The sequence below is a fragment of the Gossypium arboreum genome, chromosome 13 (assembly GCF_025698485.1).
Source record: "Gossypium arboreum isolate Shixiya-1 chromosome 13, ASM2569848v2, whole genome shotgun sequence".
Lineage (NCBI taxonomy): Eukaryota > Viridiplantae > Streptophyta > Magnoliopsida > Malvales > Malvaceae > Gossypium > Gossypium arboreum.
Genome location: NC_069082.1, coordinates 116,102,789 through 116,174,877, shown reverse-complemented (window position 1 = coordinate 116,174,877; position 72,089 = coordinate 116,102,789). Strand labels below are relative to the sequence as shown.

General features: G+C 35.7%; 4 protein-coding genes and 1 non-coding gene across 7 annotated transcripts; 1 reads left to right on the top strand and 4 right to left on the bottom strand.

Moving 5' to 3' along the window:
- The first annotated feature begins 5,031 nt into the window (after window positions 1–5,031).
- Window positions 5,032–5,138, top strand: LOC128287018 (small nucleolar RNA R71). The gene has a single exon (XR_008277718.1). It is a non-coding gene; the product is annotated as a small nucleolar RNA R71 (small nucleolar RNA).
- Window positions 5,139–19,663: 14,525 nt separating this feature from the next.
- Window positions 19,664–26,295, bottom strand: LOC108464211 (uncharacterized protein At1g51745-like). 2 transcript variants are annotated; one of them, XR_008277348.1, is made up of 5 exons: window positions 25,715–26,295; window positions 23,202–23,755; window positions 22,724–23,026; window positions 20,118–21,690; window positions 19,664–20,008 (listed from the first exon to the last, which is right to left on the bottom strand). XR_008277348.1 is itself a non-coding variant. In XM_017764372.2 (4 exons), exons 1-4 carry the CDS (start codon window positions 25,891–25,893, stop codon window positions 20,396–20,398), a joined length of 2,331 nt encoding a protein of 776 aa, XP_017619861.1. In that variant the 5' UTR covers window positions 25,894–26,295; the 3' UTR covers window positions 19,664–20,395. The 2 variants fall into 2 exon arrangements, 1 of the variants encoding a protein (XP_017619861.1); XM_017764372.2 differs by having other exon boundaries at window positions 19,664–21,690.
- A 12,236-nt stretch (window positions 26,296–38,531) lies between these two features.
- Window positions 38,532–40,031, bottom strand: LOC128279214 (probable UDP-arabinopyranose mutase 5). Its single transcript, XM_053024708.1, has one exon. The coding sequence runs from the start codon at window positions 39,908–39,910 to the stop codon at window positions 38,852–38,854; it is 1,059 nt and encodes a 352-aa protein (XP_052880668.1). The 5' UTR covers window positions 39,911–40,031; the 3' UTR covers window positions 38,532–38,851.
- Window positions 38,649–41,505, bottom strand: LOC108464294 (uncharacterized). Of its 2 annotated transcripts, none has more exons than XM_053024709.1 (3): window positions 40,956–41,505; window positions 40,131–40,263; window positions 38,649–40,037 (listed from the first exon to the last, which is right to left on the bottom strand). In XM_053024709.1, the coding sequence occupies exons 1-3, from the start codon at window positions 41,067–41,069 to the stop codon at window positions 40,018–40,020; spliced, it is 267 nt and encodes an 88-aa protein (XP_052880669.1). In that variant the 5' UTR covers window positions 41,070–41,505; the 3' UTR covers window positions 38,649–40,017. The 2 variants fall into 2 exon arrangements, with proteins under 2 accessions (XP_052880669.1, XP_017620006.2); XM_017764517.2 differs by having other exon boundaries at window positions 40,131–40,260.
- A 13,413-nt stretch (window positions 41,506–54,918) lies between these two features.
- Window positions 54,919–56,379, bottom strand: LOC108462120 (uncharacterized). The gene is made up of 2 exons (XM_017762111.1): window positions 55,654–56,379; window positions 54,919–55,587 (listed from the first exon to the last, which is right to left on the bottom strand). The coding sequence occupies exons 1-2, from the start codon at window positions 56,377–56,379 to the stop codon at window positions 54,919–54,921; spliced, it is 1,395 nt and encodes a 464-aa protein (XP_017617600.1).
- Window positions 56,380–72,089: the final 15,710 nt, after the last annotated feature.

Here is a 72,089-nt window from a genome sequence, read left to right as displayed (position 1 = left end):
GGTCTTGTCATGCATAATCAAGCAAGTTCTAGAATAACAAATCAAAACTGACGCACTCATAATGAAAGTGAGCATGAAAGGAATAAAATATGCTCTAAAGGCTCAAGATCTCACAAAAATTATGGCTTTTTGATGTTCAAACTTGTGAATTTTAACTCAAGATAATACCTAAACTTAGGAAAACAACCTAAAAGTTTTTAATTCTTCAAAAATCAATTTATCATACTTGATTCCCTAATGTATTAAAGTTTAAACAATTAATGCATAAATACCTATGTTTTAATTCAATACATATCAATAAAAATCATAAATTCATTCTAATAGTGATATGAGTGATTCACGTGAGAATAAGACAAAATTCAAGGATTTCTAATGATGATATAAAAGACCCCCCACACTTAAGATGTACATTGCCCTCAATGTACAAAGAAAGATGTATTGACAAAGATAAATTTATAATCATAAGATAGGGAAAGAAATGAAACTTCCTGAATGATGAATGAACTCCTTGAATTGTAGTCATGGAGAATAAACGGCCAAAGTAATGATGAGGGTGGAGGAGGATACTCCGGTGGTGGTAGAGGTTGGGTTCCACAAATGTTGCGCCAAAAGAATATTATATCTCATGTTGGCTATGGTCATGGTCGAGCAGGGCATGGTAGTCGTGGAGAACCTTTCCCAGTGGAGTTTCAAGTTGCTAAGTAATAGTGAGCTGTGGAGCTCTTTATAATTGTGATAGAATTAGGAACTTTTTTAGGAAATATATAAAGAAGAATAATTACTCGTAATGAAATAGCCGAAATTAAAAATTGTAAAATAATAATTATAAAACCTAATAAAAATAAGCTTAAAGAAAAATAAAAAGTAGTCTTAAAATAGAATAAAAATAACAACATAAAATAATAAATAAAAGTTTTTAAACATCTTCATCGCTAGATGGTTCGCGAGGTGGGGTGGCGATGAGATGTGGAAGTGCTGACAAATATGCTGTAAAGTAGCATCAATGTTATCGAAGCGCTGAAAACACTGCTGCTCGAATCGAGTAAGACGCTCAGAGATGCCAGCATATGAAGTCGCCGCATGAACTAGACGAGATGGGGGTGTTGACTAAGACGGTGGGTCCTCATGACGTGGAGGGAGATCATCAGTAATGTCCTCTGGATCCTCCTCTTCGGTTAACTGGACGAGGCGGTACTGAGAAGGGAAGATGCAACGTCGTTTCTCGATCATCCTCATACTTAGCATGCTCGAGATACCTTATGGAGACATCTGGCCGATGAGAGTGAGGGAAGATGATTGGGCTGCTGTGTTCAGGAGCCAGTCGAGTCACATAAGGCCCAATAGAGATGACCCCTCTCCAATGCCGCTCCGTCTAGTGGTGAATGGCGAGGGAAATAAAGTAGGCGAGGTCGATAATATGCCCATTTACCATACTCCATAAGAAATAAGCGTTGTGGGTGGTGACGACACTGGTGCTCTCTCATCTCCCTGTCAGAGTGTGAGCCAAGATGGCATGTAGATACCTCAAGGATGGAGAGAGAACCGATGCCTTGGAGCGGCTAGGATCGTAGGTGGCCGAGGCAGAGACGAAGACCCTTCAGCATTTTGAGGGGGAGTAGAGGATGTGGTGGTAGAGGGTGTTGAGTTCATTATCGTCCATAAATTCCTACGTGTATAGCCCTATTGAAATCCTAAACTCGGGTAGGCTCAACTGGCGTACTAGACCATCAAGGCGGAACTGGACCATTCCAGGATCGTCGAAGTTTGTCATGACGGTCTGAAGATGGAATGTCGAGCAGAGTTCCAATGTGAACTCGAGATACGTCGGCTCGACGATCTCAAAGAAGAGCCCCCACGAGTCAATTGTCAGGAGAGTTCGGACTGCGTCAGCCAATTGAATCTGTTCAAGTACGGCCCAGTCAATACAGCGGCCCACACCTAGAGTCGGGCCCGTAATATCTGATATAACTCCTCTTGGGGTCTCAAGAGAAACTGGAGGAACGGGTGCCTAATCTCCGTGGTAGGACCCGAGGATGACGCTGCTCCTTTCCTCTTCTTTGAGGAGGGAACAGCGGTCTTGTTACCACTTGAGGATGACATTGTACCTACGCTAAAAAATCGAAGTTCAACTAATACGTCCCAAAAATAGCACGGAAGCACAAAACTAAATAAAAATATTTCATGAGACTTACATGATGGATAAAGTAAACAAAACTACTAAATATATCAAGTTATTGGATTATGAGAATAATGTAACAGGAATATGAATGAATGCATGTAGGTAAGCATAAATTTCATGGAACAAATAAAAATGAAAGAGTATGGCATAATGTAGTAACTAAAATGACAAAATTTTTATAAACAAGCATGAGTATTTTAATATTGTAACTATGAAAATTCATTCAAAATAGTTCAATAGAGCAAAGAAATCATGAAATAAGCAACATAATTAAAGAAAATAGAGAGAAAAGAGTAAACAAATGCAAAAGGAATGAGCTTGGGGGGTCAGAATCGGTGTTGTAGGTGGCACACGGGTGTGGGCAGTAGGGCGTGTGAAGTTGCAGCGGCTAGGGTTAGGGATTTTTGGGGAGGAAGATGATGAATAGTGAGGGGTTTATATAGATTTTGGGGAACACGACCATGGGACATGCCCGTGTGGCCTAATTTTTTCCCGTGTGTTTCACGAATTTTGAATTTGGGCGCGTCTGACATTCGGCCCACGCCCGTGTTCTTTGGGCGTATGGGTGCACATGGCCATGTTGCACGGTCGTGTCTTGCTTCGTTCGCTTCTCCTACACCCGTGTACATAGTTCCATGCCTGTGTTGGTTTTGACAGTGTCGACGTGTTGGGGAAGAAATGTTGCCCTGTTTTCACACGGCCTAATGCACGCCCGTGTGTCTGGCCGTGTGGTCTTTAGAAAGCCTGTGTTCCATGATTCAGTTAGTATGCTAGATGTTAAAAGCTAAAATTTAAAGAAATTAATACTACTAGTGCTCGAGTTGCCTCTTGAAAAGCGCTTATTTATAGTCTAAGCTCGACTTATCTCTTTGGTGTGTGATCATGGTGGCTCGAGGAGCTTACACTCCTCATCCCTGCTATCAACTTTATCAATATAAGGTTTAAGACGAGTATTGTTTACCTTAAAGGTTCCGAATTTGGGGTGAATTACCTTGACTGTATCATATGGGAAAATATTGAGTACTGTGAGAGGAATTTCTTCATTAGGTTCAGAAATGGTAATGCGAGGATCTATTGCATCTAGTAGTACTTTGTCTCCAACCTTAAGTTGATTTGGTGATGTATTGAGCTCGTCCTAACTCGATTTTGGTTTATAGGGTGTTCTCAGTTTTTGTATTCGCCATCCATCTATTTCCTCGATTTGTAGCCTTCGTTCTTCATAGATAGGTCATTTATTGTTGCTTGAACATGACTCATGTAGGTTCTTCGAACTTATTTCCTGCAAAGAAGGTTGCACTATACAGTTAGTTTTAGCAGAATGATTTGGAAAATCACCTTCAATTTTCTATGTGTTATTCAAATTACGAGCTTGAAGGGTGATTGTTTCGTCCCCCACGCGAAGTGTGAGTTCACCTGTGCCAACGTCGATGATCGTTCTAGCGGTTGCTAAAAAGAACCTTCCTAAAATTAGGGGGGCGTTACTATCCTCTTCTATGTCTATAACAACAAAACCAACTGGGAATATAAATTTGTCAATTTTAACGAGTACATCTTCAATAAAACCCCTAGGAAAACTAATAGTTTTATCTGTTAATTGAATGCTCAGCCTAGTTTGTTTGGGTTTCCCAACACCTAGCTGTCTAAACATTTTATAAGGCACAACATTAATGCTTGCCCCTAAGTCAGCTAATGCATTATGGACATCTAAACTACTAATTAAACAAGGAATCGTAAAACTCCCTGAATCCTTCAATTTGTTGGGTAGTTTATTCTATAATATGACTGAGCAAACTGCATTCAACTCCAAATGCTACGCCTCATGCAACTTTCATTTATTTGTTAAAAACTCCTTTAAAAACTTGACTGCGTCGTTTGGCATTTGCGAAAGGGCTTCAATAAACGATAAGTTAATATGTAGTTTTTTTTAAAGTTTAAGAAATTTACCAAATTGTTCGTCTGATCGGTCTTTCCTTGTCGCATTAGGGTATGGCATACGAGGTTTATATTCTATACTCACCGACTTTGGGTCATTTTGGCCTACCTTATTCTTACCTTTGCTTGCCACTATTTCTGGCATTGGTTTTGCAACTAACCCTTCCTCATATTGAATGGCAATCTCGTTGAGTTGCTCCCTTGGGTTAGATTTAGTGTTGCTTGGCAGGCTACCTTGTAATTGTTCAGAAATTAACTTGGCGAGCTATCCAATTTGAGTTTCGAGCCCCTAGATTGATGCTTGTTGATTTTTAAGTGCCGTCTCGATATTTTGAAAATGAGTTTCTGACATCGAGATGAATTTGGTTAGCATCTCTTCAAGGTTCGGCTTTTTCTCCTGCTGGTATAGTGGTTGCTGAAAACCTAGAGGGGGTGGTGGTTTTTGATTTCCTTGGCTTCCCCATGAAAAATTTGGGTGGTTCCTCCAACCTGCATTGTAAGTATTGCTATAAGGATTATTTTGAGATCGAAGATTGTTACCCATGTAATTTAACTGCTCGTTCTCCATGTTGTGGCCATAATATGGGTATTCTGAATTGCTTGATCCACCTCCACTTGTTTCACACTACATTATTGGGTGAACCTGTGAAGAACTAAGAAAACCATCAATTTTCTTATTCAAGAGTTCTACCTGATTAGAGAGCATGGTGACTGAATCGACGTTATAAACGCCGGCTGTTTTCGTTGGCTTTATCCTCATGACTTGCCACTGATAGTTATTCAGTGACATCTTCTCTACAAATTCATAGGCATCTTCAGGTGACTTATTATTGATGGTTCCTCCAGCAACTGCATCAACCATTTGTTGAGTCGAAGGGTTTAGGCCATTATGAAAGGTTTGAACCTGTAGCCAGAGTGGTAACCCATGGTAAGGGCATCTTCAGAAAAGATCCTTGTATCTCTCCCATGCATTGTAGAGTGTTTCTAAATCCATCTGCACAAAAGAAGAGATATCATTACATAATTTAGCCATTTTAGCCAGCGGAAAATATTTTAATAAAAACTTTTTGGTCATTTGTTCCCAAGTAGTGATTGACCCTCGTGGTAACGAGTTCAACCATTTTTTAGCTTTGTTTCTCAATGATCGCGTTATTTCATGATAGGTTTTAAATATTTATAACTACTTGTTCTTAAACTAACTATTATTGTGACATAGGCAAGTCTACCTATCGAACAGTAGTATAGTTTTAGCAAGAACGGATTGTCGAACCCAAAGGAACTAAAAGTACTAGTAATGACTGTCTTTTTATTATCTAGCCTAAGAATAAAGAGGTTTTGTTTTAATTAACTAATTATCTAAACTAAGAACGCACAGAGAAAAGAATTGGGGAATTGCTTTTGGGAAAAATCGATTGACTTAAGACAATACCTAAGGAAAAATCCACCTAGACTTTACTTGTTATTCTGGCTCTGAATCAGACGATTTATTCATTCAACTTGTTCCGTAGAGATCCCTAAGTTATATTATTATCCCTATTCAAGACTAATAACGTCTAATCCCTAGATTGAATAACCGAGACTTTTCTCTAATTAACACTCTAGGGTTGCATTAACTCGATCTATGGATCCCCTTATTAGGTTTCACCTTAATCCGACAAAATCTTGTCACCCTATGTCTAGGCGCACAATCAACTCCACTTAATTATGAAAAATGTACTCTTAGACAGGGTCTATTCCTCCTCTGAATAAGAGTTTTTCTTGAATCAGTATCCTGGGATATTAAAACAAAAATTAAGAACACATAATTAAGAACAAGTTAAATATTTATCATACGATTCAGAAAATAATGACAATATTCGTCTTAGGTTTCATTCCCCTTAGGTATTTAGGGGTTTTAGTTCATAACTAAATAAGAAAACATCTCAGAAGAATAAAGAATAGAAAACATAAAGAAACCCCAAAACTTTTGAAGGGAAATTGAGGAGAGATCTTCAGTCTTGATGATGAATCCTGCTTCTGAGATGGATCAATCAGCTCCCTTGGAGTAATTCCTTACTCCCTCTTCTCCGTCTCCCTTTTCTTCCTTCTCTAGGGTGTATTTATAGGCTTTGGAATGCCTAGATGCCCTCAAAATTAGCCTTTTCCAAATTGGACCCAACTTGGGTTTGACAGGGACACGCTCGTGGCACACGCCCGTGTTTGATTACTTCAGGATGTGTTCAAGTCTGCCAAATTGACACGGCCATGTGGTTTGCCCGTGTGAGGAGGTCCAGACCATGTTGATTTCGTGCTTTGGCTCATTTTCTCCATTTTTAGCCCGTTTCTCGTTCCTTTTACTCTCCTAAGCTCTCCTAAGTATAAAACATGAAATTAAAGCATTAGGAGCATCTAATTCACTAATTCTAATGAGAAATCATCCATAAAATGCATTAAACATGGGGTAAAAATATGTATAATTTATGGTTTATCAAATACCCCCACACTTAAACATTTGCTTGTCCTCAAGCAAAATTCTCAATTCATAATCAAAATAAATTCTTCTCAACTTATAATTTCTATCAATAATATCTCACATTAATCCATAAGTAATCATATATTGAGAATTCAACTAAAAGAACATAAAAGTTTCAAACATTCCAAGTTGAGTATTTAATCATGCAAACATAGGTGTCTCTTCGCATCTAAGTAATTAACTTTGATTCAGAACATCACAGAGTTTCACATCCTCACTAAAGATTCACTCAAATCACTCGAGGTGTTTAAGGATAATAAATGAAGCACTCAATAGTCAATAATGAAAAGTCATTACCATAGGCTTGTATGAAAATCAAATCTCCATCACTATAATTTAAGATGATACATCAATCAAAAGGTCTTTAGAGGATTGTAAAAAGGCTTGGTTAGGGTGTGTGGTCACAAGCTGAAAGAAAGGGTTAGAATCGAGATTGAATTGAAAAATTACCTAACCAAAAAAAAAGTTAATCATTACTTGCATACAACAGAGCTTCTTCTTAGACAATAGAATTTAACTTTTGAAACTTACAAACAGAAGATAACTACTAATGTGTATACATGTTTTTTTTTTAAGAACAAGTTTAAATAATATAGACTAACTATTAAGAACAAAATATAGCTAAGCAATCCATTCAACTCAAATCTTGACAAAAATAGGGATTAATTTAAGGGATTTCAATAATAATGGGTTAAGGGTTAATATTGAGGTTAATACAAGGAATGGCTTGTTGGTTCAAGGGGGTTTACAAGGGGTTAATCGTGGAGGTAAGCTTTTCACGGCATGAATGGGTTAATCCTAAGTGCCTTAATCATTTTGATATATCAAATCAAATGGTGTGGTCTCGACATGCATAATCAAGCAAGTTCTAGAATAACATTTCGATCTCGACGACTCAAGCAATAATAAAATGAGCATGAAAGGATTAATAGATGCTCAAAAGGCTCAAAAATCTCACAAAAATTATGGCTTTTTGATGTTTAGACTCGTGAACTCCAATTCAAAGTAATACCTAGACTTAGGGAAACAACCTATAATTTTAAATTCTTAAAAATCAACTCATCATGCTTGATTCTCTAATGTCTTAAAGTTTAAACAAAGGCATATGTTTGAATTCAAGATATATCAATCAAAATCATAAATCAACTAAAATTTATCCTAAATATGATATGAAAACTTTTCAAAAGAACAAGGCAATCATTCAGGCATTTTTCTGATAATGAAATAAATACCCCCCACACTTAAGATGTACATTGCCCTCAATGTACAAAGATAGATTTAGAGTATAAAAATAAGATAGGGGGAGAAGTGAAACTTCCTGTATGATGAATTACTCGAACTGGAGTTCTGGAGAGGAATCTGTTCGAGAGAGGAGGAGGATACTCTGGCGATCGTAGAGGTTCATTAGGCCATAAGTCTTGCGCCAAAAGGATATTATCTCTAGTGGTAGCTATGGCCGTGGGCAAGCAGGACATGGCAGTCATGGAGAACCTTTCCCGCTGGAGGTTTAGTTCCTATGTGATGATGAGCTTAAGAGCTCTATAGAACTGTGATAAGATCAGGAACTTTTTAGGGGATATTAGGAAGAATAATTAACCGAAATTAGCAATTAAAAATAAAATTTCTAAAATCTAATAAAAATAAAAAGTAGTTCAATAAAAATTAAAAACATAAAATAATAAATAAATATTTTTAAATATCTTCATCGCTGGATGGTTCTCGAGGTGGAACTGGCGATGAGATGTGGAGGTGCTGACAAATCTGCTGTAAAGTAGCATCAATGTTGTCAAATTGTTGAAAACACTGCTGCTCGAATCGGGTGAGGCGCTCAGAGATATCAACATATGAAGCCGCCGCATGAACTAGACGAGAGGGTGATGGTGGCTGAGTCGGTGGGCCTTCGTGCTGTGGGGGGACATCATCAGGAATTTCCTTGTAGGCTTCCTCCTCGGTAGATTGGGCGAGACGATACTGGGGAGGGTAGGTTCCTCGGCGCCTTTCGATCATCCTCATGCTAAGCATGCTCAAGATGCCTTGTAGAGACATCTAACCGATGAGGGTGAAGGATGATTCTTGGGCCGCGGTCTTGAGGATCCCGAAGTGTCTCGCTAGCCAAGTCACGTAGGGGCCAATAGAGATGACCCCCTTCCGATACCGCTCTATTTGGTGTTGAATCGCAACGGCGATGAAATAAGCAAGGTCGATGACGTGTCCTTGCGACATACACCATAAGAAGTAGAAGTCGTGGGTGTTGACGACGCCAGTGCTCTCTCACCTCCCTGTAATCGTGTGAGCTAAAATAGTGTGTAAGTACTCAGGGATGGTGGGAGAACTGATGCCTTGGAGCGGCTAGGATTGTAGGAGGCCGTGCTAGGGGCCAAAGTGTGCCAGCACTTCGAGGGAGAGAAATATATGTGGCGACTGAGAGCATGTAGTTCATTCTCCTCTTTGAACTCCTCCGTATATAAGCCTAGTGCAGCACTAAACTCTGGGACACTTAGCTGGCAGATTAATCCACCTAGGCGAAATTGAACCGTGCCGAGATCATCGTAGTTCGTCATTACGGTCTGAAGATTGAATGTTGAGCATAGTTCCATCGTGAGCTCAAGGTATGTTGGCTCGATAATCCAAAGAATTGCTCTTAAAGGTCGATGGTTAGGAGGGTTAGGATCGAATCACCAACTGAACCTGTTCTACAGTAGCCCAGTCGATGCAGCGACTCGCAATTAAAGGTCGAGCCCGAAGTATTTGGAACAGTACTTTCTGGGGCCCTTGGGGGAACTGTAGGAGAGGGTGACGAATTTTCACGGTGAGAGCCACGGAAGAGAACACTCCCTTCCTCTTCTTTGAAGCAGGTACGGTGGTTTTCTTTCCTCTTGAAGACGAAATTGTGAACCTGTAATATAAAGAATAATAATAATAGGTAAACGAATTCGAAAAAATAAAACGCATGAATTTGAAACTAATTATTTCAGCCAATACTATTAATATGAAGCAAACTCAACACAATAACAATGAGAACGAGAATAGAAACGTAATGGGTATGAGGTTTTCCTAATCTCAATTTAACACAGAATGTATGATAACTAACCTAGGAATGCAAATTAAATGATAGAAAAATGAAAAATAGTTCAAAAGATATGAAGTTTATGTTGATAATAATTATTAGAAATAAGTAAAATAGAAGTGAAAGGAGTAAACAAACGCTAAGGGAAAGAGATTGAGCGTCAAAAATAAAGTGGAAAGCGGTGCACGGGCGTGCCAGGGAAGCCGTGTGGAGTTGTAGCGGCTAGGGTTAGGGTTTTTGAATGGGGAATAAAGTGAATAGTGCAGGGTATTTATAGATTTTGGGCCACACGGGCAGGGCACACGTCCGTGTTCCCTAATTTCAGCCCGTGTGATTCGCGAATTTCAAATTTGGACACGTCTGACATTTAGTACACGCCCGTGTTCCTTGGGCATGTGGGTTCACATGGCCGTGTCGCACGGTCGTGTCTAGCTTTGTTCGCTTCTCCCACACCCGTGTATGCAAGCCTCACGCCCCTGTTAATTTAACAGGTTTGACCACAGGTGTTTTGCACGGGCGTGTCGAATGCCCGTGTTGTTTTAATAGGTTCACCCACGGTTCTTCCACACGGGCGTTTCGCACGCCCGTATTGTTTTGGCAGGCTCGACTACTGCTATATCGCATGGCCATGGTGTTTAATCGTAGCCCGTGTTGGGGAAATCTTTTGCCCTGTTTTTACACGGCCTTAAGCACGCCCGTGTGCTTGGCCTGTCTCTATGGAAACACCTGTATTCAAGATTTCTATTAATAAGTTAGGAGTTAAATACCAAAATTTAAAGAAATCAACATTGTTAGTGCTCGGGTTACCTCTCGAGAAACGCTTATTTATAGTCTAAGCTCGACTTACCTCTCCAGTGAATGGTCATGGTGGTTTGAGGAGTTTATCCTCCTCATTCCTGCTATTAATCTCATCAAAATAAGGTTTTAATCTGGTGTTGTTTACCTTAAAAGTGCCGAACTTAGGATGACTCACCTCCACCGTACCGAATGCAAAAATACTGAGTACTGTAAGAGGGATTTCCTCATTCGGTATGGTAGTGACAATGTGGGGATCTGCGGCATCTAATAAAACCTTATCACCAGCCTTAAGTTGATTTGGAGATGTATCAGGCTCATTTTGGCGTAGTTTCAGTTTGTCAAGTGTTCTTGGTTTGTGCATCCACCATTCATCGAGTTCCTCAATTTGTTTACTTCGATCTTCATGAATAGGTCCTCTACTGGTGCTTGAGAACGACTCGTGTGCTTCCTTCAGACTCATTTTCTGCAAAATAGGTTACACCATATTGTTAGTTTTAGTAGAATGGTTTAAATGATCACCTTCAATTCCTGATATGTTGCTAGAATTTCGAGCTTGAAAGGTGATTGTTTGGTCTCCCACCCGGAGTGTGAGTTCACCTGTGCCAACATTAATGATGGTTTTAGCAGTTGCTAAAAAGGGCCTTCCTAGAATTAAGAGAGTGTTGCTATCCTCTTCTATGTCTAGAATAATAAAGTCAACGGGAAATATAAATTTATCGTTTTTAACTAGCACATCTTCAATAATACCTCTAGGGAATCTTATAGTTTTATCTGCTAATTGAATGCTCATCCTAGTCTGTTTGGGTTTCCAAGACCTAGTTACTTAAACATTTTTTAAGGCATGTCGTTGATACTAGCCCCTAGATCAGCTAAAGCATGATTAACATCTAAACTACCAATTAAGAAAGGAATAGTAAAGCTCTTTGGATCTTTTAGTTTGTTGGGTAGTTTATTTTGGAGAATGGCCGAGTAAACTGCGTTCAGCTCCACATGTGACGCCTCGTCCAACTTCTGCTTATTTTCTAAAAGCTTCTTTAAAAATTTCATTGCATTTGGCATATGCGATAGAACTTCAATAAACGGTAAGTTAATATGTAATTTTTTTAAGAGTTTAAGGAATTTACCAAATTGTTCATCTAAGCGGTCTTTTCTTGTTGAATATTAATTGCGTTGAGTTGTTCCTTTGGGTTATGTTCGGTATTACTTGGCAAACTACATTGTGGTCATTCGGAGATTAGTTTGGAAAGCTAGCCTATCTGAGTTTCGAGGCTTTGGATCAATGCTTGTTGATTTTTAAGTGCTGTCTCAGTATTCTGAAAACGGGTTTCTGACACTGATATAAACTTTGAGAGTATCTCTTCAAGGTTTGGCTTCTTTTCTTGTTGATAGGGTGGTTGTTGGTAGCCCAGAAGATGTTGTGGTTTTTGATTTCCTTGATCGCCTCCACGAGAAATTGGGGTGGTTCCTCCAACCTGCATTATAAGTGTTTCTATATGGATTGTTTTGAGGTCAAGGATTATTACCCATGTAGTTTAATTGTTTGTTATCCATGCTGTGTCCATAAGGTTGGTATTCTGAATGGTTTGTTCCACCGCTACTTGCTTCACACTGCATTACTGGGTGAACCTGTGAAGAATTAAAAAAACCATCAATCTTTTTATTCAAGAGTTCTACTTGATTAGAGAGCATGGTGACCGAATCGACGTTATAAACGCCGGCTGTTTTTGTTGGCTTTGTCCTCATGACTTGCCACTGATAGTTATTCAGTGACATTTCCTCTATAAACTCATAGGCATCTTCTGGTGTTTTATTGTTGATGGTTCCGCCCGCCGCTGCGTCAACCATTTGCCAAGTCAAAGGATTCAGACCATTCTGAAATGTTTGTACTTGGAGCCAAAGCGGTAACCCATAGTGAGGGCACCTCCTCAGAAGGTCATTGTATCTCTCCCATACATCGTAGAGTGTATTTATAGGCTTTGGAATGCCTTAAAGCCCTCAAAATTAGCCTTTTCCAAATTGGACTCAACTTGGGCTCGGCAGGGACACGCTCGTGGCACACGCCCGTTTCGATTACTTCAAGCCGTGTTTGAGCCTGCCAAATTGACACGGTCGTGTGGTCTGCCCATATAAGGAGGTCCAGGCCGTGTTGATTTCGTACTTTGGCCCATTTTCTCCGTTTTTGGCCTGTTTCTCGTTCCTTTTGTTCTCCTAAGCTCTCCTAAGTATAAAACATGAAATTAAATTATTAGGAGAATCGAATTCACTAATTCTAATGAGAAATCATCTATAAAATGCATTAAACATGGGGTAAAAATATGTATAATTTATGGTTTATCAGAATAACCGAAGGCGAATGGCGTCATCAGAAACACCATTAATTTTAAATGTATCACATAGTTCCAAAAAATTTTCCAAGTAAGCGTTAGGATCTTCGTCCTACAAACTATCAAACTGAACAAATTACTGTATCATTTGAATTGTGTTAGGTTTCAGTTCAAAAGTATTTGCAGCTACAGCAAGTCTAACTATGCTCAATTCAGTTCCTGTTAAAGAAGGTTTAGCATAATCATACATAGTGCGCGGAGCAGGATTCTGATTAACAGCAATCGCAGGAGGAAGCAGATTTTCTTGGTTTTCAGTATCTCCTCGGTTGTGGTTGAAGTATCGTCCTCTTGCTCTTCTGTGTGTCGTAAGCTTTACCTTATTTCTCTTCGATTTTTCCAAACTGTGCGATCAATTTCACCGTCAAAAAGTAGTGGTCTGACGGGACCTGTCAGAAGAAAATAAGAGAAAAATTAGAAAAGAAAAGGAAATAAAAACTTAAATTACAAATAAAGTAAATGGCCAAAGTAATAAAAATCGAGTTTTCCTAATATCCTAGTTCTCCGGAAATGGTGCCAAAAACTTGATGCGTGATATTCGTAATAGGTTTTAAAAATTTATAAAAGAATCGTTCTTGAGACTAACTTATTATCACGATTAAGGCAAGTGTACCTATCGAACAGTAGTATAGTTCAGCAAGACCGGATTGTCAAACCCAAAGGAACTACGAGTACTAGTATTTACTTCTTTTTTATTATCTAGCCTAAAAATTAAGAGGTTTGGTTATCTATACTAATTACAAACTAAGAATGCACAGAAAGAAAATTTAGGAAAATGATTTTCGAAAAATTCGATTGATTAAGACAATACCTAAGGAAAAATCCACCTAGACTTCACTTGTTATTTGACTCTGAATCAGACGATTTATTCATTTGACTTGATCTGTAGAAATCCTTAAGTTATATTATTATCTCTCTCAAGACTAATAACGTCTAACCCTAGGTTGAATAATTGAAATCTCTTTCTAATTAACACCCTAGAATTGCATTAACTCGATCTATATATTCTCTTATTAGGTTTCACCCTAATCTGGCAAAATCTTATCATCTTATCTCTAGGCGTGCAATCAATTCCGCTTAATTATGACAAATTTATCTTAGACAGGGTCTATTCCTCCTCTGAATAAGAGCTTAACTTGAATTAATCCCCTTAGGTATTTAGGGGGTTTAGTTCATACTTATAAAAGAAAACATCTCAAAAGCATAAAGATAACAAAACATAAGAAAACCCAAAACTCCTGAAGGAACTTGAAAGGACATCTTCAGTCTTGATGATGAATCTGGCTTCTGAGATGAATCAATCAGCTTTCCTCGAGTAATTCTTTGCTTCCTACTCTGCGTCCCCCTTCTAAGTGCCTTCTCAGGTGTTTAAATAAGCTTTAGAATGCCTAAGAGCCCCCAAAATTGGCCTTTTCCGAATAGGGTAATACTTGGGCTCGGCAGGGACACGCCCGTGTGCGATTACTCCAGCCCGTGGTCAAGGCTGTTGAATAGGCACGAGCGTGTAGTATACACGTGTAAGTCGTGCTTCAATCCTGCCAAAGGGACACGGCCGTGTAACACGCCCGTGTGAGGAAGTCCAGGCCATGTTGATTTCTCATGTGGGTCCATTTTCTCCATTTTCGGCCCGTTTCTCGCTATTTTGACTCTCATGTGCTCACCTAAGTATAAAACGTGAAATTAAAAGATTAGGAGCATCGAATTCACCAATTCTAAGGAGAAACCATCCATAAATGTGCTAAGTATGGGATAAAAATATGTATAAATTACGGTTTATCAACAACAGGTCTAACTATACTCGATTCAGTTCTTGTTAAAGTAGGTTTAGCATAATCATACATAGTACGAGTAGTAGGATTCTAATTTACTGGATTTGCAGCAACTACAGGAGGTAGTGGGTTATTCTGATTATTCACCATCTCTTCGGTAATATCAGTCTCGTCCTCTTGCTTTTCTTCTACATATTGTAGGTTTCGCCTTATTTCTCTTCAATTTCTGCGAGCTGTGCTTTCTATCTCACTTCAAATAGCAAAGGTCCGACGGGTTCCTTCTAGTCATAAACTAGAGATTCTTGCCAAAAGCAAATAATAGGGAGATTAGAAGAGAATTAAAAATTAAATTAAAACAAAAAGTAATTTGAAATAAAAATAAAAAATGGCTAAAGTAATGAAATTCAAGCATTCCTAATATCTTAGTCTCTGACAACGGCGCCAAAAACTTGATGGTCGCTAAACTAACTAAAAATTCGACTAAGGCAAGTGCACCTATCGAACAGTAGTATAGTTATGGTGAGACCCGAAATATCGTATCCACAAGGACTAAAAGTACTAGTAATTACTATCTTTTTATTATCTAGCCTAAGAATTAAAGGGATGTTTTAAACTAAGATTAACTATCTAATTAACTAAGAACACGATAGAAATAAAAGTTGGAAAATACTTTTGGAAAACTGATAGAGAAGACAATACCCAAGGAAAAATCCACTTAGACTTCACTTACTACTTCTGAACTAGACGATCTATTCACTTGACTTAATTCATAGAAATCCCTAGTTTATGTTAATATCTCTCTCGAGACTAAAAACAACTGACTCTAGGTTGATTAATTGAAATCTCTTTCTAATTAAAACCCCTATTGTCGCATTAACTCGATCTATGGATTCCCTTATTAGATTTGACTCTAATCCGGCAGATATATGTTGTCCTATCTCTAGGATTGCATACAACTTCGCTTAGTTATGGAAGATCTACTCTTAAACAGAGACTTTTGCTCCACTGAATAAGTACATCAAAACCTGAATTAATATCCTGAAATATTATCGCAAGGATTAAAACTCATAATTAAGAATAAGAACAATTATTTATCATATAATTCAAAAGATAATAAGATTCATCTTAGGTTTCATCTTCCCTAGGTATTTAGGGAATTTAGCTCATAATGATGGAGGAAAACATCTCAAAATTGGGAAAACAAAAAAACATAAAGAAACCCAAAAACTTTGGTAGAAATTGAGTAGAAATCTTCAATCTTGAAGTAAATCCTACTTCTGAGCTGATTCCAATGCTTGTCTTCAAGTATTTTTTTCCTTCTACTCCGTGTCCACCCTTTGATCCTCTTCTAGGATATTTATATAGACTTTGGAATGCCCAAAATTAGCCTTTTCCGAATAAAATTAGACTTGGGCTCGACAGGGACACGGCTGTGTGCCACTCTCGTGTGAAGGTGCTCAGGACGTGTGTAATTCTGATGTGGTTTAATTTCGACACGGCTATGACACATGGGCTTGTGTAGATTACCCGTGTGAAAGTGCCAAGGCCGTGTGAAACACTGAAATAAACCCATTTTGTCCGTTTTTGGCATTTTTCTTGCACTTTTCGCTTTCCTATACTCATCTGGATATAAAACATGAAATTAAAGGATTAGGAGCATCAAATCCACTAAATCTTATGATAAATCATTCAAAAATATGCCAAGCATGTAATTAAAATATGTTACTTCTGAGGTTTATCAGTGTTGACCCCCCACACAGCCTAGGCATTTTCACATAACCAGAGCACACGACCATATGGTCTTTAGTCACCAATTTTAGTTCTGTGTATGCTTTTTTTTACTTGAAATTGTGTTTGTGTGTTCCAACCCTTGGTTAGGCTTTAGTGAGGGTAGTTAAGACTCTGATCTGGGCTTTGGCTTATGTGTTATTTGTGACTGTTGTGTGAGAAGTCTGATTCTGAACCTAGTTAGCTGGGTGTTTGCATGTCTGTTTCTGTTTAACTGTCTGTCGATGTGTTCATTGTTTTTGTGAGGTTGTAAGCATACATGCACTTGCATAAAGTAATTTTTGGGTTGGTTGTGAAGAGAAGGAAGATTGATTCTGATCTGATCTGGCAGTTTAATTGCAACTTATCAGTACAGCGGTTTACCGTACTGTACCGTATGTACATCAACTTTGCTACGTACTATTATCTGATCTGGCAGTTTAACTGCAACGTGGCTATACTTACCGCAATGCACTGTACTACAGATACTCCAACTTTGCTGCATATTATTATCTGAGTAACTTTGTCCACATACATGGTGTGTAGGGTTGGATAGGCCTTTCGAGGCCCTATGTGGTGTGTTTGGTTAGATGAGCTTATAAAGCTCTTTTGGGGTGTGATTAGGGGACGGAAAGGTGTGTTGGCTGGGTGGGTGGGTTTTTTACTTGACTGCCTTCAAACGCATCTGTTTGAGTATTCTGGGTGTAAGATTATTTGGCTGTATTTTGTCTGACTGAATAACACTTGTGACTGAGTGACTGTGTGTGACATGGTGTGGTTGAATTGTTACATTCTGTTGGGACACTAGTTCCAAGTTCACTTAAGTATGTTTCGCTTTCGAAATGGTTTCTGTAATTCTGCTATTAGTCACGTGTCGAACTCACACTGAGCTCGTGTAGCTCACCCCCTTAGTGTTTCCCCTTTCAGGTACATTTTCGAATTCTAATGTTGGACTCGGTATACGGAGGTCTCGGACAGTCACAGTTAAAAAAATACTTTAATAGTATTTTTAATAATTTCTGATTTTATAATTAAACACTTTGAATTGTAAGTATTGTTTAGAAAAATGTGGTACGAAATTTTGTGTTTTATGCACGTAAGTGTCATTGGGACTGTACTTTCTTTTGAAATATCAAGATTTTATAACTAAGAATTTTACGTAACTTAAATGTTGTAATGTTTTTCGATGTGTTAAACTAAATTTCCTACGACCACTTCGGTGATCAATGTGACCTCCGAAATTCGGTCTAAACTCCTAGGTTGGGTACTGGGGTGTTTCATTATTATTTAAATTTTTGTTTTAATTTTATACTTGAATAACAATTCTTGTTATTAATATTTTCACCTACATAATTTTAATTAATAATAAAATTAATTATTTTAAATTTATAAATAATATATATCTTTGAAATAATATTATTTAAAATTTTCAAATATTTAATAGTTTTATAAAATTAAATTTTGATCCTTTAATATGACTTTTATTAATTGTCAAAGTTTTATCAATTTTATAAAATCGGTATGGCGAGTTTGTAATTAAATTATTTTAAATATTTAAATATTTAAATTTATAAATTATTGATATTATTCAAATAATATATCATAATTTCAAATTTATATTCTATTTTAAAATAACAAAAAATGAAATTAAATATTACAATAAATATGTCATGTGTCAATAAATTAATCCTCCATATAGCATGGGAAAAGGTTACAAACAGTTGAAAATTGAATGCGATAATTCACTTTTTGTTGAATCCTTCATTTTTTGTAGTGTTGCCAATAGTAATATTGTGGAACTTTGGTTAATCAATGGATATCTTATTCCAGATTGGAATATAAGAATTCGGCATATTCCTAAAGCTCAAAATATAACTGCTGATCGAATGGCGAAATGCGTTTATGACAACTCTTTGAGTCTGAAACTTTTTAAAGTTTATGACAACAGTATTTTAAGATTACTGTTATCAAAATATTGTTATCAAGATACTGTTGAAAGTCATTTTAGGTACAAAAATCTTAAAATTATATTTACTTTTTTATAATTTATATTTACTTCTCAAAAGTTTTAAGGTTTTTATAATTTTAATAATTACGACTAAAATAACAAACCATGTAAGCATTGAGAGCTAAGCTTGTTGAATTTTTTAGATATAAAGATCAAACTAATAGAATGTATGAATATTGAAGGGCTAAATTTATTATTAAGCTAATAAAACAAAGCCCACGTTAGGCTTCCATTAGATAACTAATAGAAGAGTGACTAAAATATTTAATTTTAAAAATTAACTAAAACGAAAAAATAAATAATTTAGCGACCAAAATAGAATGAACCAAATAGTTAAGTGAATATTCTTGTATTTTACCTTTATATATAATTTGTTTATATTTTACACTATGCCTTTTATTTACATTTTCATTATATTTTTATATTAGAGGAAAATTAAACAGTCCACCTTTACTTAGACTGAGCTTTACAACTAAATTTATGTACCAAAAGAAAAGTTTTACGATTAAAATACGAAATTTCGATTTCATTTTGCCACTAAGTTATAATTTTTTATTAACTTTTATTTCTCAAAATTGATTTTAAATGAATTAAAGGCAAATTTTCACCCAAAAATTATAACTAGTTAATGATAAAAAAATTTAAAAATAAACATATTAACAAAATTATTAAAATTCAAGAAAATAACATAAATTTTTATTTCATTTGAATTTTTTTATAAAAACTAAAAAGAAAAATTATCAATTCATTAAATTTTAAAAAAATATCGTTCTTTTATTAGTGATAAATCAATAAAACATTGAGCAAACTCAAAATCCCAAGATTATTTTAACGCAAGATTACTATTTTATTTTGTAAAAACACAAAAACAAAACCAAAGACAATTAAAATGATTATAAAATCGATTGGATGGGAAAGAAACTTGTTTTTTAAAATAAGTAGAATTTTGTAAATCAAACATCCTTCATAACATTATCACATATGTCATCGATAGGGAATTTTTCTTTTTAATTTTTCTGGAGGGAATTGTTTATGGGAATGTTTTTTGGTTGCTAGCAATCTTTAAGAAGGAACAGTCAACCAAAGCATTTCAAGAATCAGATGAATGAAACAAACATTTGAAAGCTCAATTGACTGCAACAAATTGGTAGAAACTTATACGATTATTTATTTTTAGTTCGAAGGCTTTTTTATGCTTAACTGAAAAAAAAAAAGAATATATATGGCAGGATCAAAACAATCATCAAGACTTTTGGGGTAATATCTGCTTAATAAATAGCATTGCCAAATTATCTCAGATCATTTACAAAAAAAAAAAAAAAAAAAGAGCAAAGTGTAAGTATACTCCCTCACAGTATGTTGCAATATAATAGGTGTACAAATCACAAAAACGAAACGTAAAATGAGAAGAAATACAGGTAAATAACAATCTCCAGCTTCTCTCCTCTTACTTCCACCGATAAAACCTATGTTACCCCAACTTTTCAATTTTCCTCTGGTGTTGGTACACTTGTATCAAACACGTATTCACACAAACCAAGTTCCGACCCTTACCCTCCAAGTAACATAGGTAAAACTAAACATCCACTTCCTGACTGCTTTAACAAGAACAGAAAATCCACAATGTTACAGTGGCATTTTTAGACAAAAAAAGAAAAGAATCTAGGCAAACTCCGAAAGACCATCTTGATAATTTCAAATTACCTGTTAGCTAGCTGACAACACTTTTCCTCTATTAATCCCTTATAAGCAGATATTGAAAGCCTAAAATCACTACAAGCAATCAATATAATCATAACATAGAGCTTAGTTTCTATGCCCATTACCTGGTCCATCTAATTATTGGAATCAAAACAAGCACCTCACCTTGACGAAGCTGACAATGAAATGTTGGCGGGAATGCTTTTCGTCAAAAAGAGGAAATTAGCAATGCTTATTTTGCTCTAGTATTTAATTTTTCTTCTATCAATGTACAATGTGATCTAGGACGGATCTCTCACTGCATCACTAGTGGAGAGAATCACTTTATTAGCTGTTTTTGATGGTGGCCTATTGATCTTTTCAAGTAACCTACTGAATACTAGTTTGACAGGTATGCAGGCCACTGTTGTGAGTCCAGATGACTCTGGTTTGATTGATCCCTCCATTTGACAATTACGGCTATCATGTATGGGCCTAGATATGAGAGTATGTTCTATACCAATCGATGACAATGTTCTTGTTTTAGGGCTAGAAAATAAGCTTACTTTCTTTGGTAACTTTCTTTGTAACTGCCTGTCTGTAGGAGAGACTGGAACATAAGAGATGCTCTTTTTAACCAGGGCTGCACTGTGATTGGGACTTACTACATTGTACTTCTTAAAAGGTGGTTTTCGTTCATGATTCAAGGAATGATATTCACCACCTTCATAACTACCCAATGCAAATGATCGGTGAGGACGTGGGACCCTAAAATTTGTCCTCTTGGCAGTCCTCCATGCTGGTGGAAGAGAAGTGTATCCATAGTTCATTAGCCCATTACTGAAATAACCATTAGCGGAGAGAAGAGTCTCAATTGAATTGTCGTCTAGAGCTTCAATTTGAATAGGATGCCCTATTATTGCCTTCCCATCCAACTTGCTCATCAATGAAACTATAGGTACAGGCTCTTTCTGATAGCTTGCTTGGACATTCAAATCAACATCTATCAATATAGATCTTCTTTTCCCACCAAAATTTCGATGGGTAGAAAATTCTGGATCAAAATGCCACACTTCATTCTCCCACTCGTTTCTCTCAGCAGCATGGTTTTCCCATCGCATGCCTTCCCAATCATGGATGTTATGATCAAAACTATCTCTACTTCTGGATGAATCCCTTGGCATATATAAAGATCCTGTACCATCAAAACCAAACATTTGGACTCCAAAATCTTTTGCACTCAAACCAGCCACATCAACATCATTGTCGAAGTCATGATTTCTACAATAAGTCTGACCTACCAGCCTTTTTCTGAACATTCCTCGTTCTTCAGAATGTAACCGAGGAGCATATCCATTATAACCTCTTATCTCTGATGCATCCATGGATCTTTTTCCCAGATTCCGTAAGTTCCTTTTCCCTTTAAGCTGCCATTTAGACACCGCTTCATTCACAGAATGAGGACCATGAGGATAAAAGTGAGACATCTCACCAGAAAGAGATGACTCATCAGACTCCCCCTGGCCCATGCTTCCAGCTCCTAGTGTGTCGAGTCTTTGAAAGGCACCCAATCGAGTATCCATACATATAGTAGCACCTGAATAGAGAATAAGAAAATAATAAGAAACAATAATAAATGGATTACCACCAACAATTAGACAGGCCATGATGCTTTCCTGAATATACAATAAAATGGTAGCACTGGCATGTGGTTAGAATCATAGGGGGTCATAAGCTCCCAAAAGTTTACAAATTCCTACACTATGTCATCATAAGTTAGGTCAAGTTCATATATCTATACTGGCCGCCCAAATTTGTTAATCTTACATTAAAATTATGTGATTTACATTATTTTGGTGCATATTTTTATATTGGCATCCCAAATTAATGCAACTGCTCTGCCATCGCAATAGGGTATTTAAGGATCAAGAAGGAGAAATTCTAATTCCATATCTAGCAAGTCAAAATTAGTTTCTGAATACGAAATTTGACCACTTCATAATCCTTATAATTTAAACTACAAATACAATAGCATCATGTGCAAAATATATATGTAAAGAATTTCAGCCAATGTAACAGAGTTATTTCAGCAGAAAAAACAAACGTCATAAGGACACATGAAATCATATACACCTTAAAATAATAGACCACAAAAGAGAATCACAGTGCATCTTTAATTCATGCTGTTGATTGACAACAGATAAATCACTGTCCCCTATGTCATATGGAAACATGAACTTATACACCCTAAAGTAATAGACCAGAAAACAGAACAACAGTGCATCTTTAATCCAGGTTGTTTTTTAACAACAATAAGTTCCCGTCCTAACCAATCTGAGGACTCAAAGAACACAACTGGCTGTACTGCAAAAACATCCAAAATTGTTCCAGAATCAATAATTTGAGAAGGAAATCTCTGTCTTGACAGGAATGTTTAATTTCACCACAAATGACGTATAGGGAACAGTATGTGAAACATACAGTTTTCAAGATAAATCAAGTAACAGTGGAAGCAGGATTACATTACTGAAGAATATGCACAATCCTAAACGTAGAACATTTATCCAGGATGTAAGATGATATTGCAAACATAATGCATGAGAATAGAATTAAGACTAAGAAAAATCAACCTGAGTGTGAAGTGATATCCTCATCCATATCTGGTTCGGTCTCAGAAGAATCAGACTCTGACTCAGATTCAGAGGAAGTTGATTCAGAAGAACCAGATTCAATATCTTCCAAGAACTCACTAGAATCATCTTCGATCAAGAGCCTATGAAAAGGATAAGAATCACATTCCAGAAAATGGGAAGGTGACATCTCAATTTGATTTCTAAGAATCTCTTTATAATCCAACACATCAAAAGACTCGGGTGAGAAGTACATGCATTTGCTCCTCTTTGCTCGGAGAACACCTTCCATTCGCTGCTCTCCTGAAATAGAAGCAGAAATAGCACTAAAGTCAGGTTGTAGAAAATGCAGTACTTCTAATTTTACACTACTCTGCAAGACTTGAACAAAAGGGCACCTCCAGTCATATCTCTTGACCAAAAATTCCTCAGTAAATCCCTCATGTAACCATTTCCCTTAATCTAAAGAAGATTTTACCGTTAATGTGCGCAGGTCTTCCCATGCTGGGAACCCTTGTTGAAGGAGATAGAGTATCATCATCCAAAGCACTGAAAGATGTAAGCTTTTGCTTTGCACATGCAATCTTGAGCCCCATATCCTGCATTTCTCTCGTCCGAGGTATGATTTCAGCATGATCATTTTCTAAACTTGGCAGATTTCCAGCTTGATCTTTTTGCAAGAGTACAGGGCTACTCACTGTCTCACCCTTGATGGAAGTATCTTGATTCCTGGATTGAATTGATTTTGTGTTCCCAGGTTTTCCATTACTAATATCTGAACCACAAGAATCCTTCTTAGCAGAACCAGTTGATTTACTTCTTTCATTAGAAAGTCTATCCAATTTTCCTTGTTTTCTCAATAATTCCTTCTCAAGTTCAAGCGCATGAAGGATAGCGTCTTCCCGTCGAGCATATTTCTCTCTTTTCTTGGGTGGCACACCTAGTGAGGATTCTGCCCTTTCAATGCAATCATCGAACTCCCCACATCGAAATGCCTTCACACGCTTAGACTTTTCTAAATTGTACCAATCGCTAAGAAGACAGAAAAAGAAATATATCTTACAAGTAGAAATCAAGTGAAAATGGAACAACATATTCCATAATATGAACAAAAAAAAAAGATCTTTTGAACCATAACTTAGAAAAAAATAGAAAATCATCCATCCACAAAGGCGGAGTTTTTAGAATTCACCAGTGAGGTTAGTAAGGTCACCATAGTCCTTCAGGGTATTTACAGAAATAAAAATTTTAAAAATAATAATATAAAAGGTAATGTGACATGTAGAAACATTCTAACACGACTTGTGGAATTTAAAAATTCCATCAGTGGTGTATAGAAAAACAAAATCTTAATCCCATGAATTCTCTCCAAACAAATGACCACAGAAAAATATTTGCAAAATGATGGAAAGTGCAATCTCTAAATATTATATGCCTTCAAGTTATTTGCACATTTTCCAAATAAATTTACAGAATGAGACAACTTGAGAAAAATTCCAGACCAATGAGGAGACTTGAGTGGCAAGGATAACAGCTTGGATATGAAATGTAGAAGGGAAGGGAAGGGAAGGTGACAGTGTTTCCATATAACAGAAGAACTGTCTACAAAAAGTGATGTGAATTGATTTGTTAAACCTAGTGGCATTCATTCTAAGATCAGAAATTGTCTACAATTGCAAGAAAATATGCAAAGCAATGATAATATTAACTAATTCTCAGTAATCTGACAATCAAAATTGTATAACTAGAGGCCCAAGATATATGCTACTCCTTTCGTATTAACTTCAGACAGGCTAGTGGAAAGTAAAGATATTTTGTTGGCATAAAAACTTGAGAAAAGCATCAACTAAACTTATTATTCCGAACAAAGGCTTCAAATAACTATACAGATAATCTTTCTCCTAACATCGAAAAAATAAAGGTTGACATGCATCTTTAATGGAAATGTTGAATACATCAATGTAGTATCTCTCACTCTAACATGGATAGAAAAGAAGCAATAAAATAAAATTAACACATATTTTTAGGCTCCACTGTTCAGAATAAGGTAAAAAGGGCCATAGCCAAAGCAAGCAAAATTCAACAAGAATTATAGAAGGGATAAATTTATCGCCTCTTTAGCTTCTCACAAGTCACAAATAACAGACTAAACATTATTGTAAGATTAAATTAATTATGCCAGAGCATTACATTAGCTTTCATTGAGCAGGATGACAATATGATGTTCTGTCAAGAAAAACAATGTGAATTTGTGTGTGTGTGGTAGTTATGCTGTTAGGGTTTAACCAATAGTTTTCCTTATTCTTTATAGGTACAAGTACAACATCCAAACAATAGATTAAAAAAAAATCTGAATGGATATTCATATTAGTCTTCCTCCCTCTTATTCTCCCTCTCTTTAATTGGAAATCAAAAGGAAATCCAGATATGAATCGTTCAAACCCTAGAAACCATGCAGGATGGAAATACAACTACCTATATTTTAGAACTACCCGACACCTTTTTGCAGAGTAAAAAGGACCTAGACCCTGGAGTAAACCATCAATCATTAACGACTTTCCTTCAGAGTAAAACATCACTCAGTCACAACTTTCCTCCACAGTAAACCATTACTCATTCACAAGTTCCTAAGTAAAGCAGAACTGAGTTCCATATTATAGTGCATCATCAAAATACTTTATACGTCCTTAACATCTTACATTTGTAGAGTCATTCTCACCATTCGTTTTGCTCAGAAAAGCCTTAACTGTCCACAGGTTAAGTTCATAAGAGTAAATATCACAGCTTCATTTCTTCTAAACTCTCGTAACTTGACATTAAGTCACACTATTCTCTATTCTTCCAGTAGTTCAATTCTATCCTTAATACCTAGTACCTAGGTATATAAACATCAAGTTAAAACTTATAAATGTAAAAATGCCTCTAGTATTTCTTTTGGAAAAATTAAGCCAACAAAACTCACATGTTAAAAAATAAATAAATAAGACTTACACGCTGGCATCCTCTCTGCCAAGAAGTTTGACTGGAGTTCCAGTCCTCGGAGACGCAAGGTGTGAGGCCGGTAACTCTGCAGGCCCCAGTATCTTCCCCGGCCACCACGATCCGTTCCTCCTGCGTACCCACACGATCAACCCGCCTCCCCCTCCATCTAATCCTGCCCCATTCTCCATCTCTTTCTCTCTAAACTCTCTTTCCCTCTCTATCTTTACCCCTATTTCTGTATCCTCCGTAAAATTAACGGATTTCCCATCTAAATCTATAAAAGAAAACAAAAAAATTGAAATGAAAAGCAATAAAACTTAAATTAAAGGGTAGCGTAAGGATGGTTCAGCCACCGGCGAAAAAGAGGGAGAAACGGAGGATCCGAAAGTGGGAGAAACCGAGGGATCCGAACAGAGGGATTCGGGTGAGGGTTAGGGCTCCCATTCAGAAACTAGATTTGGGGATTTTGTGCATTTTATTAGCCTTAATTTACTATTTGGTTGGGAAGCATACTCGTTTTCTTATTTTGGTATTAAAATATTTTTATTTCAATTTGATATCTAAAAATTAATCACTTCCGAGTTTAGTATCTAAAATATGTCCTGTTATATTTTTAACAGTTGCTAACAAATTTAATAACCAATCACAAAATGCTATGTAAAAGCTTTACCTAAAAAATGTTTTCTTTTATTAAATGGATATCCAAGTTAAAAATATATAAATATATAAATTATAAATAATTTGTAAAATAAATTTTAAAAACATAAGATAATTGAAAAGCAATTAGTTGAAACTAATAATATTATTAGTTGAAACTAATAATATTATTAGTTGAAATATACAAATTTTAAAACTAAAAAGATAAAAATTAAAAGATAATGTCAAAAATAACCCTAACGTTTGACCATTTACTCACTTTCACCCTTTATTTTTTGAAGCACTTTTAATTCTTAACATTTTTTTATCAAATTGATCTATTTTAACCTATATGATGACGTAATTGTCAGTTGACTTTCGGTAAAAATGTGAAAGAAAAAAAAAAGGTATTTTGCATTTCAAATGTAATTAAAATAAAAATTACTCAAAAAAATTATTCATTAAAAAACAATTAAAAACAAAAAATGTAAAACACTTGAATCAGATAAATTAAAAAAGAAAAAGAGAGCAGAAATCTGCCACTAAATTGATTCTTTGACACCTCGAATGCTTCCAACTTTGAATGAAGCCCGAACTCCGGCGGCAAAATCCAGTCAAGTTGTTGTCAAAAACCATAAAATCCCTCAAAGCAGGCAGTCAACCGATACTTTCCGGCAATTCTCTAGTCAACTGGTTCGAAAATAAGTTTAACAAATTCAAATACCGTAACTTACAGAACCTTTGTGGAATTTCGCTGGTCAAATTATTCTGGGAAAGATCAACTTCAACCAAATTCAAAGCATCAATGACTTTGGGTATTTCACTTGAAAGATGATTTTTGAAGAGATGCACATAAGTTGGATTCTCGAAAGTAAACAAATTACTTGGAATTCGACCTTCCAAATTGTTTCTAACAAACCCAAATGCACTAAACTTGAAAGATTGTTGAAACTTCCTGAGATTTTACCGATTAAATTGGTTTCCGTCATCACTCATCCATAAATACACCAATTTCTTCAAAAAAATTAAATTCCTAAGTATTTCCATGGCGAAAAAACCATTATAAGCTAGACCCAGAGTTTGAAGATTAGACAAATCACCAATTTATTTAGAAAATGTTCCATTGAAAAGGTTTTGGTGTAAATATAACGTTTGTATAATATCTCCTTTTTTAATGGTGTCGAAGACAGTAGTTTTGAGACTACATTTCTAATATGTGTGATTGTGTTTTAATACTTAGTTAATGTTTATGAAATTGTATTAGGGTTATATTAAATTTTGGTAAAAAAATTTTAAGGTTTAATTAGTTAATTGAATAAAAAAGATTAAATTGTGAAAGACGTAAAACTTAGTAATTAATGAATTATATTGACTTGATAGTTTAATTAATGATGTCGAGGGGACTTATGAAGCAATTTGGCCATAAAGTTTATTGATGGACGGTTTAAGGCTTGAAAATATGTTAAAATGCGTTTAATTTTAAGGGTATTTTTGTAATTAGCTTAATATAGTTTAATAATTAAAAACAAAATTGAGTATCATTTTTCCAAAAGGTTCTTCCACCGAAAATACAAAAGAAATCCACCATTTTTGTGATAGCAAGGTTCGGTTAAAGTTCCTTTTGCATGTGAGTTCAATATAAGCTTATTTATTATAATTTTTATGTTTTTTGGATAGTTACAACTAGGTCCAACTAACCTTTAGCTTCGTTTTTGAAACTGTTAAGATTTTTGAAATGTACCATGGATGAATACTTAGTATTATGAGATTAGATGATGAATTAGAGTTATTAGTTGTTGGTTATGAGTAAATTATAAAGTTATTTTTGTTAGTTTTTGAGCAAAGGATTAAATTGATGAAATGTTAGAAGTGATAGGGAATTTTAGTGAATTTAGAATAAATGTGGGCTGAATATATCAGGGTAAAAATTCGGCTAGCATGTTATGTTATAAAGTTTTGTTAATTTTGGTATTTTGAGGGTATAGACTAAATTGTGATGAATGTAAAAGTTTAGAGAAAATATGTAATTAATGAAAAGTTAAGGGTTTTATTCATTAAATTGAGTGTGAAATGTATGTGAATTTAATAGAATGTATTTAATTACTATATAGATCAAGACATAAGTCATAAAGATAATAACCGAGGAAAGGGAAAATTTGCAAAGTAATCCTTGCGTTTGAATCGAGAGTGGATCGTAGGTAAGATCATAGTGCTTTGTTTTAGAATTGTGATTTATTTTTGTTTCAGATTACTGATTTCTAGTTAATTAATTTATATATAAATGTGAAGCTAATATTGGTTATTTATATAACCATGTGAATTGTAAGTATTTATGTATACACTTTAGTATCCCTGATTGCACAATCGTGCCCCTGTTTTCACATCGGTACCCCTATTTGCACATCGATACCCTTGATTGCACATCTGTGCCCCTGTTTTGCATCTATGATGCCCTTGAAAATGGAGTAATTACTGAGTATGTGAATTGAGCACTAGTGATTTAGACTAAATGTTACGGAGTCCTACGAACTAGTTATGTACTTGTATGAACGATTTATTTATGGATTGTTATATGGAATAGGTATAATCCTATTATGATAAATTTTCATAGAAAATGTTCATTTCGATTTGGTTGATTGTGAAAACAAACTTACCATGTATTTGAAGATTAGCATGAGCATTTTATAACTTTAATTGTTTATTTTAATCAAGCTAAGTCAAGTAGATGTTATATTATGTTCTTACTAAGCTATTTAAGCTTATTTGTTTCTCTCATGTCATTTTGGTAGCTTTTGTATCTCCTTTTGAGTTGTGACATGTGTATATAAGTTTTGTTTGTAAGTTGTTAATGTTAATGGTAATGGATGATTAAGAAGATTGTTAGCTTCTTTTGAGTATGTTTCATGATGTTGGAATATGAAATTTTTTGTATAAATGGTAATCCTGATGTTTATTTGGTAAACTTTGTAGCATGTTCAAAATGCAATAATAATAATAATATGGTTAGTTTTGGGAGCTTAAATTGGAAATTGATATTAGACAAAGTCTTGTTAGATTATTTGAATGTTTAGTTATGAATTGAGGTGCCTAAGAATGTAATACCCTGAAAATCTTTACAGTAATACATTATCCTTGATATAATAAAATAAGGAAATAAAGTGATAAAAAGGGAAGTTTTGAGTTATGGCAACATTGGGAAGTAAATTATGATATCTTGATTTAGGAAAGGACTAAATTGTAAAAGTTAGAAAAGTTTTGTTGCCTAAGAGTAAATACTCAAGACTTAAAGGGTTAAAGTGTAAATATGAAAAAGTTGAAGGACCGATAATGTAAATATTTTAAGGGTAGAATGATCTAGAAACTAAGGAAAATGGATGAATTAGGACCAAATTGAATAAGTGAAGAACTATGAGGGACTAAATTACAATTTTACCAAATTAAATGATGACTCAAGGATGGAATTCTAAAAGATCATGAAGGGCAAAATGGTCAATTAGTAAGAGAGAGAATTCTAGAATGTAATGATTATGTTAATGATATTTTAAATTAATTAATTAGATAAATATTATTTTATTAATATTTTATGAGATATTTAATATTATTTTATTATTATTTATTTAGTATATAAGGAAAGAAAGATGAAGAATTTTCATCATCTTTCCTTTCCATGCAAACTAACGTGAGAGAAAGAGAGGAAGAAAGAAAGTTTGACTTTCTTTGCAATTTGGTCCTTTTACCAAAAATTCACCATTTTCACCCAAAAATCAAATGAATTTCCATAGCTACCAAGAGAGAAAAATGTTAAGGAGAACATGGGGAGTTAGAATATCAAGTTGGATTCAAGAAATAGAAGCTGGAGGAGAGAGAAAATCAAGTTAAAGATTGGTATCAAGAGAATAAGGTAAGTACATCAAGATTTCAATATGTTTTTAAGTTTGTTATTGTTGATAAATCATGGAAATAATGTTATAGTAGAGTTTTATTACATAAGGTCCTATGTTCTTGATATGTTAGTGAAGAGAAAATAAGAGAAAGTGATGAAAAATGGTGTAGAAAAAGAAAATAAGGGTGTTATAACATGGTAATTAATATCTTGCACTAAAACAGTTATGGACAGCAGCAGTAGTCTAACTTTGAAAAATCACCATAAATTGTATAAACTGAATTAGAAGATGAAAAAAATATGGAATTAAATCTTAATGAGTCTAGTTTCTCATAGAAGAAATAGTGTAAGCAATGAATTTGTAAATTTTGATATATAATGAATTTTGTGAGACAAGGTCAGAATGAATTCGGGTTCCCCTGTTCAGACTTTGAAAAATAATAAAAAAATGAATAAAAATAATTAGAGGCTTAAATTTATATTTATATAATCTTGAATGAGTCTAGTTTTATTAGAAACAAACTAGAACATCATTTGAATTCTGTAAAAGGAGATAACTAATTTTTAGTGAAGAAGGGTCAGAACTGTCAGACAGCAGAACAGGGGTGACTTTAATGAATAAACTGTACTAATTGGCTAAACCAAAAATTCTGAAAATTTTATGATAAGAATACATGTGAGTCTATTTTCTGGAAAAATTAACGGATCTTAATTTTGAGTTCTGTAGCTTAATATATAAATAATTTAGTGACTATGACGCAAATGGACAGTTTTGAATGTACATATAAGTAAATAGTGAAATTATTGATAATGTTACTTGTTGTATGTTATATAAATTAAGGATGTGGAATGGAGAGGAGGAGGAGGAAAATATGTATGAATATTCATCTAGCATGGCTAATTTGCATGTTTTAGGCTCGGGGACTAAATTGAATAAAAGTAAAATTTTATGGGCAATTTTGTAAAAATGTCGAAATGACTAAATTGCATGAAATAGATTATTTTATTATTTAAATTACAAAAATTTAACGAAATTATCAATTTAGTTCAAGATCGGGAAAACATGTTTTAGGGATTAAATTGAAAAGTGTTGAAATTATGGAAAATTTTGATATTTTATAGAATTCATGGACTGTTATCAATATATATGAGAATAATAGTTGGAAATAAGGATTAAATTGCAAGAATTTTACTTTCCGTCCCCTAAGGATGGAATCGTCATTAATTAAAGTTTAGGGCAAAATGGTAATTTTGCCTAGAGCATTAATTAAATGTATTAGAATATGAAATGAATGAAAATGATGATCAAACTTATTTATAAAGATCCGAACGACACAAATACGAGACTTGATCATGGAAAAGAAAATATATCAGAATAATGAAATAATAAACACGAGCAATCAATGAGGTAAGTTCGTAACTTGAATTATATTCTTAAATGCTTGAGATTGTATGTTATTGATGTGAATATGATTTGAATGTTCATTGTATGAAAATTTATGAAATATTGATAAATTTGATAAAAGGAGAAGAAATCCCGGTTGAATGAAAGGAAAATTCGATGGATCTCGAAAAGGAATTAACGGTAAAAGGATCTAGCCGGACGGGTGATCCTATCTGATATAGCCCTCTCAAGAATATGTGTAAAATGGAGTTAGCCGGACGGGTAATCCGAATTAGGGTCTGAATTTAGCCTGGATGGTAATTCAGATCCAAGCTCATTAGAGTAATTGTCGTTGCGAGGATTTAGCCTTGACTGGTAATCCCGACAATACTCTATGAGTTTATATTACAGGGGATTTAGCCTGGACTGGTAATCCCACTGTAAGGATGAGGTTCGCGGGAGTGTGCTCTCTAATATGAAATGTGTAAGACCATGGTTGAAAGATACCATGGCAACCTGAGTGTAAGACCATGGTTGAAAGATACCATGGCAACCTGATATAAAATGTGTAAGACCATGGTTGAAAGATACCATGGCAACCTGATATAAAATGTGTAAGACCATGGTTTGGCAACCTGATATGAAATGTGTAAGACCATGGTTGAAAGATACCATGGCAACGTGATATGAAATGAACAAGACCATGGTTGAAAGATACCATGACAACATGACAGAAAATGAGTAAGACCATAGTTGAAAGACACTATGGCATCATGTCAAAGATAAATAAGACCGTGGATGGGAGACGCCTAACATCATTGAACAATTGATATTCGGTAATATGTATCGATGACGAATGGTTATATGAAATAATTATGAAGATAGATAAACGAAATAAGTATAAGTACATGAAATATAATTTATGTTAAGTTTGATATAAGCTATTACCTAATAAATATACATAAAATATATGGAAATGATGGAGCATGAAATATTGATATAATGAAATGAATGATATATGCTTATGAAGAAATGGTAAGAGCATGATATGTTTCATGACATGTACATATATGATTATCTTTGATATGTTGATACAAGGAAAATTATGTAATTGAGACTATTATTAAACTCAAGTGCGATATGTCGAGAAAATAGATATATCAGTGTTGAATTTATATGAGATATGTGCAAGTATACTAACAATGTTGCTGTTTGATGCTTATACAACTATCAAACTGTTGATTGAATGGTAATATATTTATTTATATGATGCATTGAATCGGTAAGTATTTAAATTTTTTTTAGTGATCTGTAAATGGTAGTAATGCTCCGAAACCCTGTTCTGGCAGCGGATACGGGTTAGGGGTGTTACAAAGAATGGTACATTGGTTATATGCTTTAGGTTGATTGTTTTGTCATGTTTAAAAGTGTATTAAGAATGTATGTGATATTGGTGTACTTTGTTGGGTAAGATTTGGTATTAAATTAACTTGAATTAGGGGTTAAATGGTGAGTACACAGCCTGGGACAGGCTGTTACATGGCCGTGTGTCACTTACGGTCACACCATACGGTCGTGTGTGCTTTATTGTATTAGGTGCAGGTTTTACACGGTCTAAGACATGGTTTAAAACAAGATCGTGCGTCTCAAGTCAGTGGGTTACACGGTCTAACACACAGCTTATGACATGGCCATGTGTGCTAAGTTAGTGAGTTACACGGTTAAACACAAGGGCTAGGACACGATCGTGTGTCCTTATTTCAAATGCTTACACTATAATACCCCTAAACCGTATCTGTCACCGAATTAGGGTTACGGGTATTACCTGACTAAAATACAGTTCAGCTTGCTCATATAATTTCATTCTATGTTCAAAGACATATAAATTTCTTTACAAATACTCAACCAAATTTGCAAACATCAAGCCAAATTCACACTTTTTTAATATATAGCCAATTAAAACAAACATACTATATTCATCATATTACATATACAAACTATGATCCAAAGTTCAAACATATTAATATCATCTATTTAATCACATATTTAAATCAACTAACATGCAACAAATTAAGTCATGTTATTTGTACTTAATAAATATAATATTCGAACCATTTGACTTTAACATTAATGATACTTGCAAACTTAATATATTCAAGCATATATTATTACATTTCTTCCGACATGCGCATATTAAAACAAATAAAACATAAGTACCATAACAACATTATCACATGATCGAACATACCATAGTTTCTTATACTACATGTATAAATTTTCTAATATTAATAAACTAAATCTATACATAGTCACCAAATGACCAAGAGTATCTATTCTATTATACAATTTATGCGCATAAAACCAAAACAAAATGAACCATTTTGTTGCACAAATATCAACCAATATTACACCCATTTCGCATGTTTATTACTATGCCTACAATTACATATTCACTATCAAACAATTTAGCCAACATTCGGTCATTTGAAATAATTTCAATATTAATTTTAAAATTTTATTCACTCATTGATATTCATGACCGAACCTAAATAGCTAATTCATAGGTAAACATGTCCTAAGCATACACCTTTATTTTGACTAGATTTAGCTATATATAATCATGCATTATAACCTATTTTAACTCATAAAATAACCAAAGCAATTATACACACACTTCCTCACACATGACATTAACATTTAACTAGAAAATCATATTCATGACCATACCAAATTTCATCATTTCTCAAATCGAAACACATATTAAAACATCACAAGTATACCATGAAACATAATTCCCACAATAAGTCTAAAGCATAACCGAATGCACATAAGTAATACCACATATATTCAACCATCAACTAACTTATTAATCAAACCAATTCATATAACCTAATACCATACATATATACACCATGAAATATACTTCCAAATTAAATTTAAGTCATAGTATACACACAAACTTTAACATTTTAATCAAGCCATTTTCGAATGGCTCTCAATAAATACATACTTCAAAATCAAAATAATAACTAGCCTATACATGCCATAGGTTCAAGTTCAAACTTATAAAATACCACAAAGGTGATTGATAGTGTGATGGATTTCTCTGACGATCCCTGAGCTCATAACTAGCTTCCAAAATCTATAAAAACAAAGAACATACACACACAGAGTAAGCTTGAATAGCTTAGTAAGTCATAAGCAAATAAATCATTTCAATGACATTTATAATTCAATATAATTAAACCAAATCATACCAATCATAAGTACATATATAATTATCAAGCTTGCAACCTCATATATCAATACATATACTCTAGCATTATTTTTACCACTTGGCTGAATACATATATATTCATAAGCATATTTAACTTACATTTTCATGATGCACATTTCATATATTCATATAAAGTATATACTTACCTTATTACTCAATCATTTAACTTAATATATACCTAATCATTTTAGCTCGATTTCACATTCGATCTTAACTCAATATTTCCCGTTGAACCATTCGGAATTAATAAGGATACTCGAATAGTCGAAAAGCTCGTATAACGCCAACGTCCCAGACGTGGTCTTACATGTAATCACATATCGGTGCCACTGTCCCAGACAGGGTCTTACATGAACTTATATACGATGTCGATGTCCCAGACATGGTCTTACACGTAAATCACATATCGGAATCCTATTTCATGACATATGTATCCTAACTATTCCTAAGGTTCATACAGGGCTTTCAGACGTCGTAATTCGATCGATTCATGCTCTTAATAAATCATTCCATGCTAAATTCAATTCGAAAATATAGTTATACATACATACAATTCAATTCGGCTATGTATAAAGTAAATACATTCAATTTAACATCATTTATTCACTTATGAACTTACCTCGTACGAAGACGAATAAACCGGGTCGACTATTCAACAACTTTAGATTTACCCTGATCCAAATCCAATTTTCTCTTTTCTTGATCTAAATTAATATAAATTAAACTTATTTAATCAAATATTCAATCAAATTCATCCAAAAACACATAAATGGGTAAATTACACTTTTTCCCCTGACATTTCACATTTTTTGCAATTTAGTCCCTATTTCATAAAACACAAAATATTCAAAATTTGAATACACCCATGTTAGGCCGAATTTATCCCTAGTCCATACAAGTCCATATGTTTCATTTATTTCACATTTTGATCCCTCAATTTACAAAATTCACAATTTAGTCCTAAATAGACATTTTTATTAAAAATCACTTAATTAAACTTGACAATCTAACAACATATATTTATTTTTCATCATCAAACACAAAAATCATTAAGCTATCAACAATGACAATTCATGAATACATCATCAAATTCAAAAATTCAAGCATGGACTAGGTAGTACTTGAAGCAACGATCTTAAAAATGTAAAAATTATTAAAAACCGAACAAAAACTAACCTTGAATTAAGCTTGAACAAGACCGAATATTTGAAAGCTTAAAACCCCTTTTTCTTTGTCAAGTTTCGGCCAACAAAATGAACAAAATTCATGGCTTTTTAATTTATGTTTTATTATATTACATATTATTTCATAATTTACAATACTAACCTTTATAATTTAATAACTAAACCATATATTATAAACCCAAAACCGTCCATGCTACCCTTTAATGGCCTAATTTCCTTTTAAGAACCCCACATTATAAAAACAATAACAATTCGGCACTTACACAATTAGCTAGCCACTTTTACAATTTACGTGATTAAGTTTTTTTAATTAAACCGAGCACACAAACAATAAAATTTTCACATGAAATTTTCACACATATAAATTCACATATTATAAATATAAAAAATAATATTAAAATATTTGTCTGACTCGGATTTGTGGTCCCGAAATCACGTTCCGAATAGGGTCTAAACTGGGCTGTTACACACACGATCTGAGCTATGTCACATGGCCTAGCCACATGGCCGTGTGACCCCTCTTTTTCAAATTTTCAATTTTTTTCCTATATTTTCTATTTTGATTCTATTTAATTTTGGATTGTTCCTAAATTATTTTTAGGGCCCCGTAAGCCCAATTCAAGGCCCGTTATTGTATTCATACCATGAATAGACATTATTTGTTATATGTTTAAATTAATTGTTTAACTTTTCTGAAATAAAGTGAAATGTTCTATTTTGATCGGTAACGCTCTATAACCTTAATCCGACAACAGAGACGAGATAAGGGTGTTACATAATCTCCTAATATTGGATGGAATATTCCCAAAAAATTATTATTATTAATATCAAGGAAACAAGAATTGATAATCGTTGAATATCGTCAGAGATTTCACCAACAAAATAGTTTTGAGAAATGTTTAGGTATTGAAGCTTTCAACAATTGTAAAGCATAATAGGGAATTCTTTAAGGATGAAATTCAAGGAAAGGTTGAGGAAAGTGAGGTTTTTGGGGTCAAATATCGATGGCTGAGTCATTTTCATGATGTTTTTGTCATCAAGGTAGAGTTCGGTGATGGAACCGGCGGTGCAGATTATCTCTGGCCAATCACAAGGCGAAGATGATGAGTTCTATGAAGAAATGGACGTTGGATTGCCTAGTTGCTACTTAATGTTGAGAAGAAGGGTTCATTCATTGTGGTTTATGGACTATGAATGAATCATTGTGATAAGAAGAAGATGAAGAAGAAGAAGAGAAATGTGAACCAGGTTTGAGACATGGGATCCAAACTTTGAGGCCATTTATTAGTTTCGATTTGGTGACTAAATATTGCCACATCAGCATTTAATTTCATTTGGACTACCACGTCAGTGCTTAATGTTGATTGTTAGTCAACTAACGACCATATCAGCATGTCCATTAAAAATAGACTAATTTGACCAAAAAAAAATAAACGTTAGAGATTAAAGTGCTCCTAAAAAAAAGATAAAGGGTCAAAGTGAACAAATAGTCAAATGTTAGGGCTATTTTTGGCATTACGTCAAAATAAAATGAAAAGTTAAAATAATATTTTTAAAGTTGAAGATAAATAAGTTATTATACCTTTATTTTGTGGCAAATTGGACTAAATTAGCCCTATATGCCAAAAATAAAAGTTTATTGGCTAAATATGCCGATTTTTTTTGAAAATTTAGGGAAATAGGTCGTTTTTGGAGAGAAAGTAAAAAGTACGTCCACCTGGGCGTACTTTCCCTTTAAGTTATATTTTCTGACTTTTTAAATATAATTAGTTTGTTTGATTAGATGATTAAATGTTAGTGATTTTTCTTTAAATCCAAGTTTGATTCCTCTCTCACCCACATTTATATATTTTTATTTTATTTTGTTTTAAGTTTTTATATCTTTAATTAATGTTTTTAATATATTAGCTCTTTTAGCTAAATGGTTGAATAATAATGATTTCATCCTTAAGACCTAAATATTTTTTTATTTTTAATTCATCTCTTTAATTAATAACTCTTTTATTGATAAAATCAAATAACAAATATGTAATTATATAATAAAATATATATTTTACAAATATCATTATATTAAAAATATTTGAAATTAATAACTCCTTTATATATGATATAAACATCAACTCATTTTTATATATATATATTTTTCTTTATGTATAATATTTATATGTCAAATATTTAATATTATATATATTTTTTCTTTATGTATAATATTTATATGTCAAATATTTATTTTCTTTAGATATATTGTGCGTATGGTAAATATTATAAAATCAATAATTATTTCAAATATCATTATTTTTCATCTACATTGTAGATATGATATTTCAAATATTTTTATATGTGAAATATTTCAATTAATTATTTCAAATATCATTATGTTTATATTGAAATATTTTAAATATATGCATAAAATATATAATACTAAAGATTACTAAACTCATAATATGAATTGAAAACAAATATTATACGTCATAATCTTTTATTTTTCGCATACACAATCTATTTAGCGGCTAATTGAGTGTAAAAGCGTGCGAAACGTAAATCTTAATAATTTGAATTACAAAACTCAAAACCCAGCATTAGAGATTGTCTTAAAATGTTGCCTAAAGTCTTCAAGTTCGGTTTTACCACGTAATATCACTAGCAAGCAAACCAATTCAGGTTGCAGCTCAATTACAAACAGATATTCCACGTAATATCACCATCATGGAAGAGTGAATGATAGAAATAATTCTAGCAAACCAAAAGGGAAAAACGCACAAATTATAACCATGTCTTAATCCTATGCTCCTGGTGAGGATGTGCTAGATCCAACTGATTTCCAGAGCATTACCCAATCCACCATGGCTTTAGCTGCACGAGCAAAAATGGGATCTTTCGATCCTAGCTGCTCTTTAACAACATTTGCCACCTCAGCTACACAGTCCTCTGTTGTTGTAGCTTCCCGTGGCAACCTCACCGACTGAAAGAAAGGTACGACTTCCTCCATCAGCTTCACACCCTCCCATTCTTTTCTCAAGCTTGCTATAGCATCACCTCTATCATTTCTCCAGACATATGGCATCCCACTTTTCACACCAAGTCCCAGGTGATCGCATGCAACCTTAACACACATCCCACTCCATATGTCTTCCATTGTTTCCCACCTAAACTTACCTTCCCCACCCAACCTCAAAGATGGAAGCAAGGCAGGTCCAATCACCTCCCGATTAAAAGCGATGTTGATTCCGCTAATAGGCATCAGGGTTCTAGCTGGAACCGTCAGAACTGCATCAACATATCTGGAATTCCTTTCTTCTGGCTTGAGGGCTTGAGTAGGTGCATCATAGTCAGCTAAATTAAGCCATAGCCCACATGACAAAGCACATTGTACCCCACTCCGAAGACTGAATGGGTAGCCACGAACAAAATCTGCACCTTCAGTGAAAGGGTCATACAGAGTGTTAAAAAAGAATGGTGTGGCCGGGGTTGTAAGGTTAGTAATATGCTGGGCAACAGCATCCACCAAAATGCCTTTATTGTCCTTGGCCGGGTAACAGTCATCATCCACGGAGATAATGTACTTCTTCCGAGAAACCAGATAGCCAAAATACCGGCATGAATAGCCAGAGAAAATGGTTGAAGTAGAAGTACCCACAAGACAATCTATGTCAGGCTTCTTATAGACATCAAGGTTAAAGCCCTCTGGAATTTTGAGCTCCTCTTTCAAATCAGGGTCTTTAACAATTATGAGATGAAATCGAGAGAATATAGGCCTCCACTCACTCATGAAAGATGTCAGGTCAGGACGTAGTGCTCCTATAACAATATCAATCTCATCATCCTTAATTGATAGAGACATCTTGCCAAATACAAACGTCAACAGAATTCAGAATACTCAAGCCTCTTAAAATCAGCTTCGTTACTCTTTAGACCAAGCTACTGTGTATTCCACTGATTAAACTAATCTCAGAATTTCTTGGAGCATCCTATGGAGGGAACAAAAATCCATTTGGAAATCAGCTAAAAACTCATTTGGAGAGAGAAAAAAAAAAGAAAAAAAAATTCTGAAACTAACTTACTGGTAGGAAGGACAGGGGTAACTGTAACTTGAATGTTGAGTGCCTGGATAAGTGAGAAGACCTCGTCCTTGCCAGTAGCTATGAACAGCTTAAGAACTCTCTCGGTTAGCTTTCCAGCTCTCAATGTTCTCTGCTAGAATCATGAGAATTTATCTTAACTAAATGAATGCAACTAGAACCACACAAGAGTTACATATAATATAAGGTTACAGAGGTAAGATTGACCCATGAATCTAGTCAGACAGAAAGAAAAATAATAACAACGAGCTGAATTGTTTTTCAATTATTTTCTGGTTCAAAGCATTTGGAAGACAAAAGGGAAAACAGAAAAGAATTTAGAGAACTCAAATGAGGTTAATTCAGCAATGTATTAAATTTAATAAACAGGGAAAAAGAAATTATCATAGCAAAGAAAATTAGTAAACAAGTGGCACCAATAGCAAAATGTTCAGATCAAGTGATCCAAAAGACAAAGGAATCAAATCGAAGAAACTCAACTTAAGGGTGAGAATTGAAAAAAATAAAAGAAATGCACTTTAATATTTGAATTAGATAATCAAAAGAAAATTGAAATTGCAGAATACAGACTAGACAACACAACAATAAAATTATCAAGTACGCTCTGAAGACTCAGCCATATCCCATCAAAATCAAATGACTCAATTTCTCCATACATACATGCAAATCAACACATGAACAACTCATAGCTTTACATAAAAAGAAAAACCCAAAAAGCAATTAAGAAATTAAAACTACCCATCTATCCAGATGGCAAGAAAACTCTAAGAAGACAAAGAAGGGAAAGAAAGAGAAAGAAAATTTTACCAAGAAGAGTTCGATGAGAATGTGATCAGGAAGAGGAGAGAGATCAGTGATATTGGAAAGGTTATGGACAGCAGAATCTAAAGTTAGAGATAGCAAACAAGGCGGGGTTCTCATTCATTTAATTACTAATTTCATTCTCGTTAATTTATATTTTCTGAAAAACAAATAAAAAAGAAGAAGATGAGATTCTTGGATCTATAACTATAAATTATATGTATAATTACAAAAAAAAAAAATCATATAAACATAAAGAAGAATTGGTCTAAGTTCTTGATCCCCTTTTGCGGTATTGAAGGCGATAGATCTGCAGCGGTTTCTCCGTCCACTGTGTTCGACAAATTTTTCTATTCGTCATCTTCAGACAAACTCGATGTTTATATTCACACGTGTGGAATTGGACTGGGTCGGTTGAATCATGGGCTGATAAAATAATGGTTTCTACTTCAAATCTGGATTGATTGAGTTATCCTTATCATCCACTCATATTTTAATTTCAAAAATGGGATAGGTCATCCAATCCAACTTAAGAGGATGTTTTAATAGACTCCAGTAGTAGACATCATATCCTTGTTGACGAACATATAAAAATCTTTATGGGTAAACTATTAAAATAGTTACTTTTATTTGTCTCATTTTACATTTTAGTCACTTCTATTTGAAATGTTATGTTTTAGTCACTTACGGTATCGTGTTGTAACATTTTAGTCATTGAGCCATTAATTATTATTAACGGTGTGACGATCAGCAACGTGGCACGTTAGATCATCATTTCAAACAAAAATTTTAGATTAAATTATAAATTGGTCCCTATATTTTTTTCGTTTTGAGTAATTTAATTTTTTCTTTTTATGTTATTTTAACTTTTTTTTTTCATTTTCTTCTGCTTTTCCTTTTGTTTTCCTCCCTTCAATTATTTATGTCAACAACTGACAATGACTGGTTGGTTTGGAAAAGGAATGAACAATGATATAAAGCAGCTTCAGATAACATACTCAGGTGCATGATAGCCGAAGGTTCCCAAATTCGAATAGAATGAAGACGAGTAGCCATGTCGAGATCCTAGTTTGAGAGGTTAAAATGTGCAATCTTCGCTTTGAAGTCTTCAAAAAAAAGTACATTGCTAGATCTTATATCTCTGTGGATAATTGAAGGTTGAACTTTCTTGTGCAAATATTCCAATCCACTTGCCGCATCAACCACAATTCTTACCCTCTACATCCAGTCAAGAACCGGACCCGGTTGTGCCCCTTGAACTTCCTTCCCTCTTGTGATTCCCAAAAGCAAGAAACAAAAAATGTCAAACTAAAAGAGCTTAACCTATATGCACAAATGTTTTAACAAATGAAAAATATAGAGAAAATATGTTAAAAGAAATGGAGAAGAGAGGAAAATAGAGGGAGGAGCAGAAGATAATGAAAAAGAAAGAAAAAAAAGAAAAATTAAAAAAAAGAAAAAAATTCAAATTGCTCAAAATGAAAAAATATAGGGACTAATTTTATAATTTAACCTAAATTTTTTGTTTGAAATGATGATTTAATGCGTAACGTCAACTTACTGTTACACCATTAACGGAAATTATCGGCTCAGTGACTAAAATGTTACAACACGATAATGTAAGTGACTAAAACGTAACATTTCAAACATAAGTGACTAAAATGTAACTTAAGATAAACAAAAGTAACTATTTTAACAGTTTAGCCAATCTTTATACTTGAGCCTAGAGCTGATCATGGGTTTGGCGGCTGCCCTGCCTCAAGGCCCTTAAAAAATGGGAGGGTTTGGTAAAAATATAGGCCGAAAAATGGGCTTGGGCAAAAAACGAGGCCTGTTTAAAAAGCGGGCCAGCCTCGAGTAAGATTTTTTTTGCGGGCCGCCCCAACCCGCCCAATTATATATTAATATATATATTTTATTTTATTTTTAATTATTTTAAATTTTAATATAACTATTTTTTATTATATTGTTAATTTGTGTATTGTTTTAAGAATTGTTTTAGTATTATTTTTATTTGTTTTAATATTTATTTTTATGTTTTTAAATATATTTGATTTATTATATTTTTAAATTTTTTATTTAATGAAATAAGAAAAAAAAATTAATATGGGCGGGCCGGGCAGGCTCGGCTTAGTAATTTTATTTCGGGCCGGCTTGGGCAAAATTTTAGGTCCATATTTGGGCCGGGCAGACCCGAGCCTAAAATTTTATTTGGGCCCGCCCATGATCACCTCTACTTAAGCCCTCAACTGTCTTTTTATTCGATCGACAAATGTTTTTTTTAATTTACTTTAATGTTATTAGTGGCTTTCCTCAAAAAAAATTGTTATTAGTATTTTTGCTTTGTTTTTTTTGGTACAATATTTTTGCTTTGCTAAAATCTATCAAAAATAAATTTTAATATTATTTTAATTAATGTTATTAACAAAATAATAATTATTTTAATTAAATATTATATTAATATTTTTATATTAAAAGTCTTTTAATAGTATCGAAATTTTATTTATAGTTATATAAGTAAAAATTTTAAACTAATTACTTTAATAAAATTATAACTCTTAATAGTAAACATGATAAGTCTTTAAAATGACAAATTCAACCATATAATGAATAACAAAATTATATTTATTAATTTAAATTTTTTCTAAACTCGTAATGTAGCAATGTAAAAATTTTGCTTTAGTCGCTAGTTGAGGCGATTATCTGAAAATTTGAAAACCGACTTGCGATTTTATTAAAAAGGGGAGTCGCCACTGATCTTTTTTCTTAGGTGTGATCGGACACCTAATAAATCCTTTTTTAAAAAAAATTATTTTTTAAACAAAAAGAAGGCCGAGTTTAGGTCTACGTTTAAAAGCCAGAGAAAAAATAGGGTTCGGGAGTCGGTTACGAGCGAGGAAAGTATTAGCACCCCCGCGACGCCCAAAATTGGTATCTCATTAAACATGTGTTGTCTTAATTTTCAAAAATGCGAATTCAATGTAATATTTAATCATGATCCGATCAACACATGAGAATTTTTATAATTTCGATTTCTTTTGAGAAGGACATTCCGTTTTTAACACAAGCCGATTGATATTCACCGAACATAGCGATGAATATCGACGACTTAATGTTAAATCGGTGCATTGCCTTATTTATTGAAAATAAAAAATGAATAAAAATAAAAAAACTAATATCGATGTTGAAATAAGATGTGATCTAATCAGCTAAATTCGGAACAGGCAAATAATAATAAAAAGTTAAGAATATCTGAAGCAAATAATATATAAAACATTGACGATGTATATGTGATAATAATAGTAATAATGCAAATATGAAATAGTAGTGAACATATATATATAAAACATATAATACTAGATTAAAAAAATATATACAATATATATTGAAAACAATAATAATATAAAACTAATAATAATGATATATGAATATATACATATATGTATTAAAATATATACGTAATAATAGGAATAAAAGGTATATACATAGTATTAAAAATGTGTACATAATATAGCGATAAAAATACATACATAATATAGTTATTAAAAATATATACATAAGATAATATATAAAAATGTAATATAATATTAGAAATATATACATGACATATATAAAAATACAATATTAAAAGATATATATACGTAATATATAGAAATGTATACATAATATAGTATTAAAGTATTTACATAGTATATACATATTAGAAATAAGAAAACAACTATTAATAATACTACATGAATATATACATATATATATTAAAATAAATACATAATAATATTAAAAGTATGTACATAAAATATATACATATGATATAGTTATTGAAAATATGTCCATAATACATGTAAAAATATATACATAATATAGTATTAAAACTATAGTATTAAAAAACATGATGTATACATCTAAGAAATAATAATAATGTTAAAACAAATATTAATAATATTACATAAATATATACATACATATGTTAAAATAAATACATATTAATATTAAGATGATAATAATATTAATATAACCATTGATAATTTTACATATAAATATATATATATAAGTGTAATAATAGTAATTATAATACTAATACTAATAATAAAAATAATAGTAGTAAAAATAAATACAATAATAATCATAAAAATAATATAAATAATATGTACATGAAAATAATAATAATATAATAATGATAATAGAAAACAAAAAGACAATATGATATAATAATAACGTAAGGAAAATAAAGTAATAAATAATAATATATTAAAATAACTAATTTAATAATAAAGAAATGAAAGTGAACAAAAAGGATTAAAATTGAATTAAAGAACGAGTTTTGGGGCCAATTTTAAAAGAAATAAAGGGAAAAGGACTAAAATACAATACGCGCGTAATCTGGGAGGACCAAAACAGAAAATATTCCTTCCCCTCAAAACGCAGCGCATCAGCGGGGACTAAATTGAAAAGCGCGATGAATTTAGGGGCAAAATTGAAATACGGATAAAATTTAATTGCAAAATCACTAAAAAATAGAGGGGCTAAATGCGCAAATAGCCCCTCAGATGAAAACACGCGGATCCTGAGGTTGGAGTGGGTCGGGTCGTACGGGTCGGCTCAAAATGACGTCGTTTTGAGGTTAAAAGGCAGCCCCCAAAACGACGTCGTTTTGGGAGGCTATAAAAGGCCAAAATTTTTTTAAAAAAATTCACTTTCAACATTTGAAAGAAAAAAAAGGAGAGGAAGGGAGAGAACTCTCTGGACGAGTCCAACATCTGGCCATGGGGGCTGCCGTCTGCACACACCGCCGCCAAGTCGTCATGCAAACCCACTTTATACCTGTGGTAGGAAGGTAAAATTTCTCTTTTTTTTGGTTATTTATTTCTTTTTGTTTATATAGATATAAATGTAAAAAATGAGAAAATATATAAAAAAAAGATTCGAAATATACAAAAGGAAATGAAAATAACCTATTTTCTTCCGATTTGGCTTTTGTATTTCTCTATTTTGATGCTATTGAATCACTATTTTACTTTAAAATCTAATGCTTTTGTATTGTTCAAGATTGCCGAATGCTTTGTGTTTGTAAGGAAAAAAAATTACCCCCCCTTTACAACATTTTGCTTGGCTTTTTATAGCTATTTTTTACATGATTTGCTACTATTTTCTATTATTTTTGCTATTGTTGCGTGTGTCGAAACCATTTTTTTGAAAAACGGAAATCGACTTTTGAAAACGAAAATTGGGAGTCGCCACTAATCCTTTTTGAGGTGTAATTGGGCCACCTTATAAAACATTTTGGTCCACGAATTTTAAGAAAATAGATTCGAGAGTCGGTTACGTACGAGGAAGGATTAGCACCATCGACACGCCCAAAATTGGTACTTAATCAATTAATTAGTGTCTTAAATACCGAAAATTAAAAATTTGGATAGAGTTCAAAATGCGATCCTCCTTTTATTGGCTTTTAAAACATTTAGGTAAGTCAAATGTGTATTAAAGACCATCTCACCTTGAGGTAAAACATTACATCCAGTACGTTAGGACATAACATTTTTTACCCTCAAATGTGATCTTGCCTTTAAAACGTGCGTTTTAGCTTTAAGAGGATATTCGAATATAGCGAAACCCAGTACGTTAGGGCACGATCCTTTGAATTCTTTAAATACTGAACATTGCCTTGTTTAAAATTTCAAATGAAATGTAATAAATAAATGAAATGTATTTTTATTAAAAAAATTTGATAACATAAGGAATAAAACACGTGGCAATAACATCTCATGAATAATCTAAAATAATAGGGAAATGCAAAGGAACAACTTAGAATACATGCAATAACAGCACATCATATATTATAAAAATACCACCATTTATGTCCAAGGGCCAATGAATAAGAAACCAATTTTAAAAGAAGTTTCAAATAAAACACCCAAATAAAATATAACGAGTTTTTAAAATAAAATAAAATAAATAATAGGAAAAGAAAATTTAGAAATATAACTATATAAACTATAAGAAAAATTTAAATAAGTAATAAATATAAGAATTTAAAAATAAATAAGGGAAAAATAAAAGAAATAATATATCATATGGTAATGTACAAATGAATTTTAAAATAAATATTATAAAGTAAATAATTTGAATGAAAGCTTGAATTGTATCAAAAATAAAAAAATAAGAAAAAATATATATATATATATATATGCATAAAAGATTAAAGTAAATAATATACAAAAAAATGAAGGTATTTAAAACAAACCAAATATACAAACAAAATAGAATCCCTAAGAACCCAATTATACATGAATAAATTTAAAAAAGGAAAAAAGATTTATATAATTATAATAAATTTAAGAGGAAATATATATATATATATATATATATAATATAAAGTGAACATTCATATAGAATAATATGACATCACTACATCTTTAGAGGGAAAAATGTATGCATGATAGCATTAAACTAAATATAAATCTTTAAAACATGGAAAATATGAAAGAAGATTTGGAAATAAATAAACTATAGAATAAAACAACTCAAAAAAAATGAAATTATAGAATGACGAACTAGAACAGTATAAAGCCAATAGCATAATCCAAGATAATACATATTAAAATAATAAATTTAAAAGAGGAATACAAAACGTGAACCAAAGCTTAATTGAAATAAAAGCAATCCTATAGAGACAATTAATAATGAAAAAACATAGAAGGTGACACAAGGGCCAAATCACAATGTGCGCAAATGCGCGGGGACCAAAAGCACAAATGATCCAAATTCCAGAATACAGCACGCAAGCATGGGCTAAATTAAAACTGTGCATGAATTTTAGGGAAAATTTTAAAAAAATTTAAGGAGTACTGAAACACGGCTCAATTGAACACTAGCACAAAGGGGGAGGACCAATTGTGCAAATACCCTACTTTGGGGCCAAAATGCATGGGTACAGCACCAAACGGTGCTGTTTTGTTTTGCCTTTTAAGCCCTAAAAAAATCTGCTTCAAATCATTTCAGTTTTGCTTTAGGAAAACCTAAATTTCAAGACCTCCCCATATCAACCACACATGCCGCACGCCCAAATGAAGAACAGAGGCGATCCCGACTCCCTCCTGGGTCCGATCTCAACGACGGAGGAAACTCCGACGACCACGTGACCACCGAAAGTCAGGTAAACTCCCTCTTTTTTTTATACTTTAGTTTCATATAAATAAAAAAATCTAAAGAAAGGAAGAAAAAAATGGTAGAGAAATAAAACAAAATGACACAAAAAGTAAAACCACAGTAAAATCACATTGATTTCTTTTTTTAAAATCTGCTTTACTTTGATTTTTCTGCTTATCTTCTTTGAAAAACAAAAAAAAGGTCCCTTCTACAATACATTTCTAAGGCTTTTATAGCCGATTTCATAACCTATTTCACTTGTTTACAGGTTCATGAGCGTGTACGTCTCCTACGTGGAGGTGGAGTGACACATGGTGCATAGATTCACGCGATGTACGGAACTTGGGGACTGCTTCGGTTGCAAACAGAAACTCCTCTGCTTGCTGAAATTTGTTTATGCCTTGGGCCTTGTAGTTTGGGTTTGTTTTTTATTTAGTTTTGTATATGTGTGGGCCTGGGCATAAATTGGGCTTAACAGCTGCCCCTCTTTCTCGTTGTCATGTAATGGGAACGAAGCAAATATTACAAAGGCAATGTTGGCTTCTTGGTGTAACCTTATCGCAACCCACTACATCCTATTGCTTCCAAATGTCTCATAGCTGTTTCATGAAGATACGATTTGTTGGAACTTTATCTGCTCCGCTCTTGCTCAACGAAGATAAGATCTGCAATTTTAACCTGTTACCCTATTGCTTAGGGGATTAAGGCGAGTCTTCGACCTGCTCCACCACTGCTCGGAGAGCCAGGATCTATAAATTTTAGCCTGTTACCCTACTGCTTAGGGGGTTAAGGCGGATCTTCGACTTGCTCCATCACTGCTCGGAGAGCCAGGATCTGTAAATTTTAGCCTGTTACCCTACTGTTTAGTAAAGATAAAGCTGATGATTGGAATCTGCTCCATCACCGGTACATGGAGATAAGATTCTCCAAAATTCGATCTGCTTCACTCCTGCTCAATGAAGATAAGATCTGGTATATTTAGTCTGCTCCACTCCTGCTCAGTGAAGATAAGGTTGGTGGCTGAAACCTGCTCCATTGTCGATACATAGAGATAAGATTCACCAAAATTTGATCTGCTCCGCTCCTGCTCAGCAAAGATAAGACCTGGTATATTTAGCCTGCTCCACTCCTGCTCAGTGAAGATAAAGCTGATGATTGGAATCTGCTCCATCACCGGTACGTAGAGATAAGATTTTCCAAAATTCGATCTGCTTCACTCCTGCTCAATGAAGATAAGATCTGGTATATTTAGCCTGCTCTACTCCTGCACAGTGAAGATAAGGTTGATGATTAGAATCTGCTCCATTGCCGGTACGTGGAGATAAGATTCTCCAAAATTCGATCTGCTTCACTCCTGCTCAGTGAAGATAAGATCTGGTATTTAGCCTGCTCCACTCTTGCTCAGTGAAGATAAGGCTGATGATTGGAATCTGCTCCATTACCAATACATGAAGATAAGATTCATCAAAATTTGATCTGCTTTGCTCCTGCTCAGCGAAGATAAGATCTAGTATATAGCCTGCTCCACTCCTGCTCAGTGAAGATAAGGCTGGTGGTTGAAATCTGCTCCATTGCCGATACATGGAGATAAGATTCACCAAAATTTGATCTGCTCCACTCTTACTCAGCGAAGATAAGATCTAGTATTTAGCCTGCCCCACTCCTGCTTAGTGAAGATAAGGCTGATGATTGGAATCTGCTCCATCGCCGGTACGTGGAGATAAGATTCTCCAAAATTCGATCTGCTTCACTCCTGCTCAGTGAAGATAAGATCTAGTATTTAGCCTGGTCCACTCCTGCTCAGTGAAGATAAGGCTGATGATATCTGTAATCCTACTACATTGTCCACTGGGGAATCCATCTGTAGAAGAGTGATATGCTTATGCTAGATGATTAAGATGCCATGATTAATATGAATCAAATGCTCCCAACTACATGTATTATGGATGTTAAATGTACAAAATGCAAAATGTCATGAGAATGATCCATTTTTAATTTTTAGGTTGTCATCGTTCGTTGTTTACTAAGGTAACATCCCTGACATATGCATTCTTGTTCAGCTCGGTAAAAGAGGACTTGAAGATGCGGTTAATCCCTTATTTCTCACACGTTTCTAGCCCTTTTAAGCTCGGTGAGTTCTAAAAAATTGTCCTGTTTCAGGTTTTCGTATTGTTTAGAAACCTTTCAGAGTAATATGCAAAACCTTATTTTGAAAGAATTATTAGTTCATTAATCATTATTTTAATAAAATACTCGAAAAAGATAATGATAGGTAGAACTGAAATTTATTCGAGTAAAATTTGCGAAAGATGTATCAACAAAGAAAGCAGACATTGTTTGAGATACAAAAACGGATGAAAAGGAGCAGAATAGGTGCCCCAGATTTCGCAGTTTGAGCTCCTCTGCACGAACTCCTCGAGGACCCTTTTAAACTTGGCAAGCGTTCAAGGGATCTATAGCATTTTTTTTGATGCCCCAAGATGTAGCTTATCTCCTCTTTGTCGATTCAAGTGTAGTGAGACTGCCGTTTGCCCCAGTTTGGATCGAAAGTTGAATTGCCCTTTGCGGGTTTTCAAGTTAAAACCCCTTTGGTCTCAATGCGCCCTTTTACGGGTTTTCACCTTGGCCTCTCCCTTTTTTTTTGGCGCCCTTTACGGGTTTTCACCTCAACTGCTTCAAGTAAAATATCTTTTGACAGAATCCAAATTTATCGGGTTAGGCAAGCTCTTGCCATCCATCTTTGCTAGTATCAATGCCCCTCCAAAGAAAGCCTTTTTTACCACATAGAGTCCTTTCCAATTTGTCATCCATTTCCCCTTGAAATCTTTTTGTATAGGGAGAATCTTTTTCAATACTAAGTCCCCCTCATGGAACACCCTAGGGTGAGCTTTTTTGTTGTAGGCTCGCATCATTCTCCTCTGGTACATTTGACCATGACGAATAGTCTTCAGCCTCTTCTCTTCGATCAAGTTTAGTTGATCGTAACGAGATTGGATCCCTTCTGCTTCGTCTAACTTTAGCTCTGATAAAACTCAGAGAGAAGGGATTTCGACCTCAATAGGTAAAACTGCCTCCATCCCATAAACCAATGAGAAATGTGTTGCCCCGGTAGAAGTTCAGACAGATGTCCTATAAGCATAAAGGGCAAATGGGAGCTTTTCATGCCAATCTTTGTAAGTCTCTGCCATCTTCCCCACAATCTTCTTGATATTCTTATTAGCTGCCTCAACCGCCCCATTCATTTTCGGGCGGTATGGTGATGAGTTGTGGTGTTTAATGTTGAACCAACTGCAGACTTCTGCTATTGCACTATTATTCAAATTCAATGCGTTGTGAGATACGATTCTTTCTAGCATACCATAACGACATATGATCTCCTTCTTCAAGAACTTGCTGACCGCCGACTTTGTGACATTGGCGTACGAAGCAGCCTCTACCCATTTGGTAAAGTAGTCAATGACCACAAAAATGAATTGATGTCCGTTGGAAGCCTTTGGCGAAATTGGCCCAATGACGTCCATACCCCACATTGAGAATGACCATTGGGAAGTCATAACATGGAGGGGTGAAGGAGGCACATGAATCTTGTCTCCATAAATTTGACACTTATGGCACTTCTTAGCGTAATTGATGCAATCTCCTTCCATTGCAGACCAGTAATATCTGAATCTCATGATTTGTCGAGCCATTGTGAAACCATTGGCATGTGTCCTACAGACACCATCATGGACTTCCTCTAGAATTTTCTTTGCCTCAACAGCGTCAACACATCTTAACAATACCTGATCCTTTCTCTTCTTATATAGGACCTCACCGTCTAGGACATAGTCACTGGTTAACCTCCTCAATGTTCTTTAATCATTTTCGGTTGCTTGATCTTGTACGCACGACTCTTCACATATTGTAAGATATCATGATACCAAGGATGATCATCTCTCTCTTCCTCTTCATTGACATTACAGCAGTGAGCTAGAACCTCACAAATACTCATCTGAATTGGCTTCATATCCTCCTGTTCATTTACTTTGATCATGGAAGCTAGTGTGGCCAATGCGTCAGCCATCTGATTCTCGTCTCGCGGGAGGTAATGAAAGGTAATATCATCAAACTCTTCAATTAAATCTAGGATTAACTTTCGGTAACTGATCAATTTGGGATCTCTCGTTTCCCACTCGCCTTTAAGTTGATAAATTACCAATGCAGAATCTCCATACACTTCTAATACTTTGATTTCGTGGTCTATAGCTCCCCGAATTCCCATGATACATGCATCGTATTCTGGCATGTTATTGGTGCAGTCAAAATCCATCTTGCAAGTGAATGGATAATGATCTCCATTTGGGGATATCAGTACTGCCCCAACTCCATTTCCAACGGCATTTGATACTCCGTCAAAATTTAATTTCCAAGAATGATCTTCGGGCATGTCTCCTTCAACGATTGCTATATACATTAGATCTTCATTGGGGAAATTGAAATTCAAAGGTTCATAGTCCTCCAAAGCTCTACCGGCTAGGAAATCTGCTATTGCACTCCCTTTCACAGCTTTTTGGTTTACATAGACTATGTCAAATTCGGAGAGTAGAATCTGCCATCGGGCCATCCTTCCATTTAAAGCTGTTGACTCCATCATGTATATGAGAAGGTTTAGCTTTGAGATTAGCCAAGTTGTATGGTACAACATGTATTGCCTCAACCTTCGTGTTGTCCAAACCAAAGCACAGCATAGCTTCTCAATTGGCGGATACCTCATTTCACATTCAGTGAATTTTTTACTGAGGTAATATATCGCTCTTTCTTTTCTCCTAGTCTCATCGTGTTGGCCGAGGACACACCCCATCGAATTATCAAATGCTGTTAAGTACAGTATCAATGGTCTACTAGGGCTTGGTGGTCTTAGCACTGGGGGACTGGAAAAATATTGTTTAACCTTTTCGAAGGTTTTTTGGCATTCATCATCCCATAACCCAGGATAGTGCTTTTTAAGAAGACAGAATATGGGGTCACACTTCTCAGTCAGTTGCGAAATAAACTGTGCGATATAGTTTAGTCTCCCTAGGAAACCTCGGACTTCTTTCTGAGTTCGTGGTAGAGGCAGCTCCTGTACAGCCTTGACTTTATCAAGGTCGACTTCTATTCCCTTCTCACTGACTACGAAGCCGAGTAACTTTCCGGACCTAGCTCTGAAAGTGCATTTTGACGGATTGAGCTTTAATTGGAATTTTCTCAACCTCAGGAACAATTTTCTCAACACTCGCACATGCTCCTCTTCACTTCGGGATTTTGCAATCATGTCGTCAACGTAGACCTCAATTTTCTTGTGCATCATGTCATGGAACAAGGTTACCATGACTTTTTGGTATGTGGCTCCTGCATTTTTCAACCTGAAGGGCATCACCTTGTTGCAAAACATTCCCTATAAAGTTATGAATGTGGTTTTTTCCATGTCCTCAGGATGCATCTTGATCTGATTGTACCTGGAGAACCCATCCATGAAGGAGAACAGTGAGTAGCCTGCCGTATTATCCACTAGAGTGTCTACGTGAGGCAATGGAAAGTTATCCTTTGGGCTGGCCTTGTTTAAATCTCTGTAATCTACAAACATCCGCACTTTCCCATCTTTCTTAGGGACAGGGACGATGTTGGCCACCCATTCTGAATAATTGACCACCTGTAGGAATCCGGTATTAAACTGCTTCTTGACTTCTACCTTTATTTTCATTGCTACATCGAGTCTCATCCTTCGGAGCTTCTGCTGAACTGGCTTGTACTCCTTTTTTGTAGGGACATGGTGCACTGCGATATCTGTACTTAGACCAGGCATATCCTGGTCTGACCATGCAAAGACGTCCTTGAATTCTTGCAATATCTCAATGAGGTTCTGTCTTGTTTTCTCGTTAACGCAAGTGCCAATTTTAACTTCCTTCCCCACTTCCAAGGACACAATCTCAGTAGTCTCTTTGTGTGGCAGGATCTGTTCCTCTTCTCGCTCCACCATCCTTAACAAATCGGGAGATAAACCACAATCCTTGTCCTCTTCAAAATCCTGAAATCCCTCAAAGCACAAGTCTCGCTCAAAAGGAGATTCCGGGCTCGCATCAGTATTACTCATGACGTTGACATCCGGGGGCCTATTATGAGTATAAGAGAATACCCAAAGAAAACGAAATGAATAATTCCTTTGTATGGTATGATTGTGTATGAAATAAAAAGGAAGAAAGAATAATTGCTCGAACTGATATATCAAAATGCATTTTTTATTGAAAATAATAATGTTTGAATATGAGCCTATTTCACAAAAGATTATTATTGTCCCTAGGCTAGAAGACAACAGGTGGGTTTTGAATATTACTCTATGTTAGCTCTAAAGATTACAGGAATTTCTTCCTCAGTCCAGTTATCCAAAACACTACCAGGCTTATACGGGCAAATCCCTGATAAATTCCTTTCTATTACTTCCTCTTCAAATGTGGCGTTGATGCTCCAAATTCCCATCGCATCTTCAGCCATTCCTTCTTTCACCTTATGCTGTATGAAATGAATAAACCCTCCAGATACAAATGTTTGGGAAATGTGGGGGAAGTTCATCGGTTCCCACCTGACTTCTGTCCCACTCAATCTCGCTCTTCGCTGTTCTTATTTCCTTTCAAACTCCTTCTTCACTTGGCTTGCATCTGGACTGAATCCCAAACCAAAGCGATCCCACTTGCCAACCAAGATTGGCACTCTAACTTGTCCACGGAGGTGCCTCTCGAGTCCTCTGCCAGGTAACGCCCTTTTCCCAACTGTCAGCTGCAGGCTCATTTTCGTAGCCCCTAATATTTTAGGTATCGGGAATCCTGCTTCCTTCAGCTATAAACGTTGCGTTTACAAACTCTAACGATCGAAATAAACATTCAACCGCTTCGTTGTCATTCTCTACGTAGGGTGCATCACTGGTAACTAACGCAATAATGTCCTCCTCCGCATTTATTGTTATTAGCCGTCCCTCAGTAACCATCTTTAGCTTCTGGTGCAGTGAGGATGGCACTGCCCCAGCTGAGTGAACCCAAGGTCTTCCTAATAGACAGTTATAGGAGGGCTTAATATCCATCACGAGAAAATCTACCTCGTACGTGTTTGGGCCAATCTGAAGAGGTACCTCTATCTTTCTCATTACTTTCCTTTCTATGCCATCAAATGCTCTTACTATGTTCTGACACGTCTTCATATGGGAACTGTCTATAGGTAAATGGTTTAACGTAGCCCAAGGCAATACGTTCAATGTGAACCCATTATCAACTAGTACTCCGGGTAGCGTATACCCCTTGCAATGTGTAGTGACATGCAGAGCCTTAGTAGACCCCTTACCCCTTGGCGGTATCTCATCATCGCTGAAGGAGATAAAATTGTCAGCGCTTATGTTGCCGATGAGACGATCCAATTTGTTAACCGAAATGTCATCCGCAACATAGGTTTCGTTCAACACTTTCGTCAATGCGTTGCGGTGGACCTTTGAATTTAACGGCAGAGCCAATACTGATATGCAATCCGGTTGTTAGTGTTGTTGTTCCACAACACTATACTCGTTGTGTCTTAGGAACTTCAAGAACTCCTTGGCTTCATTTTCCATTACTGGCTCATTAACCAGTGGTTCTGATCTCTCTACTTCTTTCTTGAGCATGACGGGTTTCCCTTTTGCTGGTTCGGGTTCTGTGTTTGGCGTGCTAATCGAACCCTCCTTCTCTAAAACTTCTATACTACAATTATAATTCCAAGGCACCCTATGACTATCTTTATAAGGGGAAGCTGTTGGCTTCCGGATTATAACTCTTGGTGTAACTCTTTCTTCTACTTCACTAATTCTGGGCTTCGAAATAATTATCACTAGACGGCTGGCTCTGCAGCCTTCTTCACTTGACTGCCCTCCTAGAGAGCATACATCCCCCTCTTCGACAGACTCGAGGAACTCCAATTCTTTATTATCCATTAGACCCTGTACTAGGGCCCTGAACTCAATACAATTCTGGATCTCGTGATATTTCTCATTATGGAACTCACAGTAGTTCCATGTATCCTGGATTTTATCCCCCAGCCCCTGCAGGGCTAAACCTCTCTTCTGTATTTCCTTCCAAACTAGCTTCAATGGGGTTCTCACCTCTGCGATATTCAGCTTGACTTTTCTCCCCATATTCTCAATTATGGCGTTTACCCCTTTATCAGTATGACTGGGCAATAGATTTCCTGTACCAGGTGTATCATCAAATTTTACAACACCTGCTTTGATAAGCCTTTCCACGCACATTTTGAACGAGGTACAGTTTTCTATCGAGTGCCTTGTAATCCCTGTGTGGTATTCGCACTGAGTATTTGCGTTGTACCACTTAGGGTATGGGGCCTGTAACGGCTTTAAGTGAAAATGAGCCACTACATGTGCATCAAATAGACTTTTCTACAACTCCCTATATGTCACTGATATGGGAGTGAATTGAAACTTCTCTGTATTCTGTCTCGTGTTAGGCTCCTACCTTGGTGAGGTCTGCTAGCCTGTGACTATCGCCCTTGATTGATTAACAGTGGTAGGTTTTGGGTAGCCTGAGCTCATATTACCTACTTCATTCTTTCTTTTCTTCGGGGCTGACCTTCTCATGTTCTCCCCAACTTCTATCTTACCCGATCTTATGGTATTTTCTATCATTTCGCCAAACATTACTATGTCCATGAAACTCTTGGTTGCATTACTAACATATGAGTAATGAAAGGTGCCTTCAATGTATTGATGAAGAGCATGGTTGTTTCTTTTTCTAGCAACGGTGGTTGGACCTGTGTAGTGACCTCTCTCTATCTCTGAGCATACTACCGGAAGCTTTCGCTTGGCTTCTTCTCTATATTCATGAGTGTGATCCGGTCAGGTGCTATATCCGTTATATGGCCATACTGCTTCATAAAGGCCTGAGCTAGGTCCTTCCATGACTTGACTTGGGTCCTACTCAATTGATTGTACTATTTCGCTGCAGCCCCACTCAAACTGTCCTGAAACAATGGATCAACAGTTGATCGTTGTTGACATACCCCGTCATCTTTCGACAAAACATTGTAATGTGAGCCTCAGGGCAGCTAGTTCCGTTATATCTTTCAAACTCTGGCATTTTAAACTTCGGGGGAAGTACTAAATCTGGGACCAAACTCAGTTCCTTTGCATCGATTTCGTAGTAATGATCAGCATTCTCTAACTCTTTGAACTTTTCCTCCAACCATTTGTATCGATCCTCAAATTGTTTTGGGACCTCAACCTTTGTCTTTTCCACCTCTGCTGCGTTGTCGAAGTCAGGGACCTGGGGGTTTGCCAGATTATCTCCAGAGTTGGTGCTCGATCCTGCTAGGAAGTTTACTGGTGCCGAGGTACTAGTTTGATAAAGAGGTTGGACATTAATAGACACCTTTGGTGGTTGTGTTTGCATGTTCACTGGCGCAAAACTTGCAGGACAATCGAAATCCTCATTGTCATTTCTCGTTCCCCCCATAGGGCCTTTTCCTTTGTCAGACCCTCCTTTAAACAGTTGTGTCAGTTGGCTTATCTTGTTGTTTTGTGATTCCAGCATGTTTCTCTAGGACTCCAGCATTTGGTCTCTCATATCCTGCTGGATCTTAGCCAGCTGCTCTTGCATCTGAGCCTGCAGTTGCTCAAACCTCTGATCCATATCCTTTGTTTTCCTTCATGTGTAGTACCAGTGTTCCAGGGTAACTAGATAAATGGCCACTAATTAATAGGGTTCTTTTGTGTATATGATGTTATGCGATGCAATGTAATGCAAATGCATGACATGAATGCAAAAAGGAGACGTCGATTCAAATTCAATTTCATTTAGAAAACTTCACTGAAAAATAAAATCTTTTACATAAAATGAATTACATATACGGTATTGCCCTAACACCCAAAGCTTTTACTTTCCTAAGAAGGCAGGCTAACTCTCGCCCCCGATCTGACTCTAACTCATATTTAACTTCTAGTACATCTACTTGAACTACCAAAGTCTGTAAATGATCAGCCACCTCTCGTATCTGAGCTATAGCTTCGCCCATTAAGTAATCCCTAACTCGGACCTGATCCTGAGATCGGTGAAGTTGCTCCCTTAGTTGCTCGTTTTTTGCTTCCAACAATTCAATTTGATATTCATAGTTCTGAAGTGTAGTCTCTAGTTCTTCTACTTTCCCCTTCAAATTCTCGATCTTACTTAGGCTAGCCCTTAATTCAATCACTGAGTTACGACTCCGATGTTACTGTAGTGTCGTTTCTAACCCTGCCACCCGAGCTCTTAACATCTGTTTTTCATTCTGACTATCGTCTAAACTCTTTTTATAAGTGACTTCTCGAGCCTGAGAATCGTGGAACTTTCTTTCCCACCAATCAGCCCTAGCCTTTTCCTCTTGGATTTCTTACCTCCACTGTTCAGACGTTTTACCCAAGCCAGCATTTCTCATTGACTTATGCAGCTGCTTGTAATCAGTCTTCAGACTATTCAGGTCCTCCTCAACCTCTCTCTTTCTTTTTCTCAAATTCTCAGCCTCGAATTTTTGAACATCAACATCCAGCTTTAAGTATACTTTTTCCTCCTCCAACTGCTCTATTTTCTTTTCTAACTCCGAAGTTTTCTTTTCGAAGTCTTGCTTTATGATTTCCAATTCGAAGGGGACCACTCGCAGATATTCCTCTATTGGTCGAGCTTTTTCTAAATTTGGCCTCGGGATATTTTCGTTAACCCTTCTACTCCACCATTCATTATATTCAGGAGTCACCATTGGATTCATAGCAACTCCCTTTATCCGGCAGGTTTGGTTCCAAGCATTATAAATCTCGCGGTTCTTTTTCTTGGAGTCTTTCTCCCCATACAAGAACCCACTTTGAGCTAGCCCATGCGTCATCGGTATAAATTGTATCGATCTATATTGCCTCAATACAAGCAGAGGGGAGTATCCAACGGCTCCCCAAATCCCCAACAAAGGGACCCAATCATAACTCCCACATCGGTAGAGAATCTTATCGAAAACCATCCAAGGGGCCTTCCATTCGATATCCTCCTCTTGGAGATTTTGAAGTATCGCCATCCATTTTTCCTTTGTTATGTCATCTCTTCTCGATATGGTCACTATCTCTTTCAAAGGTGAGTAATCTCCGAGAAAAGGTCGGTAAGAGGCTTTTTTTACCCTCCAAAAGTGACTATGAAACCATACTAACAAGAGTTGTGCACACCCAATAAATCTGCCTTCACTTGCCCTCCGACATGCACTCAAAGATCTGAAAGTCTCAGCCAAGATTGTAGGAATAGGCCAGTCGGTCAAATAGATCGGTGACTACTTCATCTACATGTCTTAAAGCCTTATGGAAAATAACCAAACGATAAATGCTCAAGGTGAAGACATCAACTCTTTTCTTCATATCAGGGTGTGTCAGGATCAGCTCTCTCAAATTCTCCCAAGGGATGCACTTTCCATTGCCTTTCTGCTGGACTTGAGCTGCAACCCACTGCTCACTCATCCCAGTGATATTCATCAACCTCTTTACAAAGGTTGGGGTATTGACAGCTCTAGAATAAATCTTATCAACTTGAAACCTCGAACAACGAAGCAAGACTATATATTCCTCGACAGTAGGTGCTAGATCCACCTTTTTAAAAGTAAAATAACTGTAGGGGGAATTCTAAAATTGAGCCATGGCGCGGAACAAATACCTATCTACCTTAACACCAAGGAGATAAGGAATATCACCATAATTACAGTAGAGTAGCTGCTTCATCTCCTCATCCCAGTGACTCCATAATTCTTCCAACTCCTGAAGATCATTTTGAACCACACTAATACGGGTAAAGTCTCATAACTCTGACGTGTACCCCTCTATCAAACTGTCACCTTTCTCTAACTGTGCATTCTCTGACTATCTTTGGACAAACCCATTATCTTTCACTTTATCAAGGAATTCGTTTTTCATGGCAAAACTTTCTATTAGTAACCGAACTGTATATCGACACCTCCCTTTTATGATGAAAATATTATGCAATCACTATTAAAGAAAGAAGAAAAAACACAAGTCAGAATCATGCATAAGAATAGAAATCAAAGCAATCAAGAAATTATCAAACGCCTATTCGGGCAACCACTAAGGCTAGGTGTAATTCTACCTAAGGCGGGTTTTTACAGCTCACTATATCTGGTTTAGTTCTAGAGTAAAGGTACCTGAACCAGTAGATTCCTCGATCCTCACCCATTATAGGTTCATATAGATCAAGTTCGGTTTAGGGGAATACATTTCCTTATGCCCGTGCGGAGGTGAAAACCTCATGAAGACATAAGTACAGATGTATTTCGGAAGCGATCCCCTAGCCCATGCAAAGGTGAAAACCTCACGAAAGCATAGTTTCTCACTCCCACTTAAAAGGTGTGACCACAACGGTCATGCGATATGGTGCGAGAGTATATAAAGGAATTCAACAGAAAAAACAAACTCAACAAGGACACAGAAAATGCAAAGCGATGATCGTGTATTTTTAGAAAAACTGAATTTCTAAATTTCAACAAGAAGACAGAAAATAATCAATTTACAGCTCGACTCTCTTATTAGTCCTCAGTGGAATCGCCAAGCTGTCGAAATCATTTTTTTTGAAAAACGGGAATCGACTTTTGAAAACGAAAATTGGGAATCGCCACCAATCCTTTTTGAGGTGTAATTGGGCCACCTTATAAAACATTTTGGTCCACGAATTTTAAGAAAACGGGTTCGGGAGTCGGTTACGTACGAGGAAGGATTAGCACCATCGACACGCCCAAAATTGGTACTTAATCAATTAATTAATGTCTTAAATGCCGAAAATTAAAAATTTGGACAGAGTTCAAAATGCGATCCTCCTTTTATTGGCTTTTAAAACATTTAGGTAAGTCAAATGTGTATTAAAGACCATCTCACCTTGAGGTAAAACATTACATCCAGTACGTTAGGACACAACATATTTGACCCTCAAATGTGATATTGCCTTTAAAACGTGCGTTTTAGCTTTAAAAGGATATTCGAATATTCAAAACAATCAAAGAAAGCAAAACCCAGTACGTTAGGGCACGATCCTTTGAATTCTTTAAATACTGAACATTGCCTTGTTTAAAATTTCAAATGAAATGTAATAAATAAATGAAATGTATTTTTATTAAAAAAACTTGATAACATAAGGAATAAAACACGTGGCAATAACATCTCATGAATAATCTAAAATAATAGGGAAATGCAAAGGAACAACTTAGAATACATGCAATAACAACACATCATATATTATAAAAATACCACCATTTATGTCCAAGGGCCAATGAATAAGAAACCAATTTTAAAAGAAGTTTCAAATAAAACACCCAAATAAAATATAACGAGTTTTAAAATAAAATAAAATAAATAATAGGAAAAGAAAATTTGGAAATATAACTATATAAACTATAAGAAAAATTTATAAGTAATAAATATAAGAATTTAAAAAATAAATAAGGAAAAAATAAAAGAAATAATATATCATATAGTAATGTACAAATGAATTTTAAAATAAATATTATAAAGTAAATAATTTGAATGAAAGCTTGAATTGTATCAAAAATAAAAAAAATAAGAAAAAATATATGCATAAAAGATTAAAAGTAAATAATATACAAAAAAATGAAGGTATTTAAAACAAACTAAATATAAAATCAAAATAGGATCCCTAAGAACCCAATTATACATGAATAAACTTAAAAAAAAGGGACAAAAAAGATTTATATACGTATAATAAATTTAAGAGGGACATGCACCCATCCTCAAGCTTCACGAGTAATCAACGTTTCTCAGATATCACTCTTTTGCCCCTGGTTGAACTTTGTCCTTACTTTGAGACTCTTGTACTTATCAAATTCTTATCTGAGTAATGCTTAACATTTCTTTTGTCCAGAGTATGCCATTTCACTATTTATTATATAAATAAACCACATAATGAGATGAATAAAAATGGTCAGGTAGGGACAAAAAAGGTACCTTATATTTATTTATTTCAAATCTAGCAAATAAAGAAAATTAACCAATGATAGTAAAAAAGTGTCATAAAGAGAAAATGGATCGCATTCAACGGATACAAATGCTCTAGTTATTCAACGCATGAACTCTTCCACGTTCCTCAATCAAGAATCTTTTCGAGCATGGCTTCTTGCGTAGAAGATTTCGAGCTGCTGAAAATGCTTCAAATACTGTAGTATTGCTGTTTGACCCACAGTTCAACCGCATTGCTCTTTAAGCCTGGGTTTGCTTCATTAGAATGCCCTTTCGGATTTTCATCCTAATCTTTTGTGTTAATCAAGACGCCCTTTTCGGGTTTTCACCTTGATCCTTTTTTTTTAAGATGCCCTTTTCGGTTTTTCATCTTGATTTTCTTTTTTCAAGCATAATATTTCTTCACAACATCTGAGTTCACTGGATTCGGTAACTCCTTCCTATCCATCTCGGTGAGAATCAAAGCTCCACCTGAGAAAGTCTTCTTTACGATGTATGGTCCTTCCCAATTTGGTGCCCATTTTCCTCGTAAGTCTTTTTGTATTGGGAGAATCTTTCTCAGCACGAGTTCTCCTTCATGGAATTCTCTTTCCCGTACCTTCTTGTCATGAGCCGCGATCATTCTCTTTTGGTACATCTGCCCATGACAGATTGCCTTCAAACGTTTTTCTTCGATAAGATTTAGCTGGTCATATCGAGCTTGAACCCATTCTGCTTCCTCTAGTTTCGACTCCATTAAGACTCCTAGAGAAGGGATCTCAACTTCGATAGGTAGCACAGCTTCCATTCCATAGACCAGAGAGAAAGGAGTTGCTCCTGTAGATGTCCGCACATATGTACGATATGCATACAAAGCAAATGGTAGCTTCTCGTGCCAGTCTTTATATGTCTCGGTCATTTTCCCACTAATCTTCTTAATATTCTTGTTGGCCGCTTCAACAGCTTCGTTCATTTTCGGGCGATAGGGTGATGAGTTATGATGCTTTATTTGAAATTTCTCACACACTTCCTTCATCATCTTGTTGTTCAGATTCAAGACGTTATCTGAAATGATTCTTTCAGGCAAACTATATCGACAAATGATTTCCTTTTTCAAAAACCTGCAAACTGCAGTCTTCGTCACATTGGCAAACGAAGCAGCTCTATCCATTTTGTGAAGTAATCAATAACCACAAAAATAAATCGGTGTCCATTAGAAGTTTTTGGGGAAATTGGCCCTATAACATCCATGCCCCACATAGAAAAAGGCTACGGAGAAGTCATGACATGAAGGGGCGAAGGGGCTACATGAATCTTATCACCATAAATTTGACATTTGTGGCATTTTCTTGCAAAACTAATGCAGTCGCTTTCCATCGTCAACTAGTAGTAACCGAGTCTCATAATCTTCCTGGCCATAGTGAAACCATTGGCATGTGTCCCACAAATTCCCTCATGGACATCTTCAAGTATTTTTCTGGCTTCAACAGCATCCACGCATCTCAAGAGCACTTGATCTTTTCCTCTTTTGTACAGGATGTCCCCATCAAGAACAAATCTCACTGCCATTCTTCTGATTGTTCTTTTGTCATTCTCATTTGCTCGTTCGAGATACTTTTGATTCTTGACATATTCTAAGATATCATGGAACCATGGCCGTCCATCTGGCTTTTTCTCAATGCTGAAACAATGTGCAGGGACTTCATATATGCTCATTTGCAGAGGCATTATTTCTGTTTCTCTGTTTGCTTTAAACATTGAAGCCAAAGTGGCCAGGGCATCATCCAATTGGTTTTCTTCTCTGTTCGCTGTATTTGACTAATTTCGAATCTTTCACTTCCCAATCTCCACAGATTTGGTATATCACCAACGCTGAGTCCCCGTACACCTCTAAGATTTTGACATTTCGTTCAATAGCTACACGAAGTCCCATGATACAGGCCTCATATTCCGCTATGTTATTGGTACAGAAGAAATTCAGCCTGGCAGTGAACGGATAATGGTTCCCTTCTGGTGATACTAAGACTGCTCCAATCCCATGCCCTAATGCGTTTGATGCACCATCAAAGCTCATCATCCATGACTTCTCTTTTGATGACTTGCACTCTTTTTCTGTAATGCACATCAAGTCTTCATCCGGGAAATTAAATCTCAATGACTCGTATTCATTCATTGTACGAGTTGCTAAGAAGTCAATTATTGCGCTTCTTTTTATCAACTTTTAACTCACATAGACGATGTCGTACTCCGATAGTAAGATCTGCCACCATACCATTCTTCCTGAGAGTGCAGGTGATTCCATCATGTACTTTATTGGATCCAGCTTTGAAATTAACCACGTCGTATGATACAACATATATTGCCTAAGTCTTCGAGCTACCCAAACCAAAGCGCAACAGAATTTTTCAATTGACGAGTACTTTGCCTCATACTCTGTGAACTTTTTGCTGAGATAGTAAATTGCCTTTTCCCTTTTCCCTAACTCATCGTGTTGCCCCAGTATGCAACCCATTGAATTTTCGAACACAGTCAGATACAATATTAACGGTTTTCCTGGAGTTGGCGGTACTAGCACCGGGGGACTAGACAAATACTGTTTTATCTTTTCAAAAGCCACTTGGCACTCCTTGTTCCATTCTCTCGGATTATGTTTTCGAAGGAGTCAAAAAATTGGGTTACACTAGTTGGTAAGTTGAGTGATGAACCGAGCGATGTAGTTCAACCTCCCTAAAAATCCTCTGACTTCTTTTTACGTGCGCGAAGGTGGTAGTTCTTGTATGGCTTTAATCTTATCTGAATCAACCTCAATGCCTCTTTCAATGACTATAAAGCCTAGTAATTTTCCTGAGGTAGCCCCAAATGTGCATTTGGCTGGATTAAGCTTCAGCTGGAACTTTCTCAGTCTTTCGAACAACTTCTTGATGTTTCCTACATACTCTCTTTCCTCATTGGATTTGGCGATCATATCATTGACAGAGACTTCTATTTCTTTGTGCATCATATCATGAAACAACATCATCATGACCCTCTGATATGTTGTCCCAGTGTTCTTTAATCCGAACGGCATCACCTTATAACAGAATGTTCCCCACATCGTTACAAAAGTAGTTTTATCCATATCCTCAGGAGCCATCTTTATCTGATTATAACCCGAGAATCCATCCATGAATGAAAACAATGAATGCTTGGCTGTGTTATCCACCAATGTATCGATGTGTGGCAAAGGAAAATTATCTTTAGGACTTGCTCGATTCAGATCGCGATAATCCACACACATTCTTACCTTGCCATTTTTCTTCGGTACTGGGACTATGTTAGCTACCCATTGTGGGTATTTGGAGACTTGTAGGAAGACAGCATCGAATTGTTTCTTGACTTCTTCTTTTATTTTTAACAGCATTTCAGGTCTCATTTGCCTTAGCTTCTGTTGAATGGGTTTGCATTCGGGTTTCAATGGGAGTCTAAGGACTACTACATCCTCATCCAATCCTGGCATATCCTGATACGACCATGCAAATACATCTTTGTACCCATAAAGCAAAGTGATCAAATCATGTTTAGTGTTATCTGAAATGGAGGTCCCCATTTTCACTTCTTGCCTCTTTTCTTCATTTCCCAAGTTTACTATCTCAACAAATTCTTGATGAGGTAGAATCTGTTTATCTTCTTGTTCTACCATTCTTAGTAAGTCAGGAGACGAGACATAGTCTTCAACATTTTCCTCAGCTTTGAATTCTCCTAAACAAAATAGCCTTCTCGAAATTGATTTCAAGATTTATAACGGGTTTGTTCATATCGTTGATATCTGAGCACTTGAAAGTTGAATGGAAAAGAAAACTATAAAGGAGCATCAAAGTATTGGGACCAACAAGCATAATGGCATGATGTGAGATATATGCAATGACAGTGCTGTGAGAAGAGGGAAAATTTATGAGAATGAAAAGACTATGATAAAATGCATCTCCATTAATGTTCATTTAAATGATAAGAGCAAATCATAAGCTCTTACAAAAGAATCCCACTATTACTTAGTGACACACAAAAAGAAGAGTGTTAACATTGAGCATTACTCTAGAAGAGACTTCGAAACTACAAGAAGGTCCACAACAGTCTAATTGTTCAAAACAAATCTAGGAGGACAAGGGCGTATCATTGAAACATCTTTAATTGCATTATCTCCTTTGTCAATGACATTTATACTGACATTTTGAAGACCCCTTTCAATTAATAACAGTGTGCTTCGTGGATTATCTTCCCCGGGGTATATCATTCCTGCAGATGTAAATGTTTTTGACAAAAGAAGGTACGTCATGGGCTCCCATTCTAATTCTTGGCCTAAGGCTCTTGCAATCCACCTTTCTCGATCTTTCTGCAATTATTTTATTCTTTGTCGCATATCCAGTTCGAACCCTAAACCATATCGAGCTTTATGGGGTACTGGTCTTAGAGCTCTAACTATCCCTTACTGATATCTTCCCAAACCTTTCCTCGCTCGGGCTCCCTTTTCCACAGTCAGCTTAATTCTCATCTCGGTATTCCTTGACAGCTTAGGCATGAAAATCTTATTTCCTTCAGCAACGAACGTAGCATTGATGAATTCGAAGGAACGGAAGGAACATTCTAGTACATCCTTGCTTACTTCGAAGTATGGTGTATCCGCAGAGATAGATGCAACAATGTCTTCCTCACCCACGACAGTGACCAAAAGACAATCCATGATAAACTTCACTTTTGGATGGAGAGATGAAGGAACTGCCCCAGCAGAGTGGGCCCAAGGCCTTCTTAAAGGGTAATTATACGAAGGCATGATGTCCATGACCTGAAACTCGATGTCATATATATAGGGGCCCATTTCTAGAGGAATTTTGATTTTTCCCATGACTTCTCGTCTTGTCCCATCGAATGCTCTTTCTGTAGAGTGACAAGGCCTCAGATAAGATATATCAATTGGAATTCTAGAAAGTGTGGTCAAAGGCATGACATTGAGTGCTGACCCGTTATCAATAAGCACATTCGGTATTATATAACCCCTGTAACGGGTTGTGATATGCAATGCTTTTACGGAGCCCCTACCATTTGGCAGTATTTCGTCATCACTGAAAGAAATAAAATTATCCGCGTTCAGGTTATTCACCCACCTATCAAGCTTTTCGACAGATATATTGCTTGCCAGTAAGCTTGATTTAACACTTTCAGCAAAGCATTCCGATGTGGTTCTGAATTCAACAGTAGGGATAATATCGAGATTCTTGCCAGTTGTTTACTTAACTGTTCCATGACGTTATATTCACTATGTTTGATAAACTTCAAGAATTCATGTACTTTCTCTTCATTCACAGACCTTTTAACTTCTTGTTCGGATGGAGTTTCAAGTTCGACCTCGACCTCATGCATCGGTGCCTTTCCTTTCTATTTCAAGTCATTAGTCTTCTTCATCGGTTCGACCACTTTAGAATAACACCTCCCGCTGCGGGTGAAATGTCCTACTTCACCAACATTTCCGGACGTGACTTTGGATTTTTCACCTTCAGGTATGATAATGTTGACATCATATTTTCATGGTACTGCCTTGTTATCTTTGTAAGGGAAAGGAGATGGTACTTCAATTATCATATTTGGTTTCACTTGCTCCTTTTTTGCATCCTAATAAATCACCAATGGTCGACCAGCACTATAAGAGAAACCTGATGATTGATTATCAGAAGTGCATATTTCTCCTTCATCGGCCTCTTCCATTTTGTTAAAGATCTTAACTTCCTTGTTGTCCATCATGTCTTGAAGTAGTTTTCTAAATCTTTCACAAGACTGGATGTCATGCCCCTCGATCCCATGAAAATCACAAAAACATTGACTTTTTGTATCTCATTTTTTGAAAATTCTATTGGGATGGCAAAACAGCCCCTTTTCAACCATTACCTCCCAAATCTTTCGCAGTGGTGTCTTTATTTCAGAAACACAACTTTTGGCACGCCACCTGTCTTCTTTTGTCAACGCGCTCACGTTTCTTTCAGTGTGGTTAGGGAACGGATTTCCAGCCGTATTGCCAGCACCATCAAATTGTAAAATACCTGTATCGATAAGACCTTGAACCCTCCTTTTAAAGGCTAGACAATTTTCTGTAGAATGCCCTTGGTTTTCGGTGTGGTACATACATCTGGCATTAGGATGTACCATTTTAGGTATGGAGGCTTCAGGGGTGCCATATAATGTGGGGATATTAATTTTTTTTCCAACAGTTTTGGGTATAGCTCTCCGTATGACACGGGAATTGGGGTGAACTGGGGTTTTTTAGGATTGGATCTTATCGGCCTTTGTTCATTTTTGGGTTGGCTTTGAGCAGACATGGTATTTGGTGGGAAAATGGCAAATGGTCTTTGGTTATCTGTGGCGTAGATGAGGTAAGGAGGCGGTGCTTGATAGTAAGGGCCTTGGGGTGGATAATAAAAGTTTGGAGGTGGGCGATATCGAGGTCGTGGCTGGACTGGGTAAGGATTAGAAGTGTGGTGGCTTTCAGTTCCCACCATATGGGCTTTTGCCTCTTTTTTCTTTACAGGTGCTGCCCTTTTCGAGCTCTCGAAACCTTCAATCCTTCCACTTTTGATGGCATTTTCTATAAGTTCCCCGGATATTACAATATCTGCGAAGTCTTTCGTGGCACTTCCTACCAACTTATCATAAAACGGTGCTTTTAAAGTGTTGATGAAGAGGACCATTATTTCAGTTTTAGTTAATGGGGGTTCTACTTAAGCCGAGATATCCTTTTATCTTTGCGCGTATTGCCTAAAAGTCTCCGTCGGCTTCTTTTCCATCATCCGCAGAGTTAGTCGATCAGGCACCATGTCGGATACATGCTTGTATTGTTCGCAAAATGCTGATGCCAAGTCTTTCTATGATCGGATCCTTTCTTTACTAAGTTGATTATACCATCGAAGGGCTGATCCGACTAAGCTGTCCTAGAAACAGTATATTAACAATTTATCTTCATTCACGTAACCAGTCATCTTCCGAAAAAACATGACAAGATGCGCCTTTGGACATCTCGTGCCATCAACTTTTTCGAAATCTGGTACTTTGAAGTTCGGAGGCAGAACCAGATCGGGCACCAAACTGAGCTCTTTGGCACTCAATGCAGAGAAGGCTTCAGTACTTTCTATCGCTTTGAGTCTTTCTTCCAAACTCCTATACTTATCCTGAACATCATGATCATCCATTTTCAACCTGATTATTTCTACCGGATCATCTAAATCTGGAACATTAGGATCAGCAGGATTAGCTCTGGGGTTCGATACGAATATACCTTGCCCTATATGAGCAGGGGGTACAGGTCGTTGCTCCAAGCTTATAGGTTCTCCTCGAGTACATTCTCTTTGCATTACATGTGTATGAGGTGGAGTGAATCCTGGGGGATAGAGTGGATCTTGATAATGATTAGTTCTTGGCTGAGGCTCTATAACGTCAGGGCTCTGCATAGGTCCCTCTCCTTTGACCAAAGCTGTCATCATCTCCATCATTTTGGCCATCTGATCTCTTTGCTTGAGTGATTCCTCTCGAGATCTTAACATCAGATCTCTTGCTTCCTATTGTGACTTGGTCAACTACTCTTGCAATTCTCTTTGGGTCCTTTCCATCCTTTCAATTCTCTCATTGAACTCGGCTTCCATAATTCTAGCTTTTCGGTACGTCCTATAAGAATAGCATGATTCCAGACTTGTAGTGTCACAACTGCGGATTATATGGTTTTAGCCTCAGTGAATGATTATGGAGATATATACATGCAATGAATGAATGAATGAATAAATGACAAATGAATGTTGAATAAATGACGAAAGAATGTTAGTCATGAATAAATATGCAAGAATTTTAGTGTTGATTTCAAGATAGCCCCATACTTAGGCATTTCATTTATCAAAAGAGTCTATTACAAAACGTTTCGCCATTTTTTTTGATTCAACAGTTGCACAAATTTCCTAGCCACACCGCCTTATTTCTTTACTTGCTCTAAGAAATCTGACATGCTTGATCTTTGGCTCGGAGGGAATTGCCAACTGAGAGTTTCGGCTTCATTTGATAATTGCACAACTTGCATAGTCACCTTGCGAATTTTATTGATCAAAAAGCTGAGTTGCATTTCCTTGTCTTGGAGAGCTCTTTCGTAGGTGTGAGTGTCTCGGTCGTACTGACTATTCTTTTCTTCGAGGGCCTTTAGGAGATTATCCAACTGTTGCTGATGAGCTTGCAGTGTATTTTCTAAATCTCGTATTTTCCCTCTTAGCTCTTAATGTTTAGACTGACTAGTCATTAGTTCTGCAGACATAGTTTCGTATTCAACATTCTTCTTTCTTAACTCTATCGTAGCACGCGCAGTTTTTTCCTCTTCTTTTTTTGCCTTCCTTTTCTAGAATTCCATCCCACCTTTGATGTTGCTTAGCTCTTCTTTCCATTCTGCTGACGATTTGCCCAACCCACTATTTTTTATAGTGCTTCTTAATTTCTTATTTTCCAAATGAAGATCCCTTAAGTCATTTCTCACGAACTCAGCTTCTCTTTGGATTTTCACGGTTTGGGACTTTTCAATCTGAACATCGATCTTTAGCTGGTAGTTTTCCTCTTGAAGGGAGCTGATATCCCTCAACAACTTAGCCTTTTCACGTTCAAATTCGTATCTTGTTACTTCCAGCTCGGATGGCATTTCTCCTGAGAAAGGATTCTGGAAAGTGTAATTCGTCGATGAGACTTGTTGACTATTCACTCGTCGTTTTCTCCATATGTCATAATCTTGAGTGATAGTATCAGCATAGAGAGCTAACTCCATTAGGTGAATTTCTTTCCAAGCCTTTGTAGTATCCCGGACTCTTTTCATGTAACCTTCACCTGTAAAGGCAAACTCTGATTGTGCCAACCCTCCGGTGGTGGGTATGAACTGTCATGAAGCAAATTACCTTTGAACCATTAATGGAGCATATCCAACCCCTCCCTATAATCCGAGTAAAGGCACCCAATCTTGGCTTTCGCATTTATATATCAGAACTGAATGACGAATCCATGGTGCTCTCTAGGTTATCTCTTCAGCGCGAAGGTTTTGAAAAACCGAAACCCAATGCTGCTCGGTGACATCTTTTGGCCAATCTTTCTCAAAGTAAGCCTTTAATGGGGCGAATGTTTTTTAGAACATGTGGAAAGGTGTGCACTCTACTTTTCAGAAATTGCTCAGAATCCAGACATTAAGCAACTGCGCGCATCTGATAAAACGTCATTCCCCTTTTCTCTTACAACTACTCAGAGATCTAAAAGTCTCGGCCAAGATAGTTGGGACGGGGTTGATCCCTTGCCCCAACCTTTCGAAGAAATCCACTACCGCGACTTCTATATACCCCAAAACCTTTGGGAAGACGATCAATCCGTAAATGGCCTAAGCAAACAGATCCATTCTCTTCACAATGTCTGGATGGTTTTGAACTAAGTCTCGCAGAGAAAACCAAGGAACGCAACTGACTTCATTCTTTTTCTTTATCTATTTTTCAGCCCATATATCTGTCATTCCGGGCAACCTCACTAGCTTTTTCTTGAAGGTCATTGGCTTAGGCTCATTCACATATATCTTGTTGAATTGTACATTGTCAACACGAAGCAAAGCAGCATATTCTTCTATGGTCGGAGTCATATTTTCCTGATTGAAAGTAAAGCATTGGTAACATGGGTCCCAGAATCGAACCATGGCTTGAATCAACTGTTCGTCTACGTTGATGGTGATCAAGTGAGCTATATCCCCGTAATTTTTGGTGAAGATGCTCCTAGTGTCTGAATCTTACTGTTTCCAAATTTGAGTCAAATTTTTGAGGTTATTCTAACGGGCATTCGGAGTTACATGCTCGGGAAGATTGAAGATACATCCTTCTATTAGACTGTCCCCTTTTACTTTCTGAGTCTTCAAAGACCAGTCTCGAATCACGACATTTTTCTCGGTCACTTGTGTAATTGACTCC

Excerpts from the sequence above, each read along its gene's own strand:
- LOC108462120 (XM_017762111.1), bottom strand. The coding sequence starts at position 56,379 with ATGTGCGTGGAAAGGCTTATCAAAGCAGGTGTTGTAAAATTTGATGAT. Across the intron at positions 55,588-55,653 it reads TAAGACACAACGAGTATAGT|GTCCACCGCAACGCATTGAC; the intron begins GTTGTGGAACAA and ends TTAAATTCAAAG.
- LOC108464211 (XM_017764372.2), bottom strand. The coding sequence starts at position 25,893 with ATGGAGAATGGGGCAGGATTAGATGGAGGGGGAGGCGGGTTGATCGTG. Across the intron at positions 23,756-25,714 it reads GGCAGAGAGGATGCCAGCGT|CGATTGGTACAATTTAGAAA; the intron begins GTAAGTCTTATT and ends CTGTCTTCTTAG. Across the intron at positions 23,027-23,201 it reads AAGACCTGCGCACATTAACG|GAGAGCAGCGAATGGAAGGT; the intron begins GTAAAATCTTCT and ends CTTCTATTTCAG.
- LOC128279214 (XM_053024708.1), bottom strand. The coding sequence starts at position 39,910 with ATGTCTCTATCAATTAAGGATGATGAGATTGATATTGTTATAGGAGCA.
- LOC108464294 (XM_053024709.1), bottom strand. The coding sequence starts at position 41,069 with ATGAGAACCCCGCCTTGTTTGCTATCTCTAACTTTAGATTCTGCTGTC. Across the intron at positions 40,264-40,955 it reads TTCTCATCGAACTCTTCTTG|CAGAGAACATTGAGAGCTGG; the intron begins GTAAAATTTTCT and ends TCATGATTCTAG. Across the intron at positions 40,038-40,130 it reads TACCCCTGTCCTTCCTACCA|GATGCTCCAAGAAATTCTGA; the intron begins GTAAGTTAGTTT and ends TTCCCTCCATAG.